Source organism: Salvelinus sp. IW2-2015, linkage group LG31 (genome assembly GCF_002910315.2).
Source record: "Salvelinus sp. IW2-2015 linkage group LG31, ASM291031v2, whole genome shotgun sequence".
Classification (NCBI taxonomy): Eukaryota; Metazoa; Chordata; class Actinopteri; order Salmoniformes; family Salmonidae; genus Salvelinus; species Salvelinus sp. IW2-2015.
Window position 1 is genome coordinate 28,176,560 of NC_036870.1, and position 72,089 is coordinate 28,248,648.

The 72,089-nt window shown below is 42.3% G+C and overlaps 2 protein-coding genes across 4 annotated transcripts; one reads left to right on the forward strand and one right to left on the reverse strand.

The window, feature by feature from the left end:
• The first annotated feature begins 9,154 nt into the window (after nt 1–9,154).
• Nucleotides 9,155–20,655, forward strand: LOC111956099 (CCN family member 4). 2 transcript variants are annotated; one of them, XM_023976534.2, is made up of 6 exons: nt 9,155–9,427; nt 10,995–11,103; nt 14,323–14,611; nt 15,014–15,268; nt 18,945–19,138; nt 19,389–20,655. In XM_023976534.2, the coding sequence occupies exons 3-6, from the start codon at nt 14,353–14,355 to the stop codon at nt 19,692–19,694; spliced, it is 1,014 nt and encodes a 337-aa protein (XP_023832302.1). In that variant the 5' UTR covers nt 9,155–9,427; nt 10,995–11,103; nt 14,323–14,352; the 3' UTR covers nt 19,695–20,655. The 2 variants fall into 2 exon arrangements, with proteins under 2 accessions (XP_023832302.1, XP_023832301.1); XM_023976533.2 differs by lacking the exon at nt 10,995–11,103 and having other exon boundaries at nt 9,156–9,427.
• Nucleotides 20,605–46,606, reverse strand: LOC111956098 (protein NDRG1). 2 transcript variants are annotated; one of them, XM_023976531.3, is made up of 16 exons: nt 46,426–46,606; nt 36,882–36,957; nt 35,833–35,868; nt 31,226–31,331; nt 30,733–30,853; nt 29,687–29,749; nt 29,310–29,370; nt 28,786–28,872; nt 28,509–28,553; nt 28,221–28,324; nt 26,493–26,555; nt 26,237–26,288; nt 25,846–25,893; nt 22,954–22,989; nt 22,593–22,644; nt 20,605–22,221 (listed from the first exon to the last, which is right to left on the reverse strand). In XM_023976531.3, exons 2-16 carry the CDS (start codon nt 36,936–36,938, stop codon nt 22,007–22,009), a joined length of 1,146 nt encoding a protein of 381 aa, XP_023832299.1. In that variant the 5' UTR covers nt 36,939–36,957; nt 46,426–46,606; the 3' UTR covers nt 20,605–22,006. The 2 variants fall into 2 exon arrangements, with proteins under 2 accessions (XP_023832299.1, XP_023832300.1); XM_023976532.3 differs by lacking the exons at nt 35,833–35,868; nt 36,882–36,957; nt 46,426–46,606 and adding an exon at nt 32,113–32,281.
• Nucleotides 46,607–72,089: the final 25,483 nt, after the last annotated feature.

The window sequence follows — 72,089 nt, forward strand, 5'->3', positions numbered from 1 at the left end:
CTACCAAGGACTGTGGGCTCTCCTTCTTTYTGGCCAATGTGAGTAAGACATTTAAATGTGTTAACCCTCGCAAGGCTGCCYGCCCAAACGACATCCCTAGCCGCATCCTCAGAGTATGCGCAGGCCAGCTGGCTGGTGTGTTTACGGACTTATTCAATCGCTCCCTWTCCCAGTCTGCTGTCCCCACATGCTTCAAGATGGCCACCATTGTTCCTGTACCCAAGAAAGCAAAGGTAACTGAACTAAATGACTATCGTCCCATAGAACTCACTTCTGTCARCATGAAGTGCTTTGAGAGACTACTCAAGGATCATATCACCTCCACCTTACCTGTCACCCTAGACCCACTCCAATTTGCTTACCGCCCCAATAGATCCACAGACGATGCAATCGCCATCACACTGCACACTGCCCTATCCRATCTGGACAATAGGAAGACATACGTAAAAATGTTATTKATTGACTATAGCTTAGCATTCAACACCATAGTAACCTCCAAGCTCATCATTAAGCTCGAGGCCCTGGGACTGAACCCCGCCCTGTGCAACTGGGTCCTGGACGTCCTGACAGCCCGCCCCCCAGATGGTGAAGGTAGGAAACAACACCTCCACTTCACTGATCCTCAATACTGGGGCCCCACAAGGGTGCGTGCTCAGTCCCCTCCTGTGCTCCCTAGGGGGTCAGGCCTCTGGGAGTGTGGTGCCAGGAAAATAACCTCTCACCCAACATCAGCAAAACAAAGGAGATGATCGTGGACTTCAGGAAACAACAGAGGGAGCACCCCCCTATCCACATTGACGGGACCGCAGTGGAGAAGATGGAAAGCTTCAAGTTCCTCGGCATACACATTACYGACAAACTGAAATGGTCCATTCACACAGACAGTGTGGTGAAGAAGGCGCAACAGAGCCTCTTCAATATCAGGAGGCTGAAGAAATTTGACTTGTCACCTAAAACCCTCACAAAAATGTTCAGATGCACAATCAAGAGCATCCTTTCAGGCTGTATCACTGCTTGGTAAGGCAACTGCACCACCCTCAACCGCAGGACTCTCCAGAGGTTGGTGAGGTCTGCCCAACACATCACCAGGGGCAAACTACATTCCCTCCAGGACACCTACAGCACCCAATGTCATAGGAAGGCCAAAAAGATCATCAAGGACAACAACCACCCGAGCCACTGCCTGTTCACCCTGRTATCATCCAGAAGGCAAGGTCAGTACAGGTGCATCAAAGCTGGTTCCAAGAGAATGAAAATCAGCTTCTATCTCAAGGCCATCAGACTGTTAAATGGCCATCACTAGCACATAGAGGCTGCTGCCTARATYSWSTACATGGACTTGAAATCACTGGCCACYTTAATAAATGGAACACTAGTCACTTTAATAATGTCTACATATCTTACATTACCCATCTCATATGTATATACTTTATCCTATACTATTCTACTGTATCTTATTCTATGCCTCTCTGACATTGCTTGTCCATATATTTTTATATTCTTAATTCCATTCCTTTACTAGATTTTTGTGTATTAGGTATATGTTGTGTAATTGTTAGATATTACTTGTTAGATATTACTGCACTGTTGGAGCTAGATGCACAAGCATTTCGCTACACCCGCAAAAACATCTGCTAAACACGTGTATGTGACCAATAAAATTTGATTTGAAATGTCGCTGAGTTAAAGCAGTTCAAGCAGTTCTGCATGGAAGAATGGGCCAAAATTCTTCCAATGTGAGAGACTAATCAACAATTACAGTCATTACAGCTAAAGGTGGCACAACCAGTTACTTTTTCACACAGGGGCATTGGGTGTAGCATAACTTTTGTTAATTAAATAAACAAAGTATCCATTTGTTATTTGTAAACTCAGGTTCTCTTCATCTAATATTAGGTTTTTGTTGAAGATCTGATAACATTCAGTATCAAAAATATGCAAAAATAGAGAAGATCAGAAAGGGGGCAAATACTTTTCACGGCTCTGTATGTCAAGTTCCCTGACGCTGCTGCCCAAGCCAACTACAAGGTAGAGTTCTATGAATATTGGAACTTCCCTGGAGTCATCGGCTGTATAGATGAATGTCATATTCCTATCAGGTGTCCCTGATGCTGAGGAGTACAGGAATCTTAAAAACMGTCTCTCAATAAATGTACAAAGTGTGTGCCCTCCCAGTGTGCAGTTCTCCAACGTTGTTGCACATTGGAAAGGATTTTCCAAAACTCAAGCTGAGCTTGAAGGAGGACAACATAGTGGAATCATACTTGGTGAGAGTGGGTATGCACAGACCAACTTCTTATTCACCCCCTATCTTCATGCAATAGGACCTGAGCAACAACTGTACAGCCAAGTTCATATCCACACCAGAGGTGTAGTGGAGCGCATGTTTGGTGTATGGAAGAGTCGTTTCTAGTGTCTCAAACATATTGCGCTTTCAATCAAGAAGATGCTGCATTGTCAAAATTGTAACAGCAGTGCTTCCCAATTACCTCAAYCAGCATGGCTGCCCAGATCTTCTCATTGAAGATGAAGATGACCTAGATGTTCCCATGGTTGAGGCAGACAATGACAGAAATGGACAAGCCTGCAGAGATGCTGTAGCTATGCAGCACTTCTCACAACAAAGATAYCTCAAGTGACTGAAGCAAACATTAGCCATGGATAAGATTTTTAATTCACAAATAGAAATATTGGGACACCGAACTGGTGCTGGTTTGAGAAGAACATTGGTACTGCTGCCGCTTCATGTTTCTCTTCTCCTCCTTCACTTTTAAATACATTAGTTTGCGCTCATGAAATTCCATGGGAAGTTTCTCATGCATGCTCAGCCTCTTTGTCTTTGTCCTCTGGCCCAGGTTAGTGACACAATCTTCCCTCCTGGTTGCTGCAGTTGTAGCAGGTTGACCTTCATCCTGTTAAGCCCCTCCAAGCCATGGTGATCATCTGCCTCTAAAAAATTATTACATTGCTGCATTAGAGAACATTGTTTATGAATTATACTTTTTTATTATCGGAGTGCAAGAGATGACTGACAACATTACATATTCCCTGCAGTCTGGGGATGAATGAATGTGTCCTACCAAATTAGGATTGGAACGGTCCCCCATCTGTACTGTCCAAATGGTCATCATCGGGGATACCTTTCAGAGGTTGCTGGCTATCAATGATCCCAGTTAACAAGTCCCCCAGCTCATCTGTCTCTGGTCTTACCAATCTTGAAACGCTCCCTACAAGCAACAGCCTTTTTTCTCTTTTAATTGATTTTTATGTTTTTCCACAGGACCATAGAAAGAAAAGACAATATAGAGATGTTATTAGTAATTTTGTATTATATTGTTTGTTTTACATTTCTACCTCACAAATACATTTAGGCAGTGGTGGAAAAAGTACCCAATTGTCATACTTGAGTAAAAGTAAAGATACCTTAATAGAAAATGACTCAAGTCAAAGTCACATAGGAAAATACTATTTGAGTAAAAGTCTAAAAGTATTTGGTCTTAAATGTACATAAGTATCAAAAGTAAATGTAATTGCTAAAATATACTAAAGTATCAAAGTAAAAGTAAAAGTATAAATAATTTCAATGTCCTTATATTAAAAAAGGGTTTGATCTGATCGGTTGAGTGATGCAGAAACCAATTTCATAAATCGGCTGACTGTAGAAAACCAAGCCTTGAGGTCAAAGGAATTGTCCATAGAGCTCTGAGACAGGATTGTGGCGAGTCACAAATATGGGGAAGGGTACCAAAAACATTCTGCAGCATTGAAGATCCCCAAGGACACAGTGGCCTCCATCAGTGGCCAAACTGAGCAATCGGGGGAGAAGGGTCTTGAACAGGGAGGTGACCAAGAACCCGATGGTCACTCTGACAGAGCTCTGGAGTTTCTCTGTGGAGACGGGAGAACCTTCCAGAAGGACAACCATCTCTGCAGCACTTCACCAATCAGGCCTTTATAATAGAGTGGGCAGATGACTCTCAGACCATGAGAAACAAGATTCTCTGGTCTGATGAAACCAAGATTGAAGTCTTTGGCCTGAATGCCAAGCGTCACGTCTGGAGGAAACCTGGGCAGGGACTGGAAGATTAGTCAGGATCGAGGCAAAAAAGAAGGAAAAATGAAAGGAGGAAAGTACAGAGCAATCCTTGATGAAAACCTGCTCCAGAGAGCTCAGGACCTCAGACMGGGGCGAAAGTTCACCTTCCAACAGGACAACGACCCTAAGCACACAGCCAAGACAACGCAGGAGTGGCTTCGGGACAAGTCTCTGAATGTCCTTGAGTGGCCCAGTCAGAGCCCGGACTTGAATCACATCGAAAATCTCTGGAGAGACCTAAAAATAGCTGTGCAGCAATGCTCCCCATCCAACCTGACAGAGGTTGAGAGTATCTGCAGAGAAGATTGGGAGAAACTCTCCAAATACCGGTGTGCCAAGCTTGTAGCGTCATACCCATGTAGACTCGAAAATGTAATCGCTGCCAAAGGTGCTTCAACAAAGTACCAAGTAAAGGGTCTGAATACATATGTAAGTGGGATATTTCAGTTATCTTTTATAAATTAGCAAACATTTCTAAAAAACAGTTTTTGCTTTGTCATTATTGGGTATTGTGTGTAGATTGATAAGAGGAAAAAACTATTTAATACATTTTAGAATAAGGCAGTTACGTAACAAAATGTGGGAAAAGTCAAGGGGTCTGAATACTTTCCGAAGGCCCTGTATATACAGGGCTACAGATGTAGAATCTTAATCTGATCGTCCTATTGCAGGAGAACGTTGCTGCAATGCAGGACATTTTAAACATTTTAAACTTGTAAACTAATTCTACTTAAATTAATCCAGATTTTTTTTAATTGCTTTCTGAGACGTTGATTAACTTCAGATGAATTAGTTCTAGACTAGGGAGTCCCAGACTAGGGTAAGTAAGGACTAACCACTTAATCTTTGTGAAGCCTGATTAGATTAACGATATCCACATGGTCCTGATCTGAGGATGCTTCAAAAAACAGGGATGGGACACTAATACGTTGCATTGTGTGGAATTGGAGTAAGTCACCTAAACCAAACAATGGACAGAGGTAAAAAAAAAATAACGGCCAAAGAATGTCAGTGACTTTGAAAAAACCCTCTTGAAGCTACTTTTGTCACACCACCCAATTATGGAGAATAAACATGAAATAATGCCTGGACAAGCATCTGTAATGAATTCAACTCAATTGAAAAAGTAATCAAAAGGAGGCTACAACAACTTCAGGTAAGATACTGTATTTATTGTTGGCACACTTTTACAAAATTACAGTCACTTTGAAATGTTACTTCTTCTTGTGTATTACAACACAGTGGGGCCTAAATGTAGTGGTGTAAAGTACTTAAGTAAAAATACTTTAAAGTACTACTTAAGTCGCTTTTGGGGGTATCTGTACTTTACGTTACTATTTATATTTTTACTTTTACTTCACTATATTCCTAAAGAAAATAACATACTTTTTACTCCATACATTTTCCCTGACACCCAAAAGTACATTTTGAATGTTTAGCAGGACAGGAAAATGGTTCAAGTCACGCATCAAAATCTCTGGTCATTCGTACTGCCTCTGATCTGCCGGACTCACTAATGCTTTTTTCATTTTTTTCTTTTGTAATGATAATTTTCGTAGTTTTTTTTGTTTAAAACAAATATGTATATTTATTTTTTAGGGGTGTTTTGTTTGTAATTTATGTCTGAGTGTTGAAGAGTACCCCTGGCTATCCGTAKATTTAAAAAACAAGAAAATTGTGTCATCTGGTTTTCTTAATGGTTGAGATATGGTTGAGATAGAACAGTCCCTATTTTATCAAATGTCTCAGAGTTGGAGTGCTGATTTAGGGTCAGTTTTGCCTTTTAGATCACATTTAATAAGAATACATGGACATGGAGGAACTGATTCTAGGTCAACACTCCATGAGCCTCCTTGTGAATAACTTTAAACATTAGGAACTGGTTGTGACAAGAAAATTACCTTAGGTCAGCCAACTCTCATTGGGCTGAAGAGGAAGCATAGGTCAGCCAACTCTCATTGGGCTGAAGAGGAAGCATAGGTCAGGCCAACTCTCATTGGGCTGAAGAGGAAGCATAGGTCACAACTCTCATTGGCTGAAGCGGAAGCATAGGTCAAGCCAAACTCTCATTGGGCTGAAGGGAAGCGTAGGTCAGCCAACTCTCATTGGGCTGAAGAGGAAGCAGTAGGTCAGCCAACTCTCATTGGGCTGAAGAGGAAGCATAGGTCAGCCAACTCTCATTGGGCTGAAGAGGAAGCGTAGGTCAGCCAACTCTCATTGGGCTGAAGAGGAAGCATAGGTCAGCCAACTCTCATTGGGCTGAAGCACAGTGGTGGAAAAAGTACTCAACACTACTTGAGTAAAAGTTTTAAAGTATTTATTTTTAAATATACTTAAGTATCAAAAGTAAAAGTATAAATCAGTTGAACTTCCTTATATTAAGCAAACCAGATGGCACAAWTTTTTTTTTGCCAGGGGCACACTCCAACACTCAGACATAATTTACAAACAAAGCATTTGTGTTTAGTGAGTCTGCCAGATCAGAGGCAGTAGGGATGACCAGGGATGTTCTCTTGATAAGTGTGTGAATTGGACCATTTTCCTGTCAAAATGTAACAAGTACTTTTGGGTGTCAGGGAAAATGTATGGAGTAAAAATTACATTATTTTCTTTAGGAATGTAGTGAAGTAAAAGTAAAAGTTGGCAAAAATAGAAATAGTACAGCACAGATACTTCAAAAAACGTCTTAAGTAATACTTTAAAGTATTTTTACTTAAGTACTTTACACCATTGCTGAAGCATAGGTCAGTCAACTCTCATTGGGCTGAAGCATAGCACATCCTATACTTAAGGCAAGGTGGTAGTAAACATGGTTGTTATTACTAGGGCCATGTGTGCAATCATGTGACATWCCTGGATTTTAACATTGATTTAAAGCTTTTTCATTTAACAGTCCCCTTTTCTTTTTCTGTCGGACGGACAATTGCTTACATAGTCACCCGAATCTCTTCACCACATGCAGTTTGATAACGCYGCTACAAACACATGGAAAATAAACTGCCTTGCCTCAGGTGCAGTTTTTGATTGACATTTTTATGATGCACAGCTTCACACTGAATTTCACTATTGTGTTAAAACTAAAATTAGTAGCAGATGCATGATGAATGGTTTATCACCGGGACACTAGGTGAAATGTGTTCAGTCCTGGTGTTATCCTCTGGTAGTGGATAGTGACAATGTTTACTGGGCCGGAGAAGAGGACAAGGTGTGTGTGCTCTGAGGGGTAATGTCAGTGTCTGTCTGTGTGCTCTGAGGGGTAATGTCAGTATCTATCTGTGTGCTCTGAGGGGTAATGTACTATGAGGGGTAAGGTTGATGTGGGAAAAAACACCTCTCAGATCACCTCAGAGCATCGCTCTCGTCAGTTTACCTGGCTTTACACATGTCCACAATACACCAATGCATTGCTTTGGTTTAGTACAAAGAGGTTTTTCCATAGTATGTAGACCAGCAGTCAGCTACACTTGGTCGGGAGTGAGAACTCCCTGTGTTGGAGAGTGTGAGCTGTCTGTGCTAAAGTGACTGTGGATCTGAGACATAACCACCTTTCACATAAATCCGTTTCCTTAACACATTTTCCACACCAAAGGCAATGTAGAAAACTTCAATAGGCCTATGTCATTTAATAGCAAAGGCCGTTAATTCCAGACATTTAAAAATACATCATTGTCTTCCTGAACTGAACATCTGTGAACCAGACGAGTATTCAACCAGACATTTAATTCCTATAGGCTAGATTCTTAACTTTGAGGGGAAATTCAACTCACCTTGGTGGTCATATGAAAACATCATAAACTACTTCTGCCTTCTTTAGAGAATGTAGGACTATCCCTCCCTAGTCATACAGCTACACGTAATAATTCCTGTTTGTTTACCAATGCTATTGAACAATCTACAGCTCAGTGGCATAGCTGGGATGCACATTGCTCAGTTCATGGCCAGTTCGTCGGGGAGGGGGCTTGTCCAACTTAAAGTGTCATAAAAAAAAATACACTCCCCTCTCCAACGTTAAAAATATTTTCACATGACCCTCCCCTTTTACTGAAAAGAACATTGTACACCCTCCCCCGCATACAATCAACTCACAATATTGTTCCATGAACAGGTTTCTGTGCCAATGCACCACAACCAGTAAGCAAAGCATACCGATTTCGGGCACTTCAACATTATGGTATGCGTCAACATTATTTTAGGAAGACTTGAAGAAGAATGATGATCCGCAACAGATAGCGCATCTCAGTATCAGAACTTAAAATACAGACAGACTGGCCAGCTACTGGGCCTTTCTAGACATTATAAACTGTCCAGAGTAGACCCACAACTGGTCCAAATGGAATGAATGGAATTAAATATTCACATCACAGGGCTTTTGCGTCGTTATTCAAATMAGATTTTCACTGCAGTTTACAACCTAGAGTAGAATTTTGTACTCACTTGAAAACAATTATGCAATTTTTCATTTCATTGTGGTGTTGTAGGCTAGTCTAGGTAGGATAATAATATGGTCCCTAAACAAGCTCAATAAGGGAGCTTTTTGAACTGTGTGTCTCATGTCTTCACTGTTCTTTCATGAGCAATGACATACCTGGCCTCTCCGCATTTATTGAAAATTAGTGCAGCTTTGAATGAATTTATGTGTGGTATGATTACTAGTTAGCATTTTGTAGATCTGGACGAACGYTCCACCTACCACTATTGTCACTATGAATGGTGGATAGAGGGCAGTTAGACTGGTAGACTATATTGACTTGTGGTATAGTTAGCAAAAGGAAAAGCATAGTGCATAAGGGAAGTATCAAGACACCTTGACATAGGGGAGGCGCAAGCAGACAAAATGTGTCTTGGACGGAATAAATGATATAGTAAAACCTGCAAAAGGGCGAACGTAAAACCTAACCCTCCCCAAAGCAAAAAAAAAGGTTTGACAATCCTCCCCTATTTTGGAAAAACACCACCCTTCCCCTAATAAATGTTGAACTGTCCCTTATTGACAAGCCACCTCAACTTCATGAAAGGCTTTCGTGCCTGAGGAGCAGCGGGTGAGAGTGGAGGAGAGGGAAAAGACAGAGCGCTATGCTAGAAAAATGCGGGGCTCGTCCTAAAACCTGACGTCAGCAGCACGAGCTTTAATAACATCTCCAGTCCCAGTCCGAGACAGTGGTCCTCGCGGAGGAGATGACAACTAGAAGAAACAGAATGCCTGAGACTTGTGCAGTGCAAAATATTTTGTTTTTAGAAAAGGAGTAATTCTGGGTTCAATGAATTTAAAATTCCTAACCAGTGATGAGCTGGCTCCTGGTGTGGATTCTTATYGCAGCTGGGATTCAAAAGGTGAGAAAGTGTCATAATAATTTTTATTWACACATGGTTGAAACTTTATTTTGCAAATATATTTCTTTCTGAAGTACCAGACCCGACTCTTATGATTTATTTAGATTATTAGGCCTAAATCATTTGTGTAAATTTCCAGTGGTGGAAAAAGTACCCAATTGTCATATTTGAGTAAAAGTAAAGATYCCTTAATAGAAAATGTCTCAAGTAAAAGTGAAAGTCACCCAGTAAAATACAACTTGAGTAAAAGTCTAAAAGAATTAGGTTTTAAATATACTTKAGTARCAAAAGTAAATGTAATTGCTCAAATATACTTATGTATTAAAAGTAAAAGTATAAATCATGTCAAATTCCTTATATTAAGCAAACCAGACAGCACAATTTTCATGTTTGTTTTTTGTTGACTTATAGCCAGGGGCACACTCCAACACTCAGACATCATTTACAGATAGCCAGGGGCACACTCCAACACTCAGACATCATTTACAAACGAAAATTGTGTTTAGTGAGTCCACCAGATCAGAGGCAGTAGGGATGACCAGGGATGTTCTCTTGATAATTGTGTGAGTTGGACTATTTTCATGTCCTGCTAAGCATTCAAAATGTAACAACTACTTTTTTGTGTCAGGGAAAATGTATGGAGTTCTTTGGGAATGTAGTGGAGTAAAAATACAAGTAATCAGAAATATAAATATTAAAGTCCAGATATGCAAAAAAAAAAAAACTACTTAGGTAGCACTTTAAAGTATTTTTCACTTAAGTACTTTCCACCACTGCTAATTTCCAATTAAGATATAAACATAGTCGCTAACGATGAAAAAGCTATATTGAATATTGAATGGCCTACCAATATGTGATTCCTTAGTCACCTTTAGGCTTCAGAATCCGAGAAGATAATTATGCAAAATTGACTCCTCTGGCATTGGATCTACTGTGACATTTCGAGTAAAATCACRCGGCATTCCTTTTACACATCCCATTCTTAGTCATACTTTACTGCCACCTTGTGGTTGTGTGGAGTCAGGTGTTGTATTTTACTCCAGATTCCACAATTTATTTGAAAATACTACTATTTGCATGGCCTCAACAAACAGCAAAGTTTCAGTTTTTTTTTAGTTTAATTGTCCTCATGAAAGATTTTAAAGAACCTCAATAGATTTCAAAAGTTAAAACTGCTCACATCGTCTCTGATTTGCTGGGCTCAAACTTATGTTGTATCACACACCCTCCATCAAGATAATTGACAATTGATTGATCACTTTTTCAGTCTCAGCACTTTACAGCGTTTGATGATATATGTCTGTTTAAGGTCACAAGGTCACAGAAAGGGTCAAAAGGTTATAACCTTGAACACATCATGGTATTCGGGTTCATCTCAACTCCAATTTCAGCTGTCTAGATATGATGGGGGTTAGGAATGATGCAACTATGCAACAATGTACCTAAACCGACATGCACAAAGCTTGTCATCTCATTAGAAAGCCCAATTCAACTTCCTGTTATGCCATATGTATATGGATATTATGACATTATTGACTACACCTCTCTACTTTCTCTTCCTTTTTAGGTTAAAGAAGGGAAGCTACATGAAGACAACAAACTGTTAATGTCATGATCAGTTGTTGTTGTGGTCCGTGTGGGTTTCATTACCTTGAGAAACACCCATAAAACGCAATGTGAGGCATAAAGTGACATTTTGTGATTGTGTCCCAAATGGCACCCTATTCCCTATATAGTGAACTACTTTTAACCATGGCCCATATTTCTCTGCTCAAAAGTAGTGCACTATATAGGGAACATAGTACCATTTGGGACATATCCGTGTTCTCTAATGTTGTTGTGTAATTGACAGCCTGATMACAGCTGACTGGGCTTCAGCAGCAGAACCCCCTGGTTACTGGCTCTGTGCTACACCCGTGATTAAGCCTCATTGATCTGTATTAAGCCTTCTATGCACGTCATGAATTTACTATTTACTAACAGAAATCTATTAGAAAAACGTAAAGGAAGCTTAAGAGAAACAATATGAGAAACTTATAAGATGATTAAGGGGTCTTTTTTACAATTAATTAATTGGAGATGAATTGTGTGTGTATAATTTACCTGGATTAGAAGCTCTTTGGTTTCTATGATATTTAACATGTTGAGGCTGAAATGTAAGAGGTTAGAGAGGTTTAATTAAGCAATAAGGCACCGGGGGTATGGCCAATATACCATGGTTAAAGGTTGTTCTTAAAAAAATAAAGGAGAGCCGCACACTCTAGGAGCTCAGATGAAGAAATATTTATGTCCAACATTTCAACAGACATCAGGGTATAATGACAAACACTGCAGGMTGACTCATTTATATAGTGTCAAAAGACACACACAGGTGTCTGTAATCATGGCCGGGTGTGGCCTGATATTATTGGTTAATTCGCATATATTTAAACAGCATACAAAAAACTAATGGATGGCGTACGATCATAGATACAATTTACAATACAACATAAGCCTACAAACATTTACAATAGCAAAATCACAATAATCACAAGAATGGCTTGTGACCGAAGGGAGCAAGGGTCTTTAAATTAAAGATCCAGGCAGCCTCTCGTTTTAACAATAAATTGTCGAGGTCACCCCCTCTCCTAGGGAGGGTGACATGTTCGATGCCAATATAACATAGAGATGAAATCGAGTGGTTTTCTTCCAAAAAGTGGGCCGTAAATGGATAAGTCGAGTTTTTGCACCTAATGGTGCTTAATTCGCGCTTTGTTTTACCCACATCATTTTTACCACAAGGACAAGTTATAAAATAAATAACTGCCGTAGTGAAYCACAGATTGGGATCTGTTTCCCTGTTTGGAGGTGTTTGAAGGATCTACATTTATAAGTGCCATTGCATTGAGCGCAGCCATTACACTTCTAGTTTCCATCCAGTAGGGGCGCAAATACACGTTGTGCAGGGATATCTTGGGGTGGTAAATCAGAGTTTACCAATTGATCTCTGAGGTTTCTGCCCGGCGAGAATACGACCAAGGGAAGGTCCGAAATCACATTACTGATACCATCATCGGATCTTAGAATGTGCCATTGTTTGTAAACGATTCCCTTAATTTGTTCAGAGCACTTTGACTAGAGGGTAGTTAGAACACAAGAATGCCTAGGGTTGTTCTTAAGCATGACGCAACACGGACTTCCTGGATACAGCCCTTAGCCTTGGTATATTGGCCAGATACTACAAACCCCCAAAGTGCCGTATTGCTATTCTAAACTGGTTACCAACGTAATTAGAGAAGTAAAAATACATGTTTTGTCATACCTGTGGTCGGCCCATACTGGAGGCAGTGGTTGCTGTTATGACAGTAACAACAAGAGTTAATATTGTTTTCAATGGGCCGGTTTCCCGGACACAGATTAAGCCTGGTCCTGGACTAAAAAGTGATTTCGATAGAGAATCTCTATTGAGACAGGCCTAGGCTGGAAACCGGTCTGGGAAACCCGCCCAATATGTTCTGATTCTGAAGAAAGTTCCCCAAAAAGTGTCTGCTGTTGAATGTTCAGACATCAGAAATAAGAGTAGTCACAGCATTTTGGCCCGCAGATGGCATGCAAGGCACAGCCAAAATAGAGTGTATGACATTTTAAATTAGACCATTAGGCGATCTGGCTACTTGATCTGTAATAATGTGTTGTAGAACACTCTGTCCTGACTCATACGAGGAAGTCATGCTCTCTTCACACTCAGACAGTCTGGATCCTAGACTAAGAATCATGTTTGTAGCCAGTCTGAGCCAGCGGACGGGCCAGTTTCCTCAGAAGAGACCCATACACTCTGGATCCTAGACTAAAAATCATCTTTATAGCCAGTCTGAACCAGTGGACGGGCCAGTTCCCTATGAAGGGACTCATACAGTCTGGATCCAAGACCAACCGCCATTTGTTTGGTTGTAAAACTCTCCCTGGTGGCTTGTTCAGACAGCATCTGTTTATGAGTGCTTTAAAAAATGTTCTGTTACTGATCTTGGCATGAATATATAGTTTGTACAGGCAATATTCATGAGGTAAAATGTTGGACACCTTTTATTGAACTTGTTTTGTCAGCTATGAACATACTTTATATTTTCAAAGAAACAATATGAGAAATAGGCAGAATAATATACAGCCAGAATATTATGTAGACAGGAATCAAGTATTACCTAGACTAACCAGTATCATATTGATGAAATCATTTTTACAAATGTAGCCTTGGCCATGGGACAGGACTACTAACTCAAGACCTGTGGAACAGCAGGTAGCCTAGCGGTTAAGAGTGTTGGGCCAGAAACTGAGAGGTTGAATCCCCAAGCTAACTAGGTGTGCTTTTGGGCAAGCAACTTAACTCTAATTGCTCCTGTATGTCGCTCTGGGTAAGCACGTCGCCTAAAGGACTAAAATGTAATTGTCTCTCCGTTACCCTGTAATTCAACATTGCTATAAAGAAGGCCTGCAAACCAGACCTTTAAGCCCATTCGGGAGGTGCAACATTTATCCAGCACAATAAGGGGATTTGGGTCTATTACGTCGTTGGCCGAACGAGAGGGAGTTAGTTAGGACAGGTTGGAAATGAAAAGATTAAGTAGATGAAGTTAATTATGACTTTYTTCCTTGGGGTGAATTAATACTGCTTATGTAACAGACTATTATTCTCCTGTACTGTTGCTACTTCAACCGAGTGCTGAGAAGTGTTTTAAATTGTCCCAGATATGGTAGCCTACTCAGAAAAAATACATATGTGATGCCTTAGGGATGTCTGTTCTCTACTTACATGGTTTATTGTGTTACAAGGTCATAGCGTTTGACCTTACCAAACTAAAATATGTATTATGCATATCGAGAGCGCATAACCCTAACTCCTCCTTGTCCCTCTCATCTAGGCCTACTCCCAGACCCAGAATTCCACTGCCATGCTGCCCCTAACAGAACCCACAGACCTGGAGCCATACAACCGGACCCAGTACTGCCACTGGCCCTGTGAGTGCCCCCCAGGCCTCCCCCCCTGCCCCGCAGGAGTGAGCCTGCTCATGGACGGCTGTGACTGCTGCAAGGTCTGCGCCAGGCAGGTGGGGGAGGAGTGCAACGAGGCAGACACCTGTGACTACCATAAGGGACTGTACTGCGACTACAGCGCGGACAAGCCGAGGTACGAAAAAGGAGTGTGTGCATGTAAGTGTCATTCTAACCTACTAAAGACCGTTGTCTTACGTCAAATCGCGTCACTTCTACACCACGCTCGTCCCTCAACCGAGTGTAGGTGGAATCAACTCGCTATCTGACYTAAGACAACGACTAAAGACACCAATCATAAGTCACAGTAACACTGCTATCATCATGTCCCAACACACTAATTGCACATCTAGTAACATAATCCTTGAAGAAAATGAGAAATGTAATGACAAATTAACAATTAAAAAGTGAACATGTTTCATAATCATATTACCCGATGTCATGACATGTTTGTTTTTGTTCAGATACCACTAAAAACAAAAGCTGCTACATTACCTTGTCATCATTACCACTGTGTGTCTCTCTGTGATGTAAGACTTCTGTCCTGACCTTCTTTGCCAGATATGGTTGGCACGGGCTGCGAGCATGACGGTGTGATCTACCGGAACGGGCAGAGCTTCAAGCCCAGCTGTAAATACCAGTGTCTGTGTGTGAACGGGGCCATCGGGTGCGTGACCCTGTGTACGGACTCCCAGCCTCCCCGGGTGTGGTGCCAGAACCCGAGGAGGGTCAAGATCCCKGGACGCTGCTGTGAACAGTGGATCTGTGACGAGCCCAAGAAGGGGAGGAAGACTGCTCCAAGACATGCAGTGGAGGGTAGGACACAGATCCATCAATCAATCAATCAATTAAGGTTAAGGTCATGTTTTATTATGCCATTTGTAAGTATCAGAATACATACATTGCGATGTCTTTTGTAAGAGCTCTCAACAATCATTAATTTAATCAGTCAATCAATGGTGGCTGGTGTCACTTAAAATGTGAGGACATGCTCATACTAATAGCTGGAATGGAATGAATGGAACAGTATGATACCATTCCAGTCATTGCTATAAGCTGTCCTCCCGTCACCAGCCTCCACTGCAGTATGTTACAGTTGATATGWATCTATTGAGAATCTTAAAACACTAATAACACAGGTGCATATTGGGTATTCCTTTGTGAATTGTGAAGCAAAATAGTTTGAGGACAGTGCTTCAGTGTAGCTCACAGGTAGTGCTGCTGTTGCAGCAGTATGTTGTGTGGGTTCTTGGAACAGTACCTGTGGTGGACTAGGGTGTGGGCGTAGGTTGTTACTCCAGGGAGGAGCAGAGGTGCAGCTGTGTAAGAGAAGACCAGACGCTTTTCCTGTACACTCTCACTCTCTCTGTGTCTCAGTGTTATTTTTGGGTAGTTCAAGTGCTCAGCGATCCTGGCCAGTAGTGTGCAAAGCCAAAAGAGAACTTGGATTTACTAGAGAATGTTTGTTTTGGTTAAAAATACAAAATAGCAACGAGAACTGTCACTCTTGCACAACTATCAATCTTGAAGGTAAAAGCACTTCTCATGGCAACAAGCTATTAGGTCCAGTTTTGATGAATAATTATATCACTGCCCGTATTCAATTGTTATTATTCTCTGTCTCTCGCTCTTTCTCTATGTATCTCTCTCTGTAGATCTCTTCTTTCTTCTTCAATCGTGTATTCTTTCTCATCTCTCGTGTATCTCTCTTACTCTCTCTCTCTGTATTCTACTTTCCTCTCTCTCTGTATTCTTCTCTCTATGCTCTCTCTGTATTCTCTTTTCTCTCGTTCTGTATTCTCTCTCTTTCTCTCTCTCCTGTATCTCTCTTTCTCATCTTCTGTATCGTCTCTTTCTCGTCTCTCTGTATTCTCTTTCTCTATGTATCTTCTCTCTCTTCTCTCTGTATGTCTCTTTATCTATGTATCTCTCTCTGTATGTCTCTTATCTATGTATCTCTCTCTGTATGTCTCTTTCTCTATGTATCTCTCTTTCATCTCTTCTGTAATCTCTTTTCTATGTATCATCTCTCTCTTCTCTCTGTATGTCTCTTTATTCTATGTACTCTCTCTCTGTATGTCTCTTTATCTATGTATCTCTCTCTGTATGTCTCTTTATCTATGTATCTCTCTCTGTATGGTCTCGTTATACTTGTATCTCTCTCTGTATGTCTCTTTATCTATGTATCTCTCTCCTGTATGTTCTTTCTCTATGTATCTCTCTCTGTAATGTCTCTTTTATCTATGTTCTCTCTCTGTATGTCTTCTTTCTTATGTCTCTCTTTATCTCTCTCTGTATTCTCTTTCTCTATGTAATCTCTCTCTCTCTCTCTCTCTGTATGTCTCTTTATCTCTGTATCTCTCTCTGTATGTCTCTTTATCTATGTTATTCTCTCTGTATGTCTTTTATCTATGTATCTCTCTCTGTATGTCTCTTTATCTATGTATCTCTCTCTGTATGATGTCCTTTATCTATGTATCTCTCTCTGTATGTCTCTTTCTCTATGTATCTCTCTCTGTATGTCTCTTTCTCTATTTCTCTCTCTCTCTCTCGTATGATCTCTTTCTGTATGTATCTCTCTCTCTCTCTCTCTGTATGTCTCTTTCTCTTGTAATCTTCTCTGTATGTCCTCTTTCTCTAATGTATCTCATCTCTGTATGTCTCTTTATCTATGTATCTCTCTCTGTATTGTCTCTTTCTCTAATGTCTCTCTACTCTCTCTGTATGTCTCTTTCTCTATGTATCTCTCTCTGGTCACTCTTTGTCTTCTCTTTCTCTAGATGTATCAGCTCTCTCTTATGCTCTTTATCTATGTATCTCTCTCTATATCTCTATCTATCTCTCTCTCTCGTATCTCTCTCTGTATCTCTCCTTGTATCTCTGTATCTCTATTATGCTCTCTGGATCTGTCTCTCTCTGTAATGTCTCTTTCTCTATGTATCTCTCTCTGTATGTCTCTTTTCTCTATGTAAAATCTCTCTCTCATCTGCTCTGTATGTCTCTTTCTCTATGTATCTATCTCTCTCTGTCTCTCGGTTCTTGTAATCTCTCTTTGTTCTATGTATCTTCTCTCTCGATCTCTTTCTTATTCATCTTTCTCTATCTATCTCCTCTTAGTCATCGTCTCAGATCTCTCTCTGAATCCGTCTCTTTCTCTATGGATCTCTCTCTGATCTTCTTTGTACTCTCTATGTCTCTATCTCCTATGGTATCTCTCTCTGTCTTCGTATGACTCTCTGTATTCTATTCTCTCTGTTGCTTCTATGTATGTCTCTCTCAGTTGATCTCTCTTCTCTCGTCTGTATCTCTCTCTTGTATCTCCTCTCTTCCGTTCTCTATGTATCTCTCCTCTTATCGTCTCTTACTTCATCTCTCTCTCCTTCTCATCTCTCTGTCTGTCTCTTTCTCTCATGTATCGTCTCTCTCTCGCTCTCATTGTAATCTGCTCTTCTCTATGTATCTCTCTCTCTTCCGCTTCTCTTCTTCTCTTGTCTCTCTCTCTTCTCTATCGTATCTCTCTCTCTTGCTCTTTGTATCTCTCTTTCTCTATGTATCTTATCTCTCGCTCTCTTTGTATCTCTCTTTTCTATGTATCTCTCTCTCGCTCTCTTTCGTATCTCTTCTCTCATTATCCTTTCTCTCTCTCTCTCTGTATGTCTCTTTCTCTATGTATCTTCTCTCTTCTCTCTTTGTATCTCTTTTATCTATGTATCTTTCTCTCTCTTATCTCTCTCTCTGTATGTCTCTTTCTCTATGTATCTTCTCTCTCTCTCTCTCTCTGTATTCTCTTTCTCTATGTACTCTCTCTCTCTCTGTATGTCTCTTTCTCTATGTATCTCTCTCTCCTCGCTCTCTTTGTATCTCTCCTTCTCCATTTATCTTTCTCCATTTATCTTTTCTACTTATGTATCTCTCTCTATCTATCTATGCTCTTCTCTACAAGCCTCTCTCTTTGTATCTCTCTTTCTCCATGTATCTCTCTCTTCATACTATCATGTGTATCTCTCTCTATCTATGCATCTCTCTCTCTCTCTCTGCTTCTATAATATTCTCTCTCTTCATGTATCTCTCTCTATTGCTCTCTCTATCTAGCTACGTATCTCTCTCTCAATTCAATTCAATTTGCTTTATTGGCATGACATAAGCTTACTTTTGAGATTTCCAATATTAACATAATTAAATAATACTAACCAATATTGTCAACAATAATCAAGGGTAAAAATMACCATACATTGAACAATAACAATGACAATGGCATAGGGGACATGTGCAGGTTGGTTGGTCTGTCAGACACTGTCCCTCCTCTCTCTCAATTCAATTTCAATTTAAGGCCTTTATTGGCATTGGAAACATATGGTAACATTGACAAAACAAGTGAAGTAGATAATAAACAAAAGTGAAATAAACAATACAAATTTACAGTAAACATTACACTCACAAAAGTGTCTGTCTGTCTGTCTGTCTGTCTGTCTGTCTGTCTGTGTTGACATAGCTCTTCCTGCTGAGGCTCAGGGCCGTAGCAGGAACTGTGTGATCCAGACCACCTCCTGGAGTATCTGTTCTAAGACGTGTGGTCGAGGTCTGTCACTGCGCGTCTCCAACGCCAACGAGAGGTGTGAGATGGTGAAAGAGTCCCGCCTCTGCAACATACGGCCCTGTGGGGTGGACKTCACCAAGCACATCAAGGTACATGTACTGACGTGCACACGCACACTTCCACGCTCAAATATGCACGCACACGTGGACACAGACACACATGTGCATGCATGCATAGACGCACATGCATTGCATAGAGGTCAAATGTTTGTTCATGATATCTATATTGAAGAGTTCACCTAAAAAAATACAACATTCCCAATATTATAGGAACATTACAAAGCATTGATTCAATCATTCGACTTGTCCTCTTTCTCTTTCGCTCTCTCATCGCTCTCAGCCAGGGAAGAAGTGTCTGAACATCTACAGAGAAGAACAGCCAAAAAACTTCACAATCTCGGGCTGTGTGAGTAAGCAGCCTTACTGGCCTAAATACTGTGGGGTGTGTGTGGCCACGGACCATCGCTGCTGCATTCCCTACAAGTCCAAGACCATCGATGTGGAGTTTATGTGTCCCAACGGGGCCGTGTTCACATGGCAGGTCATGTGGATCAACGCCTGCTTCTGTAACCTCAGCTGCAGGAACCCCAACGACATCTTCGCCGAGCTGGAGAATTACTATGGTTACCCTGAGATCGTGAACTGAGACATTTCAATAATTAGCCGTAAGCTTATTAAGGGCTCTATTCAGTCTGGATCGCTGAAGRGTTACAGATTGTACAATATAAATTTAAAGGTAATTTCTGATTGACCCAACATATGCAGTGTTTACCGTGAATGCAGCCTTCGCTAACACGAGAACATTGCCTTTKAATTTTAATCACGCTGTAACACTAAACTTTGGTGATACGGAGTAGAGCCCTAAACTTCCATCTACCTACATTTTGATCTTCTTTTCCCTTCCTCAAACGTTTTTTGTCAGAACTTCCGGAAAAAAATGTATTTGATGTTTGTATACATAAAGGCAGGTATTCAATCCGAGGCGCGTTATAGTGCACAGCACCATGCAACAGACAGTCRGCCGTTTGAAGGCATTTTCCCGGTGTCCGCGGAGATGGCATTCATGGTAAATGCTCTGATTGTCAGCTCAAGCCTAAATTACCTTTACAAGTCTGTTATAGTGTGCTGCTCTATATCTTGCATTGGATTGAATCAATTAGATTGATTCCCACCCAAAGTATTTTTCTTATAAGGGGATATTTAAACTTGAGGATTTTTTTCAGCATATCTTTATGCTCTGTATAGGGTTGCTTTGGGAATGAGTGTGAAATATTTTAGTTTTAATTTATTCAATACTAAATGATTGAATTTTTTMGGCCATACAGGTATTTTTTGAAAGTCACAGAAACAAGTTTCACGAAATCTCGTCCACACTCATGTAAAGATTGGTTTGATCACGTGGCTCTGAATTGAATAATGAGTAAGAGACGGCGTGAGATGCTACTATAGAATGCATGTACTATATATGGTTAAATATCCATCTGTGGAAGTGTGGTGTCATTCTTACAACGTCACATTCTWCTTATGATCATTGAAGTAATCACAACACCAGGACAAAAAGTTATAGGTTTTTATTTATTAAATAAATACAAAACTGTTATGCCATATTTAATGCTTCTCATCTACAGCATTAGGCAGTTGTGCATCTTTACAAAGCGATGTAGGCCTGTGTTGCTGTAGTGCAAGTAAGAGTGGGAGGGTTTTTGATACGTTCTATGGATAACTATCCTCACATTACATTATGTGGATCTATCGGCTTGACTCTCTCAAATCCATCACAACAAAATAACTTTAATAAATCAGAGAAGGTTTCCGTGGCACATCTTTGTTCTGCCGTGCTTGATTGCATAGAAAACATTTACATACACACACAAAAAAATATCCKAAATAAAAACTTTTGTCTGAAGCCATGATCTGTTAATAAAGCAATAGGATGCAAAGCTGTTCGATTTAGTGTTTTGTGTTTGATTAATGAAAAGAATAGCGTATTTTGGAATGTTCTAGAATAGAACAGTTACAATTGTTTGATTCCACAGAGTTGACAGATACAGAACATCCAGGAGACTTAACTCAAAATGAATGGACAACATCATAAAACAGGAATGGTTACAGGAATGTGTTGTATGCACATGATACATTTCRGATTCCCTCCTTCCCACGGTTTCAAAGACGAATATCAATTTGAGCAAAAAAACTATCCACTTGCCTCCCTATTCTTTCTCCACATCTAGGCCTAACACTGTCTATCCTATATCACACAGAACATGAATTATAACACTGAAAAGTTAATGAACAATAACAATGAGAACAGAAAGAAGCACTCATTTACAGTCAGGTACGTATTTAAGAAAACTGTGTCAGATGTGATAAAACACTACAAACAAACAAAAAAATCCTAATGAGAGATTTAAAAGAAAAATGTACAAACTGCTGTATTAGGTACTCGCTCTGCAGCAACAGCTTTCTCCCACATTCTCCGTTGCGGTGTCACTATTCAGCCACAGCTATCTCCCACATTCTCTGTTGCAGTGTCGCTCAGCTGCGTTGCCCCTAACACCTAGATATTCCACCGGACTCTGCAGATGGGAAGGGATCAGTTTATTTCAGTTTATTTTTTTTTCCTCTACAGAATTTCCTTTATTATGCAGTAGTATATACTTGCATATCTTTACAAAAACAACTCTTTGCATAGAGAAAACATTCTCCAATTGGGGGCATCCCAATTGCATTGAATGGAATCCTGTGTGTGTGTGTGTGTGTGTGTGTGTGTGTGTGTGTGTGTGTGTGTGTGTGTGTGTGTGTGTGTGTGTGTGTGTGTGTGTGTGTGTGTGTGTGTGTGTGTGTGTGTGTGTGTGTGTGTGTGTGTGTGTGTGTGTGTGTGTGTGAGAGAGAGAGTGGTTAGTGGCAGAGCAGCAGGAACCAGGGGGCTGGAGGTTAAAGGTCGAGGGTAAGGGTCGTCTAGCAGGACACTTCGGTGGACTTGAGAGCGGCGCTGCGGTTTGCTGTGCCTTCCATACTGTCTGTGTGGGAGCGGCCACGCCTCTCGTTGGTGTGTGACCGGCTTCGGTTTCCCTCATTGGTGTGAGACCGGCTCCTGTTGCCTTCCATGGAGTGGATGCTGGATCCGGACGCCGTGCGAGAGCGGACCAGTCTGGTCATGCTGGCAGCAGGCACTGAGGGAAGGAGGAAGAGGAGAGAAGGGGGAGGAAAAGGAGGCAGGTGGAACAGGAGGAGGTTAATGATCCATTCACACTCCTGTGTCCATGGTCAGCTGAATTCCTATTGAAGGCATTATGTAATATATTATATTTAATCATTACAGAACAGGTAACAGACTTCCTGTTGTCTAAATGTGTAATCTGAAGGTAAGTTACTCATCTCATCTCCTAGTTCTAGACAATGTCATTCTTACAGGTTGTCGTGAAGATCCATATTATTAGTTGGCAGCAACACTAATAGGGTAACAGGCTTTTATATTTCTACATACCTAATGTTAATATAATTACTGGTCAGCGTTGGTTACACAGAGAGAGTGTGTACTTACTGTAGCCCATTCCCTGAATGAAGTACTTGAAGGCCTCTGTCAGCTTTGCAGGCTGTCGAGAGAGCAAATGATAAAGTTAGGCACTTTTTCCCCCTGTTATTATCCACATAATGACATATCAACTGACAGATTCATGGCGTATCCTACAGACTCTGTGATAATGAGAGGCGTATGTATGACAGCTGTTYTAGCAGATGGTGCTGAGCTGGGTATAAACTCTCCAGCCTGACGTCCGTGCCTCATTGCTACTGTCACTAATGCTCTTAAGTGAAGCTGCCCTGTATTAGCCCCTTAACTGTTATCCCTTGGCCACCCCAATCCGCCCGGCCTCCGTGAACGTGTTACCAAGCTAGAAACACACCTGGTCAACCATGGGCAGGCCTCCACAATCAGCCATCTGGATGGAGGAGGGGAGAAAAGAAAGAGGCTATGAGTTTGGAGTCAGTTAACACCTCACGGGGTGCGTCATTCAAGAGAGCAGAGTTAAGGTAGCACGTCATCAGCGGGACAACATTAGTCACCCGCCATAACTCTTCATTACACAAAACAACCTCCCATTTAATATTTAACACTGTCTCAGCAAACAACAAGGTCCATTAAAACATAACGGTCATTAACATTAACATCACGTGTCCATTATAACATTAACATCACGTGTCCATTAACATACATCACGTGTCCATTAAAATTCAACATCACGTGTCCATTAACCATCACGTGTCCATTAAACATTAACATTAACCATTCATCGTGTCATTAACATTACATCAACGTGTCCATTAACATTAAACACGTTAACATCACCGTGTCCATACATAACACACGTGTCCATTCATAACATTAACATTAACATCACGTCCATTAACATCACGTGTCATTAACAGTAACATTAACATCACGTGTCCATTAACATCACACGTGTCCATTAACATTAACATCACGTGTCCCATTAACATTAACATCACGTGTCCATTCATATTAACATCACGTGTCCATTAACACATTAACATTCATCGTGTCCATTAACATTAACATCCACGTGTCCATTAACATTAACACACGTGTCAATTAACACCACGTGTCCATTAACATTAACATTAACACACGTGTCCATTAACAACATCGTGTCCATTAACATTAACATCATTAACATTAACATCACGTGTCCATTAACACAACACGTGTCCATTAACATTAACATCACGTGTCCAATTAACATTAACATCACGTGTCCATTAACATTAACATCACGTGTCCATTAACATTAACATCACGTGTCCATTAACATCACGTGTCCATTAACATCACGTGTCCATTAACATTAACATCACGATTGTACATTAAACATCACGTGTCCATTAACATCACGTGTCCATTACACATCACGTGTCCATTAACATTACATCAACGTGTCCATTAACATTAACATCACGTGTCCATTAACATTAACCATTAACACACACGTGTCCATTAACATAACATCAATCGCTGTCCATATTAACATTAACATCACGTGTCCATTAACATTAACATACGTGTCCATTAAACATCACGTGTCCATTAACATTAACATACACGTGTCCATTAACATTTAACATCACGTGTCCATTAACATTCAACGTTCCATTAACATTAACATTAACAACACGTGTCATTACATTAAAAATCCCGTGTCCATAACATTAACATCAACACGTGTCCATTAAACATTAACATCACTGTGTCCATTAACATTAACATCACGTGTCCATTAAACATTAACATCACGGTCCATAACATCACGTGTCCATTAACATTAACATCACGTGTCCATTACACATTAACATCACGTGTCCATTAACATTAACGATGTCCATTACATTAACATCACGTGTCCATTAACATTCACGTGTCCATTAACATTAAACATTAACATTCACGTGTCCATAACATTAACATCACGTGTCCATTAACATTCAACATCACGTGTCATTAAACATCACGTGTCCATTAACATTAACATCACGTGTCCATTAACATTAACAACACGTGTCCATTAACATTAACATCACGTGTCCATTAACATTAACATTAACACGTGTCCATTAACATCAACGTGTCCATTAACATTAACATCACGTGTCCAAATTAACATCACGTGTCCATTAACATTAACATCCACGTGTCCATTAACATTAAACAAACACGTGTCCATTACATTAACATCTCACGTGTCCATTAACATTAACATCACGTGTTCCCATTAACATTAACAACACGTGTCCATTAACATTAACATCACGTGTCATTAACATTAACATCACGCTGTCATTTAACATCACGTGTCCATTAACATCAACGTGTCCATTAACATTAACATTAACATCAGTGTCCATTAACATGCAACTGTCCACTTAACAGTTAACACGTTTACATAACATTAACATTAACTCACGTGTCCATTACATCACGTGTCCATTAACATTAACATCACGTGTCCCATCTAACATTAACATCACGTGTCCATTAACATCACGTGTCCCATTAACATTAAACATCAGTGTCCATTACACATTAACATCACGTGTCCATTACACAACACGTGTCCATCATAACATTAACATCACGTGTCCATTAACATTAACATCACGTGTCCATTAACATCACGTGTCATCTACATCATGTCCTAACATTAACACACGTGTCCATTACACATCACGTGTCATTAACATTAAACATACACGTGTCCATTAACATCACGTGTCCATTAACATACACGTTGTCACATAACATTAACATTAACATCACGTGTCCATTAACAACACGTGTCTCATTAACAAACCACGTGTCCCATTCCCTTAGCCATCTGCCTTAAACAGTTATACGGGTTAAAGACGTGCCCATTTGGTCACAGCCGGGGGCATGCATTTCATAGGTAAGCCTAAGTAGTAGGTCAAACAGGAAGAATTGTGATATGGGTCATGTTCATCAGGAATCAAACAGAGGTAAACAAACTCAAACAGGGAGGCCTCTAGCTGGACTTCGTGCAATAAATAATGCAAGTTTTTGTTTTCCMTTGCGAAACGTTTTATATTACATGCCTAATGAACAGGACCCTGGAGGCTGGGTACAGCAGCAGTAGCCTCGGCCTGTGGCAAGCCTAGCAAATCAATCACCAGGTCATTACTGAGCTACTGGAAGCTTATCGGTGATCGTCTTTCCATGATCAGATCTGTTATGAGCAGCAGGAGGGAGATTGTTGGAGGCCACTCACCTTCAGCAGTGTGGTCTTTGTCGGGTCCAGCTTAGTATTGCACTCCACCTGTGGACGCAAAGTACAGAGTCTAATTTAGCGACTAAATATCATTCATTTACCATAGTAGAGAAATAAATAGGTAGTCAAATTAAAGGAATTGGGGGAGTAATATTTAATTGCTAGAATTGTTTTAGTTGTGTTTGACTTCTTTCCCTATTTTGTCCCATGTTTGAATCATAAACTACATTTTTAACCTTCCATTGTTAATCTTTAAAAATCTCCTGTTAACTTAGGTGAATGTTCAACGCATCAACACATGTTCCTAGGGACCGGGAATGAGGACAAGAGGCATTATCGTTAATGATTTGTTTATGACATTTAGGATTACAGAGTGTGTACTTAAACTTACCACAGCGTCAACGGCCGGAGAGCTGTCTCCTACCACCAACAGAGAAGGACACCTGAGAGCAATAACAGGAATTGGAACAAATTTCAACCTGTTGGGTTAGAGGATTASAGGGCCAAGTGTTTCCTCGACTATGTGACCTATTGACCAGGCTATAACTAGGGCCCAGAGTTTCCAGGTCAGGGAAAACTCAGGGCTCTAGCAATATGCCATGTGAGGTGATTGAGGTATGGTGAAAGTCAGAAGGTTTGGAACTCACGTCAGGGTTCTGACGGTAACTTTTCCACCAGGAATGGGCCTCTCAATCTCCAGATCCCGCCGGCTGGGATGGGAAAAGGTGGGATATCAGTGAGGCACAAAATTAACATACATATATTACAAATATAATAAATATACTATTAAACACATGAGACATTGAATATATTAGAAATACATAGATCATATATATGTTCATAGGCAGTGTTCAGTGTACTCTGGAAGACTTTGAAGACTTGAGTATGTATATAAAATATACACTGAACAAAAWTATAAAAGGCAACATGTAAAGTGTTGATCCCATGTTTAATGAGCTGTCACACAACACAATGCCACAGATGTCTCAAGTTGAGAGAGTGTGCAATTGGCATGCTGACTGCAGGAATGTCCACCAGAGCTGTTGCCAGAGAATTTTTATGTTAATTTCTCTAACATAAAACATTGTTTTAGAGAATTTGGCAGTACGTCCAATCTTCCTCACAAACGCAGACCACGTGTAACCACACTAGCCCAGGACCTCCACATCCAGCTTCTTCACCTGCAGGATAGTCTGAAACCAGCCACCCATACAGCTGATCAAACGTTGCACAACCTGTCAGAAACCTTCAAGGAAGCGCATCTGCTTGCTTGTTGTCCTCACCAGGGTCTTGACCTGAATGCAGTTCGGCGTCATAACCGACTTCAGAGGGCAAATGCTCACCTTTGATGGCCACTGGTACACTGGAGAAGTGCACTCTTCACGGATAAATCCCAGTTTCAACTATACTGGGCAGATGGCAGACATGGTGTATGGCGGCATGTGGGTGAGTGGTTTGATGATGTCAACGTTGTGAACAGAGTGCCCCATGGTGGTGGTGGGGTTATGGTATGGGCAGGCATAAGCTACGAACAACAAACACAATTGCATTTTATTGATGGCCATTTGAATGGACATAGTCACCGTGACGAGATCCTGAGGCCCATTGTCATGCCATTCATTGGCCGCCATATCCTCATGTTTCAGCATGATAATGCACGGCCCCATGTCGCAAGAATTTGTACATAATTCTTGGAGCTGAAAATGTCCCAGTTCTTCCATGGCCTGCATACTCACCAGACATGTCACCCATTGAGCATGTTTGGGATGCTCTGGTTCGAAGTGTACGACACTGTGTTCCACTTCCCGTCAACATCCAGCAACATCCCACAGCCATTTAAGAGAAGTGGGACATCATTCCACAATCAACAGCCCAATCAACTAACTCTATGTGAAGGAGATGTGTCACACTGCATGAGGCAAATGGTGGTCACACCAGATACTGACTGGTTTTCTGATCCACACCCCTACTTTTTCTTTAAGTTATCTGTGACCAACATATCTGTATTCCCAGTCATGTGAAATCAATTGATTAGGCCTAAAACATTTATTTCAATTGACTGACTTCCTTATATGAACTGTAACTCAGTAAAATCTTTGTAATTGGTGCCTTTTGCTTTTCTATTATGTTGATGAGTAGTCAACGTATGCCCATGGTATTCCTAAGCAATAAGGCTTGAGGAGGTGTGGTATATGGCCAATATACCACGGCTAAGGCCTGTTCATAGCACGACGCAACGCTGAGTGCCTGGACACAGCCCTTAGCCGTGGTATATTGGCAATATACCACAAACCCCAGAGGTGCATTATTGTTATTATAAACTGGTTTACAAAATAATTAGAGCAGTAAAAATAAATGTTTTGTAATTTATTTACCTGTTGTAAGCTTTAACAAAGTGTTGAAGGTTGTACTGGTTCATGTCATTCATGATGTGATGGCGGTAGGTGGCGATAAGGTCATGGTTGTTGGAGATTTCCTCCTACAGAGACAAGAATAAACACCTCCTCAGACTCTGTGATCTAGTGACACAGTACTGAACATTCTAAGCCAGCTGTGAACTGTCTTATATCTATGTAGCCGACAATTAGAATAGATTCAGTGGGATTATGTTGACGTGATTTGCAGTTTCAATCACTGTCTCTATCTGGGGGCTCACTGCTTACCTTTCCAAAGAGATGGCCGATGAGCATGTCAGGCAAAGGAGTGACCTGAAAAGAGATTCAAAAGCAGATTTATATCACAGCAATGATCAATCATATGCTGTATACACATACATAGTTATGTGATGCTTTGTTGAAATGGGTAGAGAATGCCCCAAGCTGATTGGGCGGGTGGGACTTTTGTGATTTTGTGAAAACTGTTGACAATGTAAAAACGGCTTTATAAAATCAAAGTTGATTGATTGTTGTGGATCTGTGGACTTTAGGAGATGTATAATACCTTGTTTGCAGCCCAGTCCATCCACCCCTCAGCACAGGGGTTGATATTAATCAGAACCAGGCCTTCCACCAACGTGGGGTAGTCCAGCTAAAAACAGAAACAAACATTCGGTCACTGACTTCTTAATGGTGAAAATATTGTTAAAAGTACTCGTTGAAACTTCAAAGGGGTCGATTTTATTCACTATACTCATTGAAACCTCAACGTTTCATTACAGAGAGAGGTCAGATGTGGGTCAGTTAGGAGTTAAAACGTCCTTTGTGTTCCTCCATTGCTGGGTATCAGCACAGTGAGACCCCACAGAGCCGGGTGTTTTGGTGCAGAGCCAGTCTAGAACATTCCACAGACTCTCAGCAGCAGGCTAAAGCAATAAGCAGGAGTGAACTGCCAAAACCAGCACAGCATCACTGGAAACATTGATCTCGGTTCTAATCCCGGTTTGATTAAAACTCTTCATAATGAAGCAAACTTAAGCATGATTGAGAGGGGAAATAAGGAAGGAGGGAGAAGGACATCAAACTCACAGCGAATCTTGCAAGGATGTAGGCTCCAGCTCCGACGGCCATTCCAATGACGCTCTTCAGACTGTGGTTAACAAACAAACAAAGAGAATATCATCAGAATCTCTTTTTTGATCCAAAATGGATGCAGGTCTAATACACCATGGTCTGTATTCATAAAGCATCTCAGAGTAGGAGTGCAGATCTAGGATCAGTCTTAGTCATCATGATCTACAGGGCAAAACAGCAGCTCTAATCTGAGACGCTTTARGAATATGAATCCTGAACGGTCAGCAGTGTAAACCCTATGGACTGGGTTCAAATGTATGAGGAGAAATACATTGCATAATGAAATGATCTGATCAATTTCAAAATCGTATAAAGTCCTTCTTTGGACTTACCCAAAATGCTTGAGGACCAGGGGGAGAGACTCAGACAGCAGATCCATGGAGGGGTACTCGTACCTGGAGAGAAAACAACCGTCAGGGGTAAAGTACTTCAATTATCAACACTTTACAATGTATCTTATCACAGCCTTCCATCTCTCTATTCCATCAATGGCCTTATACTGGATTCTGATATCTGTTTTTCACTTTGAATATCTCTCCTATTCAAGTGAAGTATCAAAGCATTCAGGTAAAAACAAGCAGTGTAAACCAAGCTAATGATTTATCAAGAGAGTGTAAATGTGTCACAAAAAGAATCTAGATCAACAATAAAGAACTTTGATGGGGGCCACAAATAATCTGAACTCATCATACGGGGATGCAGTTGTTCGCAGGTCTGTGTCATTTTTTTACATTTTAGAGTTAATGTTGTGCAATTCACATTTTTCCATGGTGTGTAGAGAAAATGTTGCTGTTTTAAAGCAAGTTTGCTGCAATTCTACACATTTTAGCATGGGGCGGAGAGAAGATTTTGCAATTTTATAACTAATTTCATGCAATTCTAAAAATGAGAGAAATGTTTGCAGTTGTTGATATATCTGACTGAGACTGTATAAGAAAATCAAATGGGGTCCCACGGACGGAAATTCGACCATAATAACAAGTTTCGATAGCTGGACGCAAAACTAACTTAGCAATCTAAAAACGTACAACCAAATTTCGAAATTGCACCTTGTGTACTCTACTATTCTAACTCACAACAGTAAGACCCCGACTGAGTAAAAAAATAAATATAGTAATAATTGATCTGGGGATCTTCAAAAGGAAGCATGGAGCCACCAGTTGCCCTTCCCTGATCTAGATTCTCTGGCAAACAGACGGACAAGCTGGCAAACAGACAGGCAGGCTGACCTACATTTGGTGCTAAGGCGAGGTGTGGCGTGGCCTAGGGTGGTTTAACGGTGGGTTCGATTCCGGTCCATTCTCTCCTCTATATTTCCCCTCAGATTTTTTTGTTGATTGGATAGTACTGTGAGATGATYCTAGGCGACTGGACTCACCCGGTAGAGAAGGTGTTGGCCCCCTCGTGCTGTCCAGGGGCATCGACYTGGCACACAGCAAAGTGCTGCATGATCTCCTGCATGTCCTCATGTTGGAACATGGAGTCAAAGCACGTCTTGTCTGAAACAACATGGAGGGCAGGTACAAGATGTTAGTGATGAGGTCTCACATGATTTGTAGATGTCAGATTTCGAACACGGTGACACGGTGACCATTGAGTGTTTCTTCTCAACGTTAGATAATGCTAAGGAATAGATACATCTATTCCATTTACCATTATTTAGCCAATAAAGAGAACCAATTCTCTTTTACAACAATTGACTCAAGCTAAGTAAATTAACTGTCGTTGACCAGCCGTTACAATCAACAAACAGACGTTCTCATTCACAATGAAGGCAGTAAAACCAAAGTGCATGGGAGCTTTAGACTCACATTGGGGGTGACATTAAATCCATTAAATATTATGAGATGAATTAAGCGTTTGAGGCTTACGGTTCAGTCCAATGTCATGGAAGGTGAGGATGACYGGGCGGTCTCCTTTGGGCACCCCCTTCATGGTGCAGTGGATCCTTCCATGGGGAGTCTCTACATCGTGCTCCTAAAGATGGAATAAACCACGYTTAGCAAATAGWGGTACCACAGAACTCAGTCAACTTTCTAAGAAAATATTATCCATAGCAAAAATAAACATTATTGAAGAACTCTACCCGACCTGGACAAGGTAAACCCTAAGCGAAACTGAGTTGAACTGCACCAAGGTATCCATGCTTAGCAGAGAATGGTTTTCCAGAACACTGTTCAAACGCACCAATACAGCCTATAGCTCATGTGGTGAGCCCTGAAGATGGCAGTGTAGAGAAAACTTTATTTAATTTTTTTACTTTGATCTGTATGTGTTTTTTCTCCAATACTCAAAACATTGTAATCAGAATACATCCACTGACTTTAAGTCCTTCTGAATAAGAGCAAATGCTAAATGACCAAAATGTAAATGCTTCATCAGTAAGAGCCATTCAAAACAAAACACATGTATCCAACCTTCTGTGAATCAGACCATTGGCTCATGCAAAAGAAGTTAGCCTTTCTGCATCTAGTTCTTTCAGTATGTTCCGTTTCTCGAGGAGTCYTCAGCCAGAGCGTCTGGCTATAATGCTTCAAATAATCAACTATATTTAATCCAACATCATGATTTCTGACTGTGATGCATATTACTTCAAAGGGACCATTAATCCACAATATTTATCACAGTCTGAAATTTTCTCTTCATTTCAATCCCACAAAGGTATAAACAGACAAAAAGCTACAGAAGGTAAACAAGCCCAAGACTATCCATCAAAGCACACTATCAACTATAGACAGAGAGACCCAATAGTACTCACAGAGGTTTCAATCTCAGCCATAACACACTCCATGTCCGAATCCCCCTCAAGAACCATGTTTCCTAGTGCCTTTTTTGGTCACTCGTAGGGAGTAGTGAACTGTGAACGGATGTAGTGTTCTGAGCTATAGATCGAATTGGTGGTAAGCTTCTGTAAAGGTGCTTATGAGGGGACTTGCCTGTGGGTTGTGTTTTATACCCCTGGTACTTACTACTCTGCATAAGACCTGGCCTCCCATGGTGCTTTGCACGGTGGTCAAAACAAGCTAATTCTAGCTGAAGAGATCCTTAAATTGGATCAGCACAATGTCAGACAGTGGGGCAGCATGGGATATTTAGTGAAGAGTAGTGCAAAGTGAAGAGRAAGCAAGCKATCAGATCAATGGGAATATACAAGAGCAATGATTAACCTTTAACCCCGTTTGTCAAAATATCCTAATCCTAACACATCAGGCGGTCAAGAAAGTGACAAAATAGCACTGGCAACACTAGCAATATAATCAATTATTACTTTTCATAAGCATGTCTGAAGCCTTTATAGTGTATAAAGTCATAGTATGTTAAGTCTGTCTATGTGGTAATGTTTCAATAGATTGAAAATGACTAACTCAGGATCGTTATGAGATACATATCTTGTCTTAWTGGTCTATTTCACAATAATCTGGGATAGCAATCCACCATTATCAACGAGGGAGAACCATTTTTATACTACTACTCCAGAAGATCAGAGACYATTGGCCCCTAGGGGGAATTTTGTTTGAGGCATTGTGTAAAGGTTCAACTTCATAGGTGGCCGGTAGCCTAGTGGTTAAGAATGGTGGGGCCAGTGACCGAAAGGTCTCTGGTTTGAATCCCTGAGCCAACTAGGTGAAAGATCTGTGCCATCAAGCAAGGCACTTAACCCTAATTGCTCCTGAAAGTCACTCTGGATAAATTACTTTATGTCATAAACCCCATACACTGACCAAAACTCTTACAAGAAAGGTAGTTAGATCCAGTTTGAGACCCTTAGGAGGGAGGTTAGGTGTAGTATAGAAGGTCAGGGGAAAAGTCAAAACCCTAATGGCACCCCTATTGCACAGCGTTTGACAAGATTTCTAGGGCCCTGGTCCAAAGTAATACACCACATCAGGAATAGGGTGTCATTTGGAATGTAATAAGAGTCAATTACATAACTGAATCCAGTTCAACCAAGGCTTCCCTCCAGTAAGAACATTCACATAACCTGTTTACATGACTAGAGGTAAACAACTGACGGCAGTYCCACCTAGGTAGCCAGGGCTAAATTAGCGGCCGTTTGAATGCAGACACATGCTGGGCTAATCCCAGACGAGGCCGGGGGAGAGGAGGAAGGAGGAGGAGGGATARGTGTGGACCTAGTTTGTCTGAAGACAGCCTCGGAACGGGACAGATGGATGAAGTGTCCCTCTACCTACGTCACTAGGGCTCCAAGACACAAAGCGATTTTGAACGTTGCCCTGGAAACCTGAGTTGACTAATCCTAGCCGTRGTGAGGGTCGGTTAGCACGAGATGGTTAGCTGCAGGGATCATACCTCTACTGGCCTCGTTGATAACACTCTAGAAGGAAAAGCTGTTTGACTCTCAGGTTGAGAGGTATAAATCAGATATATTGGGARGTGGATAGGCTTTTTGTAAAGGCACTTCAACAAGTTAAGCATGATTGTTASGTAGTGGTTTCCATGTGGTGCTATCCAAGGTCCTGGATGTACGTAGTTGGTACAGTATCCTGTACAGTTGAAGTTGGAAGTTCACATACACCTTAGCCAAATACATTAAAACTCAGTTTTTCACAATTCCTAACATTTAATCCTAGCAACAATTCCCTGTCTTAGGTAAGTTAGGATCACCACTTTATTTTAAGAATGTGAAATGTCAGAATAATAGTAYATAYAWRYWTRTATTTCAGCTTTTATTTCTTTCATCACATTCCCAGTGGGTCAGAAGTTTACATACACTCAATTAGTATTTGGTAGCATTGCCTTTAAATTGTTTAACTTGGGTCAAACATTTCAGGTAGCCTTCCACAAGCTTCCTACAATATGTTGTGGGAATATTGGCCCATTCCTCCTGACAGAGCTGGTGTAACTGAGTCAGGTTTGTAGGCCTCCTTGCTCTCACACGCTTTTTCAGTTCTGCCCATATATTTTCTATAGGATTGAGGTCAGGGCTTTGTGATGGCCACTCCAATACCTTGACTTTGTTGTCCTTAAGCCATTTTGCCACAACTTTGGAAGTATGCTTGGGGTCATTGTCCATTTGGAAGACCCATTTGCGACCAAGCTTTAACATCCTGACTGATGTCTTGAGATGTTGCTTCAATATATCCACATCATTTTCTTTCCTCATGATGCCATCTATTTTGTGAAGTGCACCAATCCCTCCTGCAGCAAAGCACCCCCACAACCTGATGCTGCCACCCCCGTGCTTCACGGTTGGGATGGTGTTRTTCGGGCTTGCAAGCCTCCCCCTTTTTCCTCCAAACGTAACGATGGTCATTATGGCCAAACAATTATATTTTTGTTTCATCAGACCAGAGGACATTTCTCCAAAAAGTACGATCTTGGTCCCCATGTGCAGTTGCAAACCATAGTCTGGCATTTTATGGCGGTTTTGGAGCAGTGGCTTCTTCCTTGATGAGCGGCCTTTCAGGTAATGTCGATATAGGACTCGTTTTACTGTGGATATAGATACTTTTGTACCTGTTTCCTCCAGCATCTTCACAAGGTCCTTTGCTGTTGTTCTGGGATTGATTTGCACTTTTTGCACCAAAGTACATTCATCTCTAGGAGACCGAACTCGTCTCCTTCCTGAGCGGTATGACGGCTGCGTGGTCCCATGGTGTTTATACTTGCGTACTATTGTTTGTACAGAGGAACGTGGTACCTTCAGGCGTTTGGAAATTACTCCCAAATATGAACCAGACTTGGAGGTCTACACTTTTTTTTCTGAGGTCTTGGCTGATTTTTTTTGATTTCCCATGATGTCAAGCAAAGAGGCACTGAGTTTGAAGGTAGGCCTTGAAATACATCCACAGGTACACCTCCAATTGACTCAAATGATGTCAATTAGCCTATCAGAAGCTTCTAAAGCCACAATTTTCTGGAATTTCCAAGCTGTTTAAAGGCACAGTCAACTTAGTGTATGTAAACTTCTGACCCACTGGACTTGCGATACATTGCTTGACATCATGGGAAATCAAAAAAGTTAAATAATCTGTCTGTAAACAATTGTTGGAAAAATTACTTGTATCATGCACAAAGTAGATGTCCTAACCGACTTGCCAAAACTATAGTTTGTTAACAAGACATTTGTGGAGTGGTTGAAAAATTAGTTTTAATGACACCAACTTAAGTGTATGTAAACTTCCGACTTCAACTGTATGTCAAGTCAACAGATAGTCACACAAACTAATATTACAGCAGGCCATACTTTTTCCACTTCAGATTACACAAAGGGTGTGGTCATCTCTTAGTATCAAAGAGCCCCAAATGTGGGKAAATCTTCCACCACAAAAGGCTAAGGGGCACCAAGGGCTGAAAGATGATATATAAATCATTGCCCACCAGATGGGGCTAAATAATACTGAAATATCATAACCTAATCCACGTGGAAACTCATCTGAGAGTAGGCGCTACACTGAAACAAGTGGATCATGTGTGAATTTTTATGGATATCTAAGTGTGGACCATAGGGACATACCTTTATCACAAGTTGTGCTACAGCCTCTCTCAACCCCTAGAAATGACAGAAACAGAACGGTTATATAAGGTTGAAGGGATACTTCAGGATTTGGTGAATCTTTATCTACTTCCCAAGTCAGATCAACTTGTGAATAKCATTTTTATGTCTCTGTGTGCAGTTTGAAGGAAGTTCCTAACTAGCGTTAGCACAATTGCTAACTAGGGTTAGCACAATGACTGGAAGTCTATGGTAACTGCTAGCATGCGAGTAGATACCATAGACTACCAGTCATTGTGCTAGTTAGCATTGCCTTGCAAAACTACCTCTAACTTCCTTCATACTGCAAAAATCCCAAAGTATCCCTTTAAATRAAGCAATTAAGATATGATAACAAAGCCAATAATTGTCCTTTGGGCTGAATTATGTTTTAAATATAAAGAAAGTGAKAAATTAATTTATGTATCCATAAGGACCAGTTTCATTGTACTGTGTACATATTTRAGACAATTCCTGACATGCTAAACAGACATAATTCATCTATGGAGTTCAGCTGTCATATAACAACAAAGTGTGAGCTACATGGTACTACTGGGCAAGGTATAGAAAGAGTGACAGGTAGAGCCTCTAGGATTAGTGCAGATGTCCCCTTCTGCAGCTGCTCTGTGGCTGCATCCTGTATGTAGTATCCTGGACTGTAGTGTACTGTACAGTGTAAAGTGCTGTGGTGTTAGCGCCAACCACAGCCCGTGTCAGGTAGGGAGGGGCTTTGGGATGCCAGTTCAGTGGGGGAAAAGGCCAGGGGGCAGTGGGTTGTTGTTGACATGTTATAAAAAATCWAATATTTGCACTTGTCTTTTCCTACTAGCACTGACTTTGCTGATAAATACTTTGTTGAGGAAATGTATACTTGATATGATGCGTTCTTGTCTCACATAGCTATCTTAAGATGAATGCACGAYCTGTAAGTCGCTCTGGATAACAGCATCTGCTAATGACTAAAATGTACATTTTTCACAGACAAGTAAACCGCAGGCTATACATTCAAAGCAAATCATGTGTCTACTTACTGGCAATTCCCTGTCAACGAGCAGGGGAGCTTTTGACGCAACCTGGATATCATCCATGTCTTTCAATTGAGGAAACCTGGAGGGAGAGAGGGATGGGGGGAGAGAGAAAGAGAAAGAGAGAAAGAGGAGAGGGAGAAAGAGAGACTTATTTAGACCCATGCGGACTGGTTCAGCCAGTGGTGGAGCGTTCCTTCATGTTTGGAACCTTTCAATGAAAGGAATTTTCATATTACACACATGCCTTTCTGATCCTGAGARGTTTTTTGAGATCATGTTATTAGGATAATAACTTACCACTGGGAAAAACACTGATACAATCTCGTTAAACAGGTTCCAATGTGGATTTTATATGTACAGATGTAGGATCTTAATTTGAGCCAGTTTGATACAGCAGGAAAATAGTCATGCAGCAACAGGAAATGTGAATTATTATGTGGATTATAATGAAGAGACATTTTTTTGTAGGGGTTGATACAATTTTTTGTTACGGCAAATCAAGTCTGACATTTTTAAGTGGAACCTACAAACTTTAGAAGCGCTTTTAAACCTTGAATACACAACATGTTTGCTGAGAAAATTCTCAGCTAAAAAGTGTGATAAAATTAAGATCCTACATCTGTACACACCCCAACCAACCAAAAGGGAGAAAAGGCCTTWTCATTTCCATGACAACAGACTGTACAATTAGAATAAATTCTTATTTAAAAGGACGGCCTACACCGTCCAAATTTGGACGATTCTGGGACACCCAATCACAGCCGGTTGTGATACAGCCTGTAGCAACCAATACAAGTTAATAACAAGTTTATTACCGTTTTTTTTTACAAGTTTATTACACGTTATTACTAAAAAAGGCGTTACAAAGCCAAAGTCGCCTTTCACCGCGCTACATTTCCTATACTTACATRTAACTGTATAGCAGTACACCAGGCCCTATAGCTACAACTACAGTTTCCAATGCATTCTAAACCAAAATGAACTCAAATGAACTCTTGTGAGAGTCGCTCCGGCTGCTTGCTATTTCGACAGAGGCGAGGGAGAAACGAAATCAAGCTGCTGTCTGCAGTTCATGCTGTTGTGGATCGTGATGCCATTTTGGTAGGAGTGGGAGCTCTGCTGTGCATGCTAATCAAATCAGATGGTAAACAGACGGGGGCTTTGTGTCCGGCAGGCCAAGGCAGGACAGGCAGGCAGGCCGAGGCAGGACAGGCCAGGAGTCAGGCTCTTCCTCTGTGGTGTGGTGGGCTAACTGGGCTTGGCCAGCTCACAGGAAGCTACTGACAAGTCACAGCTTCCATAGCTCCCTTCACACACATTCTCTGTGACTAATCCTCTCTCATACCCTCTCAGTAAATCTCTCCCTCTTCCTGCCTCACTCTTTCTTGCTGTCGCTCTCTCCCCCTCTGTCTCTTCGGCTCTCAGCTATAACAATATATTTTGCATCTGATCTACCTACAGGTTTCAGATGAGCCTCTACAGGTTTCAGATGCGCCTCTACAGGTTTCAGATGCGCCTCTACAGGTTTCAGATGCGCCTCTACAGGAAGTGATTCATTTTCGGGCATCTGGCCAGCTTTTCAACAAAACAGCTTCCTGACTCTAGGGCTTTGTCCCAAATAACACCCTATTCCCTATGCACTGCTGGTCAAAAGTAGTGTAGTACATAGGTAGTAATTTGGGATGCACTTCAGCCAGGCCTCACAATAGTGCAGAGAGGAAGAGGAGTATAAAAAAATATATATTTTTTTTTAAACTGGGAAATATTTATTCTGTGGTTTTTAGGAAAAACCTTCTACTGCAAATCAGATGCGCCTCTACAGGGTAATCTTTACCTTGTAGAGTGCGCTAAACATTATTGGTAGTCTTAAACAAATTTACTTTGAAACAAAAGTATGCACCTCACACAAATGGTCATGGGCAAAACAAGAAGACACCTGTACCATGTCAGATATAAAGTTGAAATGCAGACTCAAAATGTAATACATCCCAATATTACACTTTATATACATCAGAGGAGACTGAAATATAACAAAACTGTGACATACTGTGTGTCCATTTTTTTAAACGCAATAATCTTTATTAATTATGAAATTATGAAAAATATTAATAACATTCCACTCATGAGGCTAAAAGGGGCACTTTTGGTCACTGACTGCATGAAAGGGCTACAGGAAGTGATTCATTTTCGGGCATCTGGCCAGCTTTTCAACAAAACAGCTTCCTGACTCTAGGGCTTTGTCCTAAATAACACCCTATTCCCTATGTAGTMCTGGTCAAAAGTAGTGTACTACATAGGTAGTCATTTGGGATGCACTTCAGCCAGGCCTCACAATAGTGCAGAGAGGAAAAGGAGTATAAAAAAATATATATATATATTTTTTTAAACTGGGAAATATTTCTTCTGTGGTTTTTAGGAAAAACATGGACGCCTTCTACTGCAAATCCTTTGTTGGAGAAACTGTCCGCCAGCTCCCACTGACATTCCAACATTCAATTCAACTGAAAGCATGTGAGAGAAGTTACGTAACCATTAGAAAATAAAGTCATTTGTATTTACAGCAACACGGTTAATCCTACTTAACATAGGCAAGTAACATTAAACCCAAACCAGTTTCCAGACCTYTAAATAGGCTAAGTGCTGAGCAAGTAGTTTGAGGCCACTAGGCAAACCTATATTTACAAGATAAGATTCCCTTCTGACACCCCTAAACTAATCTTTTACCTGGCAGTATCAAACACCTCTCAGGACATCAGTAATGTCTCATTGAGATCCACATGGGGCACCTCACAAGTACAGAATTCTCTCCCAATTCAATTAAAATGGCTTTATTGGCTTGGGAAACCAAAATCCCTCTCGCTTTCACTGCCCCCCTCTCTCTCCGTCTTTCACTGCCCCCCTCTCTCTCTCCGTCTTTCACTCCCCCCCTCTCTCTCCGTCTTTCACTGCCCCCCTCTCTCTCCGTCTTTCTCTGCCCCTCTCTCTCTCCGTCTTTCTCTGCCCCTCTCTCTCTCTCTCAATTTAATTCAATTCAAAGGGCTTTATTGGCATGGGAAACACGTTTACATTGCCAAAGTAATTGAAACAGATAATAAACAAAAGTGAAATAAACAATATAAAATTAACAGTAAACATTACACTCACAAAAGTTCCAAAGAAATAAGAGACATTTCAAATGTCGTATTATGGCTATATACAGTGTTGTAACGATGTGCAAATAGTTAAAGTACAAAACGGAAAATAAATAAACATAAATATGGGTTGTATTTACAATGTTGTTTGTTCTTCACTGGTTGCCCTTTTCTTGTGGCAACACAGGTCACAAATATTTCTGCTGTGATGGCACACTGTGGTATTTCACCCAGTAGATATGAGAGTTTATCAACAGTTGATTTGTTTTCGAATTCTTTGTGGATCTGTGTAATCTGAGGAAAATATGTGTCCCTAATATGGTCATACATTTGGCAGGAGGTTAGGAAGTGCAGCTCAATTTCTACCTCATTGTGTGGGCAGTGTGCACATTGTCTTCTCTCCATTTAGGGCCAAATGGCATTCTAGTTTGGAAAGAATTAACAAAAAAACTGAGCAATGTGTCAAGTAATTATCTTTTTGTTTTCTCGTGATTTGGTTGGGTCTAATGGTGTTGCTGTCTTGGGGCTCTGTGGTTTGTTTGTGAACAGAGCTCCAGGACCAGCTTGCTTAGTGGACTCTTATCCAGGCCATCTCTCTGTAGGTAATGGCTTTGTTATGGAAGGTTTGGGAATCACTTCCTTTTAGCTGGTTGGAGAATTGAACCACACTTTTCTGGATTTTGATAATTAGCGGGCATCTGCCCAATTCTGCTCTGCATGTCACGTTCCTGACCTGTTTTCTCTTGTTTTGTATGTGTTTATTGGTCAGGGCGTGAGCGGGGTGGGCATTTCTATGTGTTGTGTTTCTATGTTGGGTTAAAGGGTTGCCTGGTATGGCTCTCAATTAGAGGCAGGTGTTTGGCATTTCCTCTGATTGAGAGTCATATTAAGGTAGGTTGTTCTCAATGTTTGTTTGTGGGTGATTGTCTCCTGTGTCTTCCGTGTCTGTATGTTATTTCGTACCACACGGGACTGTTTCGGTTTGTATGTAGTCTGTTCCTGTTCGTGCGTTCTGCGTGTAGTTATGTAAGTTCCATGTTCAGGTCTGTCTACGTCGTGTTTGTTATTTTTGTAATTTCCAAGTGTTTTCGTATTTCGTCTTCGTGTTTCAATAAATATCATTTATGTCTAATTACCTCGCTGCGTATTGGTCCACCGATCCTTCTCTCCTCTCCTCGTCCGAGGAAGAGGAGGAAGACGACAGCCGTAACAGAATCACCCACCTAACTAGGACCAAGCGGCGGGGGAGAGCTCAACAGAGCAACCAGGACTCATGGACATGGGAGGAGATCCTGGACGGCAAAGGACCCTGGGCTCAGCCAGGGGAATATCGCCGTCCCAAGGCGGAGCTGGAGGCAAGCGAAGGCAGAGAGGCGCTGGTATGAGGAGGCAGCGCGGCGACGCGGTTGGGAGCCCGAGAGTCAGACCCAAAAATTTCTTGGGGGGGGAACACGAGGAGTGTGGCAAAGCCGGGTAGATCATCGACCAACTCCCCGTGCTTACCGTGGAAGTGAGAGGGCGTCGTACTGGTCAGACACCGTGTTATGCTGTAAAAGCGCACGGTGTCCCCAGTACGCGTGCTTAGCCCAGTGCGGGCTATTCCACCCTGCCGCCACTGGAGGGCTAGGTTGGGCATCGAGCCGGATGTCATGAAGCCGGCCCACGTATCTGGCCTCCAGTACGTCTCCTCGGGCCGGCGTACATGGCACCAGCCTTACAGGGTGGTGTCCCGGTTCCCTGCATAGCCCAGTGCGGGTTATTCCACTCTCGCCGCACTGGCAGGGCTACGGGGCCATTCAACCTGTAAGGTTGGGAGGCTTGGTGCTCAAGAGCACGTGTCACTCCTTCACGGTCCATTGGTATACCCGGGTGCCACCTCCAAGTACCAGTCCCCGGTGGCAGCCCCCGCACCCAGGCTGTCTCTCCGGGTTCTCTCTCCAGCTGCTTCCACCTGTCCAGCGCTGTCAGAGCTTTCCTCCTCTCCAGCTTAGCCAGTGCCTATACCACGCACCAGGCTGTCTCTCCGTCTCCTCCCTACAGGTGTGCCCGTCTGCCCCAGCGGCGCCTGAACTGCCCGTCTCTGCCCAAGCGGCGCCTGAACTGCCCGTCTGCCCAGCGGCGCCTGAACTGCCGTCCTGCCCAGCGGCGCTGAACTGCCCGTCTGCCCAGCGGCGCCTGAAACTGCCGTCTGCCAGCGGCGCCTGAACTGCCGTCTGCCAGCGGCGCCTGAACTGCCGTCTGCAGCGGCGCCTGAACTGTCCGTCTGCCCCAACGGCGCCTGAACTGCCGTCTGTCATGAGCCTGCAAAGCCCGCCCGTCTGTCATGAGCCTGCAAAGCCGCCCGTCTGCCATGAGCCTGCAAAGCCGCCCGTCTGCCAAGCCCATCTGAGCCATCCGTCTACCACCAATACAGGACCAAGCGGCATGTAAGCGGAACAGAGCCCACACACAGGATCATTGGACATGGGAGGAGATCTGGAGGAAGCCGGGCTGCACACCGGGAGAATATCGCCTTCCCGGAAGCTGGAGGCAGCAAGCGAAGGAGGCGATATGAGGAGGCAGCACGGTCAACGGCTGGAAGCCGTGAGTAACCAAAAATTTCTTGGGGGCGGCCTTAAGGGAGTTGGCGAAGGTCAGGTAGGAAACCTGCGCCTACTCCCTGTACTTACCGTGGAGAGCGAGAGTCGGGCAGACACCGTGTTATCGCAAGTAGAGCGCACGGTGTCTCCTGTACGCGTGCGATAGCTCGGTTCGGTAACATTCCAGCTCCACGTATCGGCCGGGCTAGACTGAGCGTTGAGCTATGTCATGAAGCCCGGCCAACGCATCTGGTCACCAGTGCGTCTCCTCGGCGGCTGTACATGCACAACAGCCTTAGACGCAGTGGTGTTCCCGGTTCGCCTACATAGGCCGGTGGGGTTATTCCACCTCCCCGCACTGGTCAGGCGGACGGGGAGCATACAACAGGTAAGGTTGGGCAGGCTCGGGCTCAAGGGAGCCAGTACGCTGCACGGTCCGGTATTTCCGGCGCCTTCCCCGCCCTACCCAGTACACATGCGTCCTCCACGCATAGCCCTATGGTGCGTGCTCAGCCTTTACCCACAGTGCCTAAACACTGCAAACAAGCTGCCTGTGTTATCCAGAGTCCTGTGAGTCCTGTTGCTGCTTTCCTCGCACTACCCTGAGATGCGTGTCCACAGTCCGGAGCTGCCGTCCCTCAGTCCGGAGCTGCCGTCCTCAGTCCTGGAGCTGCCGTCCCTCAGTCCGGAGGCTGCCGTCCCTCAGTCCCGGAGTCCGTCCCTCAGTCCGGAGCTGCCCCTTATCCTGGTGCTCTCCCTTATCCGTGGTGCCTCCTTATCCTGGTGTCTCCTTATCCTGGTGCTGCCCCTTACCTGGTACTGCCTCTTAGTCCCGGAGCTGCCCCTTAGTCCGGAGCTGCCCCTTAATTCAGTGGGGTATGTGGGAGGGCGGTCATTTGGAGGAAGCTAAGGAGGCGGTTAGTGCTTGTGGTGGGGTGGGGACACGACCCAGTGCCGGAGCCGCACCGTGGAAGGAAGCCCCACCAGACCCTCCCTAGAACTGTGTTGCTGGTGCGCCCGGAGTTCGCACCTTAAGGGGGGGTTATGTCACGCCCTGGCCTTAGTTCTTGTTTTCTTTATTATTTTAGTTAGGTCAGGGTTGTGACTTGGGGAATGTTTGTGTTTTTACGGTTTTGGTGTTATATGGTAAAGGGGGGTGTTGGGTGTAGTGTAATGGGTTTGTTGTTGAGTGTAATGTGTCTAGTACTGTCTATGGTCCTGAACGTTTGTAGCCTTATGTGCACTACTTTATTAGCTTCACGGTTCGTTGTTGTTTGTTTTGTTAGTTTTGTAAGAAGTCGTTTTGTTTTCGGTTTCTCTTCTTCTTAATAAAGAAGATGGCTTATTTTCCTACTGCTGCGTTTTGGTCCGTCAATCCTCCACACGATCGTGACACTGCATGCATTATTTTGTGTTGTACAAGGAGGACATTTTTGCAGAATTCTGCATGCAGAGTCTCAATTTGCTGTTTGTCCCATTTTGTGAATTATTGGTTGGTGAGCAGACCCCAGACCTCACAACCATAAGGGTCAATGGGTTCTATAACTGATTCAAGCAATTAGCCAGATCCTAATTGGTATGTCAAATTTCATGTTAATTTTGATTGCGTAGAAGGCCCTCAGATTGTTTACAGCTTTGAGGAAGTTACCTGTTGCACTGATGTTTAGGCCGAGGTATGTATAGTTTTGTTAGTTACTCTCCAACTGTGTGGGAATATGACAATGACAGTATTGCCACAGATACAGCTGTGTGGTGGTCAGCTACGTATCAGATCCTAAGCTTCCTGAGTTCCTTTCACTCTTCTACAATTTGTGCGTAGACATGGACAACAGACAATTCACTAAAATAATCTTGGCCTGCAGAAATGAGACTGCCTTATGCAATCATCCAAAACAGGAAATATTGGAAGGATAAAGCGTCTGCGTTACAAATATTCAACACTTTCTGACTGAGAAGGCCTTACATGTTGAGATCGACTGCTTAAAACCAGATAATGTAAGTTATATGTTACAAAACACCAAATCTCCTCTACTTTGTTCACAAAACCCATTTGTGGCTTACTGATTGGAATTMGGAAGCAAAGTCTCCCTTTTAGATAGCTAGAATTAAGGCCTCTGCCTTTCCCTTCATATGGGTTAAATCCAGAAACCAATCCAGCTACATCTACACAAACAATGATTACTTCCCTAATCTTTCGTCGCCCATTTAATCTGTCAAATCCCCTCATTCTGAAATATTAGCAGCAGGGCAGGCTGCTGCTAGCTAAATTAAGCTCTTACAGACATACATTTTGAAATGGTAAAAGATATCAAAATGTATGTGCGTGGCTCATACTCGGGGGATGATACACATCCGAGTTATTTTTGTCTCTATGCACACTAACAGGACCCTCCCTACACACTTACCCACACTGACACTCCAACACACACTCACTCCATCATTTGCTCTCACACACACACACACACACTCACTCACACTCACACTCACACACACAATATGCACATACATTTACACCCACTCACATACAATCATCATATATGCTGCTGCTACTTTGTTAATCATATATCCTGTTGCCTAGTCATCTTACCTCTATACATATCTACCTCTATCGATCCAGTATCCCTGCACATGTAAATATGGTGTTGTAACTGACCCTGTATATAGTATGCTTGCTTACTTAATCATATTCTTCTTATTTTTATATCTTCTGTGTTTTGTTTCTATTTTTAGTATTATATTGTTATTGATTACTGCAAAGGCATTTCACTGTACTTGAGCATGTGACATTAAAACATGATATAGTTGGTCTGTGGGTACCACAAAAACATACACTAATAAGGCAGAAGGTTGAACCAATTCAAATGAGAGGGGATCTCTTGCGATGCTACAGAAAATGAAGGATGGGTATTTCACTACTAGATGTTCACTGCATAGGCCATCTTACTTTGGACTTAGCTACATTCATTAGTGATAGCTGCCAAGCATACTTGTGAAAACAAAAATCATGTATCATAATTGAAAAAATATCCTCTCAATCCTGAAAGACCCTGTCCTTGTTATATCTCTTAAAAAACACATGAATAAGAAACTGGAAAATGTATCTTGAAATAGTCAGAACACTGACATTACTTCCTAATGAAAGAGACAAATATTGTCACATTGTCATGCCATCTTAATGTCACACTTCTGCATCTTCTGCCCATGCTGTCACATCCACAATTGCTTGCTTGACTGTAGGCAACCACCCCTGGGTATTTTGACTACACATTCTAATAAAAACACAAACGCAAGCTTGTGCATCCACTATTACACAAACAAAAGCAGAAGGTATACGGTTGTTTAGTTATGAGGTAGAGGCGTCCACAGAATCCGGTCACGCAGCCACTCCATTGTTGAAAATGTAAACAAACAATCTTCCTGTGTGGCTTAGCGGTGCTCGTGGCACGTGCACAGCAGCATGTAATATGTTTAGACGCAATAGCAGCTACACTGGCACGAGCATCTGGACAGTTTTAAAATGACCTATATATTTAGGACCTGCATTTAATGTGGAATGCGTTGTAATATCCTGAGATCTACCAATTTAAAAAAAAAAATACATTTCGACTTTCAAATAMCTGACTGAGTGGAAGTTATAACATCAAAATAAATACTATAAAAGGAATACAAAATGTGAAAAATATCGATATCACTGTAGTCAATGAAAGTACGATTTTATACAAACCAGAAACCAAAATAAAATGCAGACTTACAAAGTGTAAAGATGTCTAGAAATTACAACGTCATAATAATTATGATAACCATACTCATCGTTCTATTGTATGCAAAATAACTTACCTGTAAAGCTTGATTGTCCACTGGTGATCACCCACAACAAGTCCTTAAACACTCTTTAAATGCTTTGCAAATCGCCTCAGTACTATTTCTTCACTATAACAAAGATTTGGTTATTTACTACGTGCAATTGAAGCGCGGATGTATCGGACGTTTATAAAGACCTCAGACCAGCCTCTTTTCCCTTCTCCACTTGCTATTGGGCAATATCACTGCATTTGGTAAAACAGCTACACTGTTTACAGCGGTTGCACGACAAAATGGGATGACACAGAGACTGCTGATTAAAGTGTGTCAATAGCACAGTTGTAGTGGAGTATTAGTACATTCACTTCTCACCTCTTAACTACATGTATATCTCCGGACATTTGTGCATTTATGTAGTGCAGTTATTGCATTTACTCATTTTGCAACGCGTTTAGAATCAGAGAGGGATCACTTTGATGTGAGTTTTTTTTCGGGGAAGTTTGTTAATTTGTCAACAGTCCATGTTTTGTGGTTAGATGATAATTGCTGGGATATTACTTGGGTACACTTTCACTAAACAGTGGTTGGGTGTGTACTGGAATCTTGGCAACCCTGTCGTATTTATATGAGACCATGCCAAACTAATTAATCTGCTTTGAGTTTTAAGGGGAAAGGGAGTCTGGGATTTATTTCTCACTCCCTCGGTATGACTTTGTCAACCGGCAAAGTGCAACTTTTAAGCTTTGGAAGAGGAGGAGGAGCAGGAGAATGCCTGCAACCTTGGGTTTGTATTCTCCAGAGAGTAGCTCTGGTCCAGGTCAATGATGCACGTTCCTTCACTAAGGATCACACACTCACGCCCTGGACCAGAGCTACCCAGAGATAAGTCTGTATGAAGGGAAGCCATACCCCTTCCCTCAGCATTTCCGGATGGGATATTGGGGATCCTGTGCAGATAGTGTTTTCTATCTCTGTGTTGTTCAATCAATACTAGAACCAATACTAACTCCAGTTTGACCTCTGGTCAAAAGTAGTCCACTACATAGGGAATAGGGTGCTGATTGGGACGCAAGCATGATCTAGGGAGAGGTGCGCTTGTACTTTTGTACTCTACTTGACTGATTTACACTGTATGTGGTCAATAACATTTGTAGCTTCTTTGTCCTGATAGATCCTGTGTATACGATCATCCACACTTATTTGACAAATAACACAAATGTGGTTTCATCCATAAACTGTTGAATTGGAATGACTGTGTCTGTGTGTAAAGTCTCTGGGGCAATACAATGCCTTCACTGTGGTTTTGTAAATGTGAGGCCCTCAATAGGAACACGTGGAATACAATGGACGCGTTGGATAGAAAATATAACCATTATGCTAATCACTAAGTCACGAAGTACTAGACCAATAAACTGAATAAGAGCCAATGACGATAGATTCCTAACAACATTGTAGTTCCCTCGGCCACATTCAAGTCATACTACACAGAAAACATTCTTGCACTTCAGCAAGTCAAGTTTCACTGCATGAAGTTATGATTAGCAGCGTTTTACATACTTACAAAGAGACAGGGCCATATTGAAAAGAGAAGTCTGCAGCATAAATGATGTACTACAAATATAACTTCAGTGTTGAATGATGCTGATTCTCAATAGATTTCAGTTTTGAGCTAATAGAAGTTTTAGGACTCTGTATTTGGGTCAAAGTGTCTCAACACTTGATAAGAATGGTGGACCTTTACCTGGCTGATTACAGTGTTTGTGAGAGCATTCAGAAGACCTGTGTGTGTGTGTGTGTGTGTGTGTGTGTGTGTGTGTGTGTGTGTGTGTGTGTGTGTGTGTGTGTGTGTGTGTGTGTGTGTGTGTGTGTGTGTGTTGCATGTATGCATATGCAGCTGAAAGAGGGCCATGGACATGCCCTCGAAACCCACATACACTATCTGGTGTGTGACATGTACCAACAGTTACATGTCAGTGTGATATGTTAACCAGAGTCTGGGATAGTAGGACTTAGGTGATGTGGGGTGGTGTATATAACTTTCTGAACGGTCATTTATTTGATGTATTTATTAATTATTTTATTCATCATCATCATATTGTAGCGTATGGCGGGAAGGGAAAACCTGATCGCTGCGTGAAAGGCAAACACCCTAGGTTCATAGAGTATCAGTCTGTTTGAACTGTGAACACACTGGGTTCATTTATTCCTCTACTGCCTTGATCTTCACTGCAAATGCCCTACATGTCCTCTTTGTCCCACCTCACCTCACCTCTCTCTGTAATGAGATTAAATATCTATTGGATATGTAAGAGTGAACCTTTCTCCCCTCACCCCAGGTTCCTGGGAGATAAGGAAACAGGTTAAACTTTCTCCCCTCACCCCGGGTTCCTGGGAGATAAGGAAACAGGTTAACCTTTCTCCCCTCACCCCAGGCTCCTGGGAGATAAGGAAACAGGTTAACCTTTCTCCCCTCACCCCAGGTTCCTGGGAGATAAGGAAACAGGTTAACCTTTCTCCCCTCACCTCAAGCTCCTGGGAGATAGGGAAACAGGTCTGAGTAGAGAGAACATGTAGGTCTTTAGTCTGTAGTACACTCTTAGAAAAAAAGGTGCTATCTAGAACCTAAAAGCGTTGATTCGCTGTCCCCATAGGAGAACCCTTTAAATAACCCTTTTTTGTTCCAGGTAGAACCCTTTTGGTTCCAGGTAGAACCATGTTGAATTCTATGTAGAACCCTTTCCACACAGTTCTCCTATGGGGACAGTCGAGGAACCCTTTTGGAACCCGTTTTTCTAAGAGTGTACTCTTACGAGGAAGGAAGGATATTAATTCATAGACTTTTAGCAGACGTTTTTTATTCTTAAAGCATAAGCCTGTCGCAATGTCATCAGGATATCAGTTTAGCCTGGATCAAACCAGCCATCAGCATTAAGAGGTAGAGTGATGCAACTGGGGTGTTACAAGGATGAGGGCTTGTGACTCAGACACTTGTGACATGACAGTTACAATAGATTGCATCGTAAAAGCTGGCAAGGCCAATGGTGATAAGATAACTAATTTAGTGAAACTCTTTCCATTGATGGTACTTAGCATTTCCACAAGAACACAGAGACATCCAACATAAACAACCAGAGAAAGTGATTTTAGGGATGATGACACAGCAGTCTCTATTATTGTGCCATAGAAAACACATTTCCCCTTCACCCTATGACCTTATAAATGATGAATAGTGCCTCATAGACAGTTCACTGTGCAGTATGATGTTCAACTGTAATCTCTACAGACGGATCAGCAGTTGTTGAGATTAAAAATGTGATGTGAGTATGTATGCATTCCAAATGGAACCATATTCCCTATGTAGTGCACTACTCTTCACCAGGGTCCATAGGGAATAGGGTGCCTGTAGTGCACTATGTAGGGAATAGGGTGCCAGTAGTGTACTATGTAGGGAATAGGGTGCCAGTAGTGTACTCCCCCACCTTTGGAAGATCTGTCTTGCCGAAAAAGGTTATAACCAGAAAGGTTAACATCAGTATTCAAAACACTCTTCCTTAACCACGTCTCAGTAATGACCAACACATCTGGATTGCAGCTGTGAACCCACACTTTCAATTGATCCATTTTAGGTAATAAGCTTCTAGTTTTAACGTGCAGAAAACCCAGGCTTTTACTAGAGCAGAAATCAGTGAAATAGATATCAGAGCACAAGTGAGAATTGGGGCAACCAAGAGTAGATGGGCCAGGGTGTACATGCACATTTCCAGATATTATCAACAGTAATACAATCAAGGCACGGCAGAGGACAGGGAGAGGTCTGCAGTGCTGATTTATGACATTTGAATGTGCATTAGATGGCAACAATATCATATTATACAGCAATTTCATCAGGTAACAAAAGCCAGCAAGAGGTGGTTAGAATAGGATGGGAGGCCAAAAGTCTGTGTAACCAATAGAAAGTCAGAGTCCCGAGTGTGGGAACAAACATAGTCTGTCCCACGGTTGGGTAAACAAGAAAGTTCATAGTCAACAAAACATGCAGGAGGCATGAGGCAAATAGCAAAATGCACAATAAAAAAAAAAAAAGTATATATATTTCAAATATATATAACAACTTGGGGCTAGCCATTGTAAGTTCAGAGTCACTCGGCCCAACAGTGCCTGTGTGCCGGAGGCGAGCGAAAGCTCGGGAGAGAGGGGGGCGTGTGGTGGGGGTAGCTGTACCAGACAGGGAGACAACCAGGGCAGATGGTGAACAGATCGCCAGGTGGAATTTGAGCAGCAGTGCAGCAGGCAACAGGAGTAGTTGTCATACCCACTTGGAAGAAGTATTGAGTATTGTCACCTCTTGTGTATCCTCTTTAACAGTTTGTTAACATGCAGAGGTCTGAGTAATTACATTTGAGATGAGATTTTCAGTTATCAATGAGACCTATTGTGAGATTCCGGTTTTGTGCCCAAGCACTGGTGTGTCAGCATCCCAAAGGGCAACCTATTATTCCTTATATAGTGCACTAAATGGGCCCTTGTCAAAAGTAGTGCACTAAATAGGCAATAGAGTGCTATTTGGGACACATTATCACATTTCTAGATCAAAAATGCCAGTCTGGTGACATTCTGCAGCAAGTAGGACTGATGACTCAGTATGGTCAAAACAGTCCACCAACAAAGCCCCTGTCGTTACCCTTTCACCCAACAGAATCAGATCAATATGTTGGTATGAAACAGAGAGTTAGAACACATGGTCAAAAAGGAAGTAAACTAAAATCGAATAATATCCAGGATTTTATGGCTGGTTTCCCAGACTCTAGAATTAGGCTAGATTAAGCATGATTCTGTGGGGGGGGGGCGACACGCCCCGACCTACATAGAATAATGCTAATTTAGAATCTCCACTGAAATATAATATTTTTTTTCAGTGTCCGGAAACTGTCCGTAAGGGGTTTCCAACCAATATATCGGGTCACCAATATTATTGGACGATATTGGCCTTTTACAAATACATCGTATCACCAGATAGTTATAGATATTGATAATAGTATGAAATAGACACATTTATTCATTTTTTCCCCAACTTTATTATTACTGTTAGGAGGCTTAAACATGAGTTACCACAGGATAGCGGGAAGTCGCTATCTCAGCAAAACTTCTCACAGACCTAGCCTGGTTCCAAATCGGCATGTGCTTCAGGGAGAGAACAGAGCTGAAGTGAATCCTGAAAAACACTGAGAACTGAGTGGCAGGTAAAGATTTGTGGTTAGGAGGGTTTATATTACGCCAACTGAAATTGGCACTTTTCCAGTATTATGAAAAGATAATGTGTCAATATAGATACAGAGCATGCTGGACTGTGCTAGTCTAGGGATGGGCTGGCAGAGCAAACTGGACTGTGCTAGTCTAGGCTGGGCTGGCAAAGCTATACTGGACTGTGCTAGTCTAGGATGGGCTGGGCAGAGCTATACGGACTGTGCTAGTCAGGATGGCGAGCTATGCTATGCTGGCTGGACTGTGCTAGTCTAGGATGGGCAAGCTATGCTATGCTGTGCTGACTGTGCTAGTCCAGGATGGGCAGAACCCTTTATACTGGACGCGCTGGACTGTCTAGTCTAGGATGGGCAGAGCTATACTGGACTGCGCTGGACTGTGCTTAGTCGGGATGGCGGAGCTATGCTATGCTGTGCTGGACTGTGCTAGTCTAGGATGGGCAGAGCTATGCTATGCTGTGCTAGACTGTGCTAGTCTAGGATGGGCGGAGCTATGCTATGCTGTGCTAGACTGCTAGTCTAGGATGGGCAGAGCTATGCTGTGCTGGACTGTGCTAGTCTAGGATGGGCGGAGCTATGCTATGCTGTGATGGACTGTGCTAGTTTAGGCTGGGCCGAGCCATACTGGACTGTGCTAGTCTAGGATGGGCTGGGCAGAGCTATAGTATGCTGTGCTGGACTGCTAGTCTATGATGGGCTGGACAGAGCTATGCTGGACTGTGCTGGGCTAGGATGGGCAGAGCTATGCTGTGTTTAGGGCCCTCCCCGTCCTGTTTCAATTAAAGGGACAGGACCCATGTGACTCACAGAGGTTACACTAAGATAATAGGCCCCGCTGAGCCATGGGGTGGGATTCTGTTTTCTTCTCATCGCTCAAACTGGAAAATGACTATTGATCTGGGAAAAAAACTTGATATATAAACACTGGCTACAGCTGGGCAGAGTGCTCCTTGGTGGTCAGCGGGAACGAGCGGGACTGGCCGAAATACCCGTCCCCCTGAAGACAGAGGGACACTGAGGGGGACAGATGGAGGGGATTGGGGGGGACAAAACAGGGACAGGGAGAGAGGGGATACAAGAGGACTGAACACAAGCCCCTCCTAAAAAATATATAATAACAACAACAACAAAAAAGAAAGGGGGCCTGTAAAGAATGAGAGGGTCATGCCATCTAAACTGGAGACGGGGGGTCGAGAGTACAGTAGGATGTTTTGGTAAACTGAAGCTGTAACCTGAGAGTCAAAGGTCAAATTAGGTGAATTTATTTAACTAGGCAAGTCAGTTAAGAACAAATTATTATTTACAATGACAGCCTACCGTGGCCAAACCCTCCCCTAACCCAGACGATGCTGAGCCAATTGTGCACCGCCCTATGGGACTCCCGATCACGGCCGGTTGTGATACAGCCCTGGATCGAACCAGGGTCTGTAGCGACGCCTACTAGCACTGACATGCAGTGCCTTAGACGGCTGTGCCACTCGGGAGCCATAAATGTGAATTAGATAACGACTCATTAATAGCCGTCAATTCTGATACTGAGCAATATAACATTACATTACACAAAACAATGGTAGCCTATTTTAATCTGGGCGATTCACTACTGCAGCCCTCGAGGACAAGAGAGTATATTGGTTTTCACTACAGTCCTTAAATCCTTGAAAATAACTATGTTTTTTTCCATCTTTGATACACTCTATGTTATTCAGTAGATATGGATACAGACAGCCCTAACTAGTTTGTGATGGTGTTAATGATTATAGTTTGGGGAGGAGTCGGTGGACACTTGGGTATTTGGCCTAGATATCAGAAGAGACCTGTTTGTGATTTTATTAACCTATCCTAACCTTAGTCATGCGATGCTTTGAGGTGTTTTTCACTCCTCTGCACACACACACGTATACAAAACAAGGTGACATTTATCACTGTGTTATAAACAAGTTGTAAATGTGAATAATACTGATATAAGCCAATGGCTTCTCATCTCAAAATGTGACCATGTGACTTCCTATAGACCTACAGACACAACATGATGTTACCTAGTTCATGTTGTTGAAAGCAATTTTTGTCAAAGCCCAAACAAAAAGCCAATTCAAGTCAACAGAATTGTAATTATGCTACAGACAATGTCTCCTCATCTTTCAGCACTGAATATATTACTACGTCTCTAAGCAGCATTGGGCATTGACAAGTGTGAGCAACACGTAGGCCTACATTCGGTTTATGAAAACATACAGTATAGGTAGCCTAAGCAGAAGACAGAGTGCAGTAATTATAAGATTGTGATCATCACTGTTGTACTCTCTTCACCGCTTTTACGATGTTTCCTTTTATGGCACGTGCAAATGCGCACGGCAGTGGGACAAGTTATAATCGATCTTGGAACAGATACGTGACATCATTGTAACTCGCTGTCTTATTACACTGGGCAGCAACTGCGAGTGATTCAGAATGAGGCGTTGTTCCGACGTGAAAGACGTGCGCAACGTGACTGCCTTCTGTGTAATACTATTATTGGGCGGGGCGCAAAGAAAGCGCGTGTTTGGTGTTTATTATCCTCCTGCGTGTGCAAGCATATGGCGCAACTCGAGGCAGTCGAATAGTACTTGCCCAGGTAATGGGTTTGGTTAATGTGTAATGTGTTGTATCAAATGTAACTCCTACATTCATAATAAATGGATAAAAGGCCACCATTGAGATCATACCCTTAGCAGCCAATTGATCATACTATACGGACATCTTTCACAGGAACAGGAAGTTGAGAACTATTGTGTTATCACATCATGATAAAATGTTCATGCTTTCAAGAGTTTAATTATAATATTATTGAGTTCAATTAATCAATCACATTTATTTTATTAGGCCCTTTTTACAGAAAATACCTTTGGTTAATTGATTGATCACAATAATAATATCATAATTGTATAGGCTACCCAGTATGGTAATAAACCTAATCCAGAGCCATCCAGTGTCATCCTATTCCAGTGTCATTCCAAGCAGCAGTATTGTTCCATAGCCTACTTCGGTAGCCTATGTATTGCTTGATTTGACCCAGTTTTCCCACAGTTCGCTAAAAGGACATGAGCAACAAATGCAGTGAAAATTGAAAAAAATTACAGGTTTACTGCCAAAATGAGAAGTATACTAGACCCTACTACACAACGGTAGCCTCTCCACTTGATGTTAACAAACTGAACCACAACAGCTGTCTTCAGATAAGCCAGAGTGGAACACAGACATGGGTCAGAGAGACACAAGCCAAAGCCATGGGTCTGGCCAGTCACAACCAGGTAATCAACTGACCAGTCATATAACAGATCAACATAGGCCCAGGCGTCAGGAACGTAACACAACACAGAGCCATCCATCCCTCTCTCTCTCTCTCTCTCTCTCTCTCTCTCAGTCCTCGCTCTGTGAATCTGTCATTCTTTCTCACCCTCTCTCTCTCTCTCTCTCTCTCAGTCCTCGCTCTGTAAATCTGTAATTCTCTCTCACCCTCTGTCTCTCTCTGAGTTCAGTTTAGAGGCTGGCATTAACTGCTCAGTATAAAGTGCAGGCCAGGGAACCAGATTAATGGCTGAACCAGTTTACAGACAAACCTGTAACAGGCCCTATCATCCCTGAAGGAACAATAGGGGGAATTGTTTCCATTTACTGTGATTGTTCAATTACAGTTAATCCGTTGGAATAACCATGGCGATTTTCCAATTGAATTAATCTGGATTGGATGTCTGTTTTGCTGAAACAAAGAGCTCAGAGGGCGAGACCCATCTGGAGAGAAACAAATCTCATTAATACTGGACAATGTCCAGTATCACATCAGCAAGACCATGGGCCCAGGGTCAAAAGTAGTGCACTATATAGGGAATAGGGTGCCAGCTCACAACATGGATGCATTATAAGGTGGGAGCACAAATGGTTTTAACCAGGCTTTTTGGCTAGGTAGGGGATATACTGTAATAATAGTGTGTGAAAAATACAGACCCAATAAAAATGTTGTGAGAGAGTGACAAAAGGGGGAGGGGGGGTGTAAGCGGAGAGAGGAAAGTAACAGAGAGATAGAGACAGAGAGAGAGAAAGACAGTGAGGGGGGGGGGGCAAGAGGGAGGAAGGCAGAAGGGCAGGGTGAAGAAGTTGGCGGTGTCAATCTAGGTCTGCCATCAGTAATCTCATAGAATGGAAGTATACCGTGGGCACAGAGTGCTGACTGACCGCACCATTTCTTCCTCTCCAGACTGCAGTCCCGTGACTAGCTCCCTCCACAGTCACACATTCACACGAAGCAGCTAAAACTATCAATAGTCTAATGTTATGCCCACAGATCTCTGTTCATTATAGGGACTGATGTGTGGGTAGTCTTCATTTCTTTTTAACTCACCCTTTCCCAGTCCCCTCCCACTCACAAGGCAGGCAATACGCTGACCTCATCTTTACTAGAGTCTGTTCGCCTACTAATCTCACTGTAACCCCCCCATCCAGGTCTGTGATCACCAGGGGTTGGAACCGGTTCAGAGAACAGAACCAAAAACCAGAATATAACAAAAATGTTCTAGGAACAGGAACTGAACCCGGGAACGAAAGTGACCCATACTGTTCCGGAAAATAACCGTTATTTTAAAAGCATGGAAACTGGTTAATAACGTTAGTCTACGTTCCGGAATTGTTTTTCTAGTCCCACAAAAAAACGCTACAAACCGCATATGCAAAGCCCTCACTCAGAAACGTATTCCAGCGTCTGCCTGCAAGCTGAAAATCTTTGCCAGAGTGTGTGCATGTTTAGGCTACCTGACCCTCCCCCCTCCGAAGCATAGTCTACAGTACTGACGTTACCATAGGCTACAGTACTGACATTACCATAGACTTACTGTACTGTACTTGACGTTACCATAGGCTACTGTACTGACACCATTCCCATAGACTACGTACTGACAGTTACCATTATTACTACTGTCTACATACCATAGGACTACTGTACTGACGTTACCATAGGCTACTGTACTGACGTTACCATAGACTACTTTACTGACGTTACCATAGACTACTGTACTACTTCCAAATACTGATCTACGACATTACCATAGACTAACGTAATATATTTACAGTAGACTTATCTTACAGATTACCATAGCTACTGTACTGACGTTACCATAGACTACTGTCTGACGTTACCACTAGACTACTGTACTGACGTTACCATAGTACTGTTACTAGCCATAGACTACTGTACTGACGTTACCATAGAGCTGACTGTACTGACGTTACCATAGCTACTGTACTGACGTACCATAGCTACTGTACTGACGTTACCATAGACTACTGTACTGACCGTTACCATAGTGACAGCTACCATCTTTACTGACGTACCATAGGTATATAGCTACTTTACTGCTATGTTACCATACGCTACTGTAGCTAGCGGTTACCATAGGCTACTGTACTGATGTTACCATAGGCTACTGTTACTACTTATCGTAGGCCTACATGTACTGACGTTAACCACTTCAGGCTACTGTACTGACATACATTAGACCATAGAGTCAAACTATCGCTAGTACTGAGCTTACCTACTGGCACACGCTAGCACTACTGTACTGACGGCATTTACCAAGAAGCTTACCTGTACTGACGTACCATAGCTACTGTACTGACGTTACCATAGGCTAGGATCGCTGCTCTTTCATGAGATGTATCAATCAATCAAACTTTATTTATATAATACATTACTTACAGAAAATGCAGTACAAAGTGCTGAACAAATAAAATAGTAAAAGGTGAGAAAGATAAAAACACAATACGTGTGATGAATCGTGAGCTGCAACCAACTAAGCCCCACCTGTGGACTGAGGCGAACAGCCAATGTACCAGTTAGCACAGATGCTGTTGTAATGTACACAAGGTAGCAAATACGTCTGACGCTGCTAAAGACTTTGTCCCATATGGCACCATATTCCCTATATAGTGCACTACTTTTGACCAGGGCCTATGGGGTAATATTGTAGGGTGCCATTTGAGATTCAGCCAAAGTCTCAAATAAAGTCATAAAGATCAACGACATTCTTGATTGTGACTTTATAGCAGGACGTCGACGGACAGGGAAACTTTATGATACATCCCAGCTGTCGCCTGTGCAACTTTATCTTCTGAACAGCGGATGAGTAGGTCTACTGTATTATCTGAACAGTGAGTGTCAGAACAACAAATACAGTAACTATGGGCCTACATGCCGTATTGGCATACACTAATGAAGAAAGGCACATGTTTCTACATCTGCATTGCTTGCTGTTTWYGGRTGGGTTTCTGWATAGCACTTTGTGACATCTGCTGATGTAAAAAGGCTTTATAAATACATTTGATTGATTGATTTTGGGTTGTTTTAGTCATACATTTTAGTTCTTGACCTTTGGCCTTTGCKTCTTTTGGCTGAATTAACTCTTGCATTGACCCAGCAAAGTTTGGTGTCATTCAGGAAGTGGTTGCATATCAGGTCAGCCATCTTGGTGAGTTGAGTGGGCCACAGAAGTAGCCAAACAGACTGKAGGCATAAAAGCACACACACACACAGGTACAAAGGCACACTCACACACAAGCACAAAGCCCTTCTACCCTCTCCAAACTCATCTGGCCTACAGTCCATATGAGGTCAGTCGGGTGCAGTGCGGCAAGTTGCTGACTGACCATGTACACACTGCACAGACAATTCTAGATAGAACCGCAAATACAGATTTCACTCACTCCATATTTGCTAACCTTGATGGTGGTCAGGTGGTCAGTCAACTTTGAATTATAACATCCTTCAACAGTATTGATAACTGGAGCCAAAAGAGAACATTCATCAAGTAGAATGTTCAGAAATTACGTTGCCCTAATATTCCAGGAGGTTGCTAGTCTGGTACCAGTCTGTTTAGCTATCGTTCCACTAGTCTGGTACCAGTCTGTTTTAGCTATCGTTCCACTAGTCTGGGTACCAGTCTGTTTAGCTATCGTTCCACTAGTCTGGTACCAGTCTGTTTAGCTATCGTTCCACTAGTCTGGTACCAGTCTGTTTAGCTATCGTTCCACTAGTCTGGTACCAGTCTGTTTAGCTATCGTTCCACTAGTCTGGTACCAGTCGGTTTAGCTATCGTTCCACTAGTCTCTGTACCAGTCTGTTTAGTATCGTTTCCACTATCTCGGTACCAGTCTGTTTAGCTATCGTTCCACTAGTTCTGGTACCAGTCTGTTTTAGCTATCGTTCCACTAGTCTGGTACCAGTCTGTTTAGCTATCGTTCCACTAGTCGATGGTACCAGTCTGTTTAGCTATCGTGTTCCACTAGTCTTGGTACCGTCTGTTTAGCGATCGTTCCCACTAGTCTGGTACCAGTCTGTTTAGCTATCGTTCCACTAGTCTGGTACCAGTCTGTTTAGTTATCGTTCCACTAGTCTGGTACCTGTCTGTTTAGGTATRGTTCCACTAGTCTGTTACCAGTCTGTTTAGATATTGTTCCACTAGTCTGTTACCAGTCTGTTTAGGTATCGTTCCACTCCTGTTATGCTAAACATATGACACGGAGCACAAGGAGTGAATTTTAGCGAAACAGACTGGTACCTAGGCTAGTGGAATGTTAGCTTAATAGACTGGTACCCAGGCTAGTGAGTTGCATTCTACGGTTCCAAATTCATATAGGCGTACGTTGTTTATTGAAAATCATGGGAATAATAATATTAGCTGAACAAGCTACTTCATCGAGTAGCTTTCATATACAATGCTGTTCTTTTTTTTAAGGCAAAGGAGTTGCTTTATGTTATGATTGAACCAACTTTAAAAATATATAGCATACTCTGCCAGGGCTTTGCTGAAGGTTGTGGTAAAGTGTTCAAGTAGGCTTACTACTGTCATCTAGTGGTTAATCATATTACATGCAGTTACAGTGTAGGTAAATAGGCCAGGCATATTACACATGACAAGACAGAATAGGCCTACTGAAATAGTATTCTCAACCATAGAACATGTTAGCATGGGGAATTGGTGTTGGCAAACTAACTTGAACTACATTGTATAGGCCTTGTGATTAAATCAAGACTTAATCTATGGGTTGACTTTAATTTGTCCTACCCCATTTATCGGTTCAATTGTCCAGTTACAACAGGCTTAGTGATTATGCTACCTGTGTGATTTACATGCAGTAAATATGTAAACGTTTTTCACAGGGCTATAATATTGGAACATTTGGAATTTACAGTTTTGGCCACACCCACCTTTTAACTAAATGGACAAAGGACTTGAGTGGACAAATTACTGGGACAAAGATGAATAAAATTCTTGTCATGGGACCAGTTTTTCCAAAACATTTAATTCAAATCAAAGTGATAATGTGCTGTTCAATTCTGCTCCCCTACCCTCCTTGTTTTTGGATGCAGTTTTACAAACCTGAACCAAATCTTTCACATACAACATGCTAACTACAACAAATATCATGTTAGAATAGAAGGACATATTTAAAATACTATATTCTCTTTCTAAAATGAAGGGGAGAGAACACACGATCATTTTGATACGGATTAAATGTATTGAAAAACTGGTCCCTGGTGATGACCAACCAACTAATTCATACACAGGGAGGAGTCCAACTTTAACCTAGGAAAATACTGTCGTTTTTTGGTGTTGGACAAAATTGTATTAACCAATCAAAACACAGCTATAGCGGAATCTTATATTTTCAAAGTAAACTTTGAGAAAACAGGTTTAAAGTGCATAATATGAAGTGAAAAAGTGTTTACAATCTTTACAATGGTGATCATCATAAGCATATGTAGGTAGGCACAGGGTACTTCACATAACAGATACGTGGAGGGTCGGCAAAACGAGGAGCGACGCTGGGTCTGGAGTAGATCAGGTAGGAGGGCTCAGCACACATCTTCTTGATGGGTTTTCCACCGTCATCACCAATGAGTCCATATGGACTGTGACTCCCCCTGTCCAGTAGATGGGATAACCGACACCTTCTCGGGGAACAAGGTGCATCTGGATGGATTCGATAGAGAATGAATATGTAAAATTCATCTCACTTCTCTTTTTGACATGAGGGCTGGTGAAGGTTGGTGTTAGTAGCACGAAGCACTCTGATATCCTGTCTGCCTCTCTCCAGGTACAGGGGAACGAGTAAAGGGGAACAGGTCTAGTATGCCCTAGAGGTGGCATTACGCAGTCTTCACTGTAATTCGAAGCTCATCGACTTTCCTGAAGTTTGTTTTGCATTTTGGCATATAGAGATTGACTGGAAACTGAAACAGATAAGCAAACTGTCACGATCGTTGTAAAAATGAGACCAAGGCGCAGCTTGAGTAGAGTTCCACATAATTTTAATCAACCGAAACTCACCTAACAAAACAACCGAACGAAACGCTATACGAATAGTGCAGACAGGCAACTAAACATAGAACAAGATCCCACAACACAAACGAGGAAAATGGATACCTAAATATGATCCCCAATCAGAGACAATGATAAACAGCTGTCTGATTGGGAACCATATCAGGCCAACATAGACATACAAAAACCCCTAGACATACAAAAACTAGCGTACCCACCCTAGTCACACCCTGACCTAACCAAAATATATATAAAAACAGATATCTAAGGTCAGGGCGTGACACAAACATAAATAATGTCTGAAATAACCATTGTGGACATGTACTGAACACACCTTGACAAAACAGTCGTTGGATGATAAGCAGATCCTGATGCTGTTCTCTACGAATTTTGTGACTCCCGAGAACAATGGTCCCAACTTTTCAATCAACTGCAAAATAAATATACAGTTGAATTCGGAAGTTTACATAGCCAAATACATTTAAACTCAGTTTCACAATTCCTGACATTTAATCCTAGTAAAAATTCCCTGTTTTAGGTCAGGTAGGATCACCACTTTATTTCAAGAATGTGAAATGTCAGAATAATAGTAGAGATAATTATTTATTTCAGCTTTTATTTCTTTCATCACATTCCCAGTGGGTCAGAAGTTCACATACACTCAATTAGTATTTGGTAGCATTGCCTATAAATTGTTTAACTTGGGTCAAACATTTRGTGTAGCCTTCCACAAGCTTCCCACAATAAGTTGGGTGAATTTTGGCCCATTCCTCCTGATAGAGCTGGTGTAACCGAGTCAGGTTTGTAGGCATCCTTGCTCGCACATGGTTTTTCAGTTCTGCCCACAAATTTTCTATAGGATTGAGATCAAGGCTTTGTGATGGCCACTCCAATACCTTGACTTTGTGTTGTCCTCAAGCCATTTTGCCACAACTTTGGAAGAATGCTTGGGGTCATTGTCCATTTGGAAGACCCATTTGCAACCAAGCTTTGACTTCCTGACTGATGTTTTGAGATGTTGCTTCAATATATCCACATCATTTTCCTGCCTCAAGATGCCATCTATTTTGTGAAGTGCACCAGTCCCTCCTGCAGCAAAGCACCCCCATAACATGATGCTGCCACCCGCGTGCTTCACGGTTGGGATGGTGTTTTTCGGGCTTGCAAGCCTCCCCCTTTTTCCTCCAAACGTAACGATGGTCATTATGGCCAAACAGTTCTATTTTTGTTTCATCAGACCAGAGGACATTTCTCCAAAAAGTACGATCTTTGTCCCCATGTGCAGTTGCAAACTGTAGTCTGATTTTTTTATGGCGGTTTTGGAGCAGTGGCTTCTTCCTTGCTGAGCGGCCTTTCAGGTTATGTCGATATAGGACTCGTTTTACTGTGGATATAGATACTTTTGTAACAATTTTCTCCAGCATCTTCACAAGGTCCTTTGCTGTTGTTCTGGGATTGATTTGCACTTTTCGCACCAAAGTGCGTTCATCTCCAGGAGACAGAACGCGTCTCTTTCCTGAGCGGTATGACGGCTGCGTGGTCCCATGGTGTTTATACTTACGTACTATTGTTTGTACAGATGAACGTGGTACCTTCAGGCATTTTGAAATTGCTCCCAAGGATGAACCAGACTTGGAGGTCTAAGAGGTTTTGGCTGATTTCTTTTGATTTTCCCATGATGTCAAGCAAAGATGCACTGAGTTTGAAGGTAGGCCTTGAAATACATCCACAGGTACACCTCCAATTGACTCAAATTATGTCAATTAGCCTATCAGAAGCTTGTCACGCCATGACATCATTTTCTGCAATTTCCAAGCTGTTTAAAGGCACAGTCAACTTAATCTGTCTGTAAACAATTGTTGTAAAAATTACTTTGGTCATGCACAAAGTAGATGTCCTAACCGACTTGCCAAAACTATAGTTTGTGAACAAGACATTTGTGGAGTGGTTGAAAAACGAGTGTTTTATGACTCCAACCTAAATTTATATAAACCTCTGACTTATTCATCACTTTTCCATTTTAGATTTTTMAAATTTTTTGAAACTAGCTATTTTTTKAATTTTKCCTCACCAATTTGGACTATTTTGTGTATGTCCATTACATGAAATCCAAATAAAAATCCATTTAAATTACAGGTTGTAATACAACAAAATAGGAAAAACGCTAAGGGGGATSAATACTTTTGCAAGGCACTGTATACATGGATGGAGCCTGGAAGGTTCCCATGATGTTATTGTCATGTTTTGCATCTTGTTCGTTGTAGAGTTKTTCTCACACCAAGTCACACACAGAGCACTGATGTCAGAACCTTCTTCAGTGTAACTGTGGACCTGGAATTGATGCATCCTAGACCTCAGGATATACAGTATGTCATGCTAGAACAATAGGGCAACAGAAGGTGTGCATTCCAGGTTAACTACGACCTTTTCATACCGGAAGAAGGTGTTAAACGATGGGGCGGGGTCCCGAGGGGGGACACATGTCCCGTAGACTTTCTTAATTAAACTGGACATGTTGTTGTTTTTCATTGATTCATTGTATGGTTATTTTKAATAATAAATAAATGCAAGATCTGAGGTTCAGGGCATCTTTGTAAACGCATGTCTTTTGATAAACACCTCATGTGATTTAACAGTCCATATTGTTTTGTGATCATATCAGATTTTCATCTCAAATAGGCAACCCAATACGGYAGTTCAGTCAAGGGGCTAGATGAGCCACCCCCTGTTTCTAAAGAAACACAAAATTAATAATTTGACCAAATATTTAGGAAGAGGTCATCAATTCATGGAGTCTGTGAACATGGAGCCTGTGTCGGATGTGGCAGGGCTTGCAAACTATCACAGATTACAAAGGGAAACCCAGCAACGAGCTGCCCAGTGACATGAGTCTACCAGACGAGCTAAATGCCTTCTATGCTTGCTTCGAGGCTAGCAACACTGAACCATGCGTGAGACTACCAACTGTTCCGGACGACTGTGTGATCACGCTCTCCGTAGCTGATGTCAGCAAGACCTTTAACATTCACAACGCGTACTCAGAGCATGCACTGACCAGCTTGCAAGTGTCTTCACTGACATTTTCAACCTCTCCCTGACCCAGTCTGTAATACCTACATGTTTCAAGCAGACCATAGTCCCTGCGCCCAAGAACACCAAGGTAACCTGTCTAAATAACTACTGACCCGTAGCACTCACATCTGTAGCTATGAAATGCTTTGAAAGGCTGGTCATGGCTCACATCAACACCATCATCCCAGACACCCTGGACCCACTGCAATTCGCATACCGCCCCAACAGATCCACAGACGACTCAATCTCTATTGCACTCCACACAGCCCTTTCCCACCTGGACAAAAGGAACATCTATGTGAGAATGCTGTTCATTGACTACAGCTGAGCGTTCAACACCATAGTGCCCTCAAAGCTCATCACTAAGCTAAGGTCCCTGGGACTGAACAACTACCTCTGCAACTGGATCCTGGACTTCCTGAAGGGCCGCCCCCAGGTGGTGAGGGTAGGCAACAACACATCTGCAATGCTGATCCTCAACACGGGGCCCCTAAGGGGTGCGTGCTTAGTCCCCTCCTGTCCTCCTTGTTCACCCACGACTGCCTGGCCACGCACGACTCCAACACCATCATTAAGTTTGCAGACGACATCACGGTGGTAGGCCTGATCTCAGACGATATTGAGACAGCCTATAGCTGTCATGGGCTCTTAAGTCTTGTGCTCCTGAGTGGGGCAGCGGTCTAAGGCACTGCATCTCAGTGCTGGAGATGTCACTACAGACACCCTGGTTCAAATCCAGGCTGTATCACAACCGGCCGTGATTGGGAGTCCCATAGGGCGGCGCACAATTGGCCCAGTGTCGTCCGGGTTTGGCTGGGGTAGGCCGTCATTGTAAATATGAATTTGTTCTTAACTGACTTGCCTAGTTAAATAAATGTTTAATAAAAAAATATAAAAAAAATAGGGAGGAGGTCAGAGACCTGGCATTGTGGTGCCAGGACAAAAACCTCTCCCTCAATGCCAGTAAGACAAAGGAGCTGATTGTGGACTACAGGAAACGGATGGCCGAGCACGCCCCGATTCACATCGACTGCGCTGCAGTGGAGCGGGTCGAGAGCTTCAAGTTCCTCAGAGTCCACATCACTAAGAATCTATCATGCTCCAAACACACCAACACAGTTGTGAAGACGGCACGACAACACCTCTTACCCCTCAGGAGGCTGAAAAGATTTGGCACGGGCCTTCAGATCCTCAAAAGGTTCTACAGCTGCACCATCGAAAGTATCTTGACTGGCTGCATCACCGCTTGCTATGCTGATTCAGAGGGGTTGGGTTAAATGCAGAAGACACGTTTCAGTTGAATTCATTCAGTAGTACAATTGACTAGGTCTTTCCCTTTCCCTATGCAACTGCTTAGCATCTGACCGCAAGGCGCTACAGAGGGCAGTGCGTACGCACCAGTACATCACTGGGGCCGAGCTCCCTGCCATCCAGGACCTCTATACCAAGCGGTGTCAGAGAAAGGCCCCAGTGATGTACTGTTCTCTCTGCTACCAAGTCTGGAACCAACAGGACCCTGAACAGTTTCTACCCCCAAGCCATAAGACTTCTAAACAAGACTGCTAAATAGCTAATCAAATGGCTACCCGGACTACCTCCATTGACCCTTTTTTGCACTAACTCTCTTCCACTGACTCTATGCACACACTCACACATACTTACACTGACACCCCAACACACAGATACACACACACACACACACAGATACACACACGCACGCACGCACGCACGCACGCACGCACGCACGCACGCACGCACGCACGCACGCACGCACGCACGCACGCACGCACGCACGCACGCACACACACACACACACACACACACACACACACACACACACACACACACACACCTGTCTCTTATACACATCTAGATGTGTATAAGAGACAGGACTTACACTGACACCCCAACACGATACTACTCAAATTTTTGGTGATTTTAATATTCACATGGAAAAGTCCACACTCCAAAAGGCTTTCGGAGCCATCATCGACTCAGTGGGTTTTGTCCAACAGGTCTCCGGACCTACTCACTGCCACAGTCATACTCTGGACCTAGTTTTGTCCCGTGGAATAAATGTTTTTCCTCATGATCCTGGACTATCAGACCACCATTATATTACGTTTGCAATCGCAACAAATAATCTGCTCAGACCCAAACCAAGGATCATCAAAAGTTGTGCAATAAATTCTCGGACAACCCAAAGATTCCTAGATGCCCTTCCAGACTCCCTCCGCCTACCCAAGGACGTCAAAGTACAAAAATCAGTTAACCACCTAACTGAGGAACTCAATTTAACCTTGCGCAATACCCTAGATGCAGTCGCACCCCTAAAAACAAAAAACATTTATCATAAGAAACTAGCTCCCTGGTATACAMAAAATACACAAGTTCTGAAGCAAGCTTCCAGAAAATTGGACCTGAAATGGCGCCACACCAAACCGGAAGTCTTCCGACTAGCTTGGAAAGACAGTAGCGTGCAGTATCGAAGAGCCCTCACTGCTGCTCGATCATCTTATTTTTCCAACTTAATTGAGGACAATAAGAACAATCCAAAATGTATTTTTGAAATGTATTTTTGATAAAAAGCAGTATTCCCCAAGAGAGGATGGCTTTCACTTCAGCAGTGATAAATTCATGAACTTCTTTGAGGAAAAGATCATGATCATTAGAAAGCAAATTACGGACTCTTTAAATCTGTGTATTCCTCCAAAGCTCAGTTGTCCTGAGTCTGCACAACTCTGCTAGGATCAAGGGAGACACTCAAGTGTTTTAGTACTATATCTCTTGACACAATGATGAAAATAATCATGGCCTCTAAACCATCAAGCTGCATACTGGACCCTATTCCAACTAAACTACTGAAAGAACTGCTTCCTGTGATTGGCCCTCCTATGTTGAACATAATAAACAGCTCTCTATCCACCAGATGTGTACCAAACTCACTAAAAGTGGCAGTAATAAAGCTTCTCTTGAAAAAGCCAAACCTTGACCAAGAAAATATAAAGAACTATCGGCCTATATCGAATCTCCCATTCCTCTCAACAAAAAAAAGCTGTTGCCCGGCAACTCACTGCCTTCCTGAAAACAAACAATGTATACGAAACACTTCAGTCTGGTTTTAGACCCCATCATAGCACTGAGACTGCACTTGTGAAGATGGCAAATGACCTTTTAATGGCGTCAGACCGAGGCTATGCATCTGTCCTTGTGCTCTGCATCTGTCCTCATGCTCCTAGACCTTAGTGCTGCTTTTGATACCATCGATCACCACATTCTTTTGGAGAGATTGAAAACCCAAATTGGTCTACACGGAAAAGTTCTGGCCTGGTTTAGATCTTATCTGTCGGAAAGATATCAGTTTGTCTCTGTGAATGGTTTGTCCTCTGACAAATCAACTGTAAATTTCGGTGTTCCTCAAGGTTCCGTTTTAGGACCGCTATTCATTTCACTATATATTTTACCTCTTGGTGATGTCATTCGGAAACATAATGTTAACTTTCACTGCTATGCGGATGACACACAGCTGTACATTTCGATGAAACATGGTGAAGCCCCAAAATTGCCCTCGCTGGAAGCCTGTGTTTCAGACATAAGGAATGTTCTACTTTTAAACTCGGACAAAACAGAGATGCTTATTGTAGGTCCCAAGAAACAAAGAGATTATCTGTTAATTATTCTTGATAGTTGTAAAGTCGTCTCAAATAAAACTGTGAAGGACCTCGGCGTTACTCTGGACCCTGATCTCTCTTTTGACGAACATATCAAGACTGTTTCAAGGACAGCTTTTTTCCATCTACGTAATATTGCAAAAATCTGAAACTTTCTGTCCAAAAATGATGCAGAAAAATTAATCCAAGTTTTTGTCACTTCTAGGTTAGACTACTGCAATGCTCTACTTTCCGGCTACCCGGATAAAGCACTAAATAAACTTCAGTTAGTGCTAAACACGGCTGCTAGAATCCTGACTAGAACCCCCAAAAATTATCATATTACTCCAGTGCTAGCTTCTCTACACTGGCTTCCTGTTAAGGCAAGGGCTGATTTCAAGGTTTTACTTCTAACCTACAAAGCATTACATGGGATTACTCCTACCTATCTTTCTGATTTTGTCCTGCCATACATACCTACACGTACGCTACGGTCACAAGACGCAGGCCTCTAGAATTTCTAAACAAACAACTGGAGGCAGGGCTTTCTCCTATAGAGCTAAATTTTTATGGAATGGTCTGCCTACCCATGTGAGAGACGTAGACTCGGTCTCAACCTTTAAGTCTTAATTGAAGACTCATCTCTTCAGTAGGTCCTATGATTGAGTGTAGTCTGGCCCAGGAGTGTGAAGGTGAACGTAAAGCAACGAACTGCCCTTGCTGTCTCTGCCTGGCCGGTTCCCCTCTCTCCACTGGGATTCTCTGCCTCTAACACTGTTACAGGGGCTGAGTCACTGGCTTACTGGTGCTCTTCCAAGCCATCCCTAGGAGGGGTGCGTCACTTGAGTGGGTTGAGTCATTGACGTGATCTTCCTGTCTGGGTTGGCGCCCCCCCTTGGGTTGTGCCGTGGCGGAGATCTTTGTGGGCTATACTCMGCCTTGTCTCAGGATGGTAAGTTGGTGATTGAAGATATCCCTCTAGTGGTGTGGGGGCTGTGCTTTGGCAAAGTGGGTGGGGTTATATCCTGCCTGTTTAGCCCTGTCCGGTGGTATCGTCGGATGGGGCCACAGTGTCTCCCGACCACTCCTGTCTCAGCCTTCAGTATTTATGCTGCAGTAGTTTATGTGCCGCGGGGCTATGGTCAGTCTGTTATATCTGGAGTATTTCTCCTGTCTTATCCGGTGTCCTGTGTGAATTTAAGTATGCTCTCTCTAACACTCTCTCTCTCTCTTTCTCTCTTTCTTTCTTTCTTTCTCTCTCTCTCGGAGGACCTGAGCCCTAGGACCATGCCTCAGGACTATCTGGCCTGATGACTCCTTGCTGTCCCCAGTCCACCTGGCCGTGCTGCTGCTCCAGTTTCAACTGTTCTGCCTGCGGCTATGGAATCCTGACCTGTTCACTGGACGTGCTACCTGTCCCAGACCTGCTGTTTTCAACTCTCTAGAGACAGCAGGAGCGGTAGAGATACTCTGAATGATTGGCTATGAAAAGCCAACTGACATTTACTCCTGATGTGCTGACCTGTTGCACCCTCGACATCCACTGTGATTATTATTATTTGACCCTGCTGGTCACCTATGAACATTTAAACATCTTGACCATGTTCTGTTATAATCTCCACCTGGCACAGCCAGAAGAGGACTGGCCACCCCTCATAGCCTGGTTCCTCTCTAGGTTTCTTCCCAGGTTCTGGCATTTATAGGGAGTTTTTCCTAGCGACCGTGCTTCTACACCTGCATTGCTTGCTGTTTGTGGTTTTAGGCTAGGTTTCTGTACAGCACTTTGAGATATCAGCTGATGTAAGAAGGGCTTTACAAATACATTTGATTTGATTTGAACACGCACACACTACATACGCCCATACACACATAAAATGCACACATATGCATACTGATGCCACACACATACACACACACAAACACTTTCATACGCTTCTGCTTATGTGTATTATCTAACCTGTTGCCTAGTCACTTTACCCCTACCTATACAGTTGAAGTCGGAAGTTTACATACACTTACATTGAAGTCATTAAAACTCGTTTTTCAGCAACTCCACAAATGTCTTGTTCACAAACTATAGTTTTGGCAAGTCGGTTAGGAGATCGACTTTGTGCATGTCACAAGTCATTTTTCCAACAATTGTTTACAGACAGATTATTTCACATATAATTCATTGTATCACAATTCCAGTGGATCAGAAGTTTACATACACTAAGTTGACTGTGCCTTTAAACAGCTTGGAAAATTGCAGAAAATGATGTCATGACTTTAGAAGCTTCTGATAAGCTAATTGACATCATTTGAGTCATTTGGAGGTGTACCTGTGGATCTATTTCAAGGCCTACCTTCAAACTCAGTGCCTCTGCTTGACATCATGGGAAAATCAAAAGAAATCAGCCAAGACCTCAGAAAAAAAATTGTAGACCTCCACAAGTCTGGTTCATCCTTGGGAGCAATTTCCAAACGCCTGAAGGTACAACGTTCATCTGTAKAAACAATAGTACGCAAGTATAAACACCATGGGACCACYCAGCCGTCATACCGCTCAGGAAYGAGACGCGTTCTGTCTCCTYGAGATGAARGRACTTTGGTGCGAAAAGTGCAAATCAATCCCAGAACAACAGCAAAGGACCTTGTGAAGATGCTGGAGGAAACAGGTACAAAAGTATCTATATCCACAGTAAAACGAGTCCTATATCGACACAACCTGAAAGGCCGCTCAGCAAGGAAGAAGCCACTGTCCAAAACCGCCATAAAAAAGCAAGACTACGGTTTGCAACTGCACATGGGGACAAAGATTGTACTTTTTGGAGAAATGTCCTCTGGTCTGATGAAACAAAAATAGAACTGTTTGGCCATAATGACCATCATTACGTTTGGAGGAAAAAGGGGGAGGCTTGCAAGCCGAAGAACACCATCCCAACCATGAAGCAAGGGGGTGGCAGCATCATGTTGTGGGGGTGCTTTGCTGCAGGAGAGACTGGTGCACTTCACAAAATAGATGGCATCATGAGGCAGGAAAAGTATGTGGATATATTGAAGCAACATCTCAAGACAACAGTCAGTTTGGTCGCAAATGGGTCTTCGAAATGGACAATGACCCCAAACATACTTCCAAAGTTGTGGCAAAATGGCTTAAGGACAACAAAGTCAAGGTATTGGAGTGGCCACAAGGCCCTGACCTCAATCCTATAGAAAATGTATGGGCAGAACTGAAAAAGTGTGTGCGAGCACGGAGGTCTACAAACCTGACTCAGTTACACCAGCTCTGTCAGGAGGAATGGGCCAAAATTCACCCAATTTATTGTGGGAAGCTTGTGGAAGGCTACCCGACATGCTTGACCCAAGTTAAACAATTTAGAGGCAATGCTACCAAATACTAATTGAGTGTATGTAAACCTCTGACCCACTGGGAATGTGATGAAAGAAATAAAAGCTGAAATAAATTATTCTGTCTACTATTATTCTGACATTTCACATTCTTAAAATAAATTGGTGATCCTACCTGACCTAAGACAGGGAGTTTTTACTAGGGTTAAATGTCAGGAATTGTGAAAAACTGAGTTGTAAATGTATTTGGCTAAGGTGTATGTAAACTTCCAACTTCAACTGTAGCCATGTTATTATCTACTCCCTATATATAGCCATGTTATTTTCTACTCTTTATTTTTATAAATTATTCACTGCGTATTTATTGCTTGTGTCACTATTTACATGTTTTATTACTTTATCTTATCCTAAACTCTGCCATGTTGGAAAAGGATGCGTAAGTAAGCATTTCTATCATGTTTCAGGTAAGACCCAGATGCAGACCATGTCGAATTAACAAAAGTGTATTACTAATACAGGGGCAGGCAAAACAACAGGCAGAGGTCAGTAATCCAGATAGGGTTCAAAAAGTCCAGAACGGCAGGCAGTCTCAGGGTCAGAGCAGGCAGGGGTCAATAATCCAGTGTGGTGTGGCAAGGTACAGAATGGCAGGCAGCCTCAGGGTCAGGGCAGGCAGAAAGGTCAAAACTAGAAAACAGGAACTAGAACAGGCAGGCAAGGGGAAAACTGCTAGTAGGTTTCTCGAAACAAAACAAACTGGCAAAAGACAAATAGAGAACACAGGTATAAATACACTGGGGATAATGGGAAAGATTGGCGACACCTGGAGGGGAGTGGAGACAAGCACAAAGACAGGTGAAACAGATCAGGGTGTGACACATTTCATTGTTAGTCTACTCCTGTTGTGTACGAAGCATGTGACTAATAAAATGGGATTTGATTTGAAGGAAGAAACCACATGGAAGAAGTGGTAAGCAATTTAGGTTAAAAAAATTGTTTCAACAAGTCAAATGAATTTATTGTGTTAGAGGTTTCATGAT